The sequence below is a fragment of the Lycium barbarum genome, chromosome 11 (assembly GCF_019175385.1).
Source record: "Lycium barbarum isolate Lr01 chromosome 11, ASM1917538v2, whole genome shotgun sequence".
Classification (NCBI taxonomy): Eukaryota; Viridiplantae; Streptophyta; class Magnoliopsida; order Solanales; family Solanaceae; genus Lycium; species Lycium barbarum.
In genome coordinates, this window is record NC_083347.1 from 54,741,700 (window position 1) to 54,813,788 (window position 72,089).

General features: G+C 37.7%; 2 protein-coding genes across 3 annotated transcripts; both read right to left on the minus strand.

Moving 5' to 3' along the window:
• Positions 1 to 13,504: 13,504 nt before the first annotated feature.
• Positions 13,505 to 28,098, minus strand: LOC132617042 (transcription initiation factor IIF subunit beta). 2 transcript variants are annotated; one of them, XM_060331909.1, is made up of 6 exons: positions 27,699 to 28,081; positions 20,283 to 20,391; positions 19,019 to 19,149; positions 18,862 to 18,936; positions 14,141 to 14,290; positions 13,505 to 13,811 (listed from the first exon to the last, which is right to left on the minus strand). In XM_060331909.1, the coding sequence occupies exons 1-6, from the start codon at positions 27,912 to 27,914 to the stop codon at positions 13,692 to 13,694; spliced, it is 801 nt and encodes a 266-aa protein (XP_060187892.1). In that variant the 5' UTR covers positions 27,915 to 28,081; the 3' UTR covers positions 13,505 to 13,691. The 2 variants fall into 2 exon arrangements, with proteins under 2 accessions (XP_060187892.1, XP_060187891.1); XM_060331908.1 differs by lacking the exons at positions 13,505 to 13,811; positions 14,141 to 14,290 and adding an exon at positions 17,837 to 18,292 and having other exon boundaries at positions 27,699 to 28,098.
• Positions 28,099 to 42,649: 14,551 nt separating this feature from the next.
• Positions 42,650 to 54,503, minus strand: LOC132616957 (V-type proton ATPase subunit a2-like). The gene is made up of 18 exons (XM_060331756.1): positions 54,061 to 54,503; positions 51,998 to 52,042; positions 49,709 to 49,831; positions 49,468 to 49,575; positions 49,229 to 49,339; positions 48,963 to 49,136; positions 48,508 to 48,645; positions 47,730 to 47,837; positions 47,480 to 47,587; positions 47,237 to 47,385; positions 46,018 to 46,171; positions 45,604 to 45,764; positions 45,318 to 45,524; positions 44,934 to 45,117; positions 44,766 to 44,849; positions 44,464 to 44,657; positions 43,157 to 43,216; positions 42,650 to 43,034 (listed from the first exon to the last, which is right to left on the minus strand). The coding sequence occupies exons 1-18, from the start codon at positions 54,208 to 54,210 to the stop codon at positions 42,830 to 42,832; spliced, it is 2,463 nt and encodes an 820-aa protein (XP_060187739.1). The 5' UTR covers positions 54,211 to 54,503; the 3' UTR covers positions 42,650 to 42,829.
• Between the last annotated feature and the right edge of the window lie 17,586 nt (positions 54,504 to 72,089).

Genomic DNA, 72,089 nt, shown 5'->3' on the forward strand with positions numbered 1-72,089 from the left:
GTAAATAAGTGTGGACAGTTGGAAATGAATTTGGGGTCGTTTGGGATTTTAAAAGATGGCAAAATCACCCCCCGACCCTAAAGTGCGATGAGTATGAGGCCTTGCACACTTAGTGTACGGCCGTACACTCCTTCCTCCAACTAAAAATGATGTTGGGCAGTGAGCTCACCCAAAATGGGGAGTTGGCGACCAGTGTGCGGCTCAGCACACTCAATGTGCGACTGCACACTGCCCCTGCATCTCCCGGTTTCGCGAAATCGCGTTCTCTTCGATTCGTTTGACCTCCAATCCTTATGGGGCCTTCTTGGAACTTGTATAAAACTTCAAAAACCATCCAAGGGGCTCTATATCTCTTCCTCAAAGTGATTCCAAGCAATGTGCAACTCAAACGATATGAAATCTTTCCAAACATAACTCAACCTCAACTTTATCCGACGAACTCACTTCCATTGCCTCATATGGCTTTGGAGCCTTGAGGTATACACTTGAGATCATAAAATATCCTCCTTAAACTTATAAGGGCCTCATGTTCACTTTAAGCTTACATTAGTCTATTCATAATGCAAATAACACAAAATTTCCAAGGTGTAACATTGACGATCTAGAATCTGAACTGGTTCTTCTTCATAAGACAACCCTTCATTGATTTTAATCTCTTCATGAGTCAAGACATGAGAAGGATCAGGTTTATATAACCTCAACATCGAAATGTGAAACACAGGGTGCACCATGGCCATCTCAGATGGTAACTTCAACTCATAAGCCACCTTCCCAATTCTCCTAACAATCTCATAAGGGCCAATGAAACGAGGACTAAGCTTTCCCTTTCTACCAAACCGCATTACTCCCTTCATAGGCGACACTTTCAAGAATACCTTGTCACCAACATCAAATTCCAATTCCCTACGCCTCATGTCTGTGTAAGACTTCTGTCGACTCTGAGCGGTCTTGAGTCGTTGTACAATAAGATTAACTTTCTCGATTGCATCATGAACTGAGTCAGGACCCAACAATTCTACTTCAGTTGGTTCAAACCAACCAATTGGAGACCAACAATGCCTCCCATAAAGAGCCTTATAAGGAGCTATCTGAATACTCGCTTGATAACAGTTGTTGTACGCAAATTCCACAAGAGGTAAATGTTCATCCCAATTTCCTCCGAAATCTATAGCACAGGCTCGCATCATATCTTCCAAAGTCTGAATAATTCTCTCTGCCTGCCTGTCAGTTTGAGGATAAAAGGCAGTGCTCAATTTCACTCTAGTTCCCAAACCTTCCTAAAAGGATTGCCAAAAATGAGCAGTGAATTGCATACCTCCGTCGGATATAATAGATGTCGGAACACCGTGCAGCCTAACAATCTTCTTTAAATACAACTTAGCATAATGAGCAGCAGTGTCAGTTGTCTTTACCGGAATAAAGTGGGCAGACTTGGTGAGTCTATCCACTATCACCCAAATAAAGTTAAACTTAGCTTTTGTACGAGATAAACCCACCACAAAATGCATGTTGATCATCTCCCTCTTCCATTGAGGAATTTCAATGTTTTGAGCCAAACCACCAGGCCTTTGATGTTCAGCCTTTACCTGTTGACAATTCAAACACTTAGCCACAAAGTTAGAAATATCAACCTTCATGCTCTTCCACCAATAGTGTTGTTTCAAGTCCTTATAAATCTTAGTGGACCCCGGATGCACAGAGTATTTGGAACTATGCCCTTCCACCATCAATTCTTGTCGAAGTCCGTCAACATCAGGAACACATAACCACCCTTGCAACCGTAGGACACTATCACCTGTCCCAACAGCGAATGAAGTGTACTCACCCCTTTCCACTCCCTCTCGAAGTTTCATCAAAAGTTCGTCGTCATACTGCTTGGATTTGATCCTTTCCACAATATCATATCGTGCTGGCGTGATTCCCACTGACTCACCATCTTTGGTTTCATCAAGTCTGACACCAAGACTAGCAAGTCTTCGAATTTCCCTTCCCATAGGCATGTCATGTGCACGCAAATATGCCAACGTGCCCATAGACTTTCTATTCAAGGCATCAGCAACCACATTCGCCTTACCGAGATGATACAAGATATTCAAGTTGTAGTCTTTCAACAACTCCAACCATATCCTTTGTCTGAGATTTAACTCTCACTACTTGAAAATATATTGTAGACTCTTTTGATAAGTGAAAACATCACAATGCTCACCATACAGGTAGTGATGCCAAATCTTCAAAGCAAATACCACAACAACCAACTCCAAGTCAAGAGTCGGGTAATTCTTCTCATGCTTTTTCAACTGTCACGACGCATAAGCAGTCACCTTACCATTCTGCATCAACACACAATCTATCCCAATCGTAGAAGCATCACAATACACCACATAGCCACCGAACCCAGAAGGTAAAGTCAAAATAGGAGCCAAAGTCAACCTTGCCTTAAGCTCCTGTAAACTCTTTTCACAAGCTTCAGACCACTGAAACTTAGGGGTCTTCTGCGTCAACTTAGTCAATGGAGAGGCTATTGATGAAGAGCGTTCCACAAACTTTCTGTAATAATTAGCCAAACCCAAGAAACTACGAATATCAGTCACACTCGTGGGTCTAGGCCAATCCTTAACTGCTGAAATTTTCTGAGGGTCAACCTTAATACCATCACCAGACACCACATGACCCAAGAAAGCCACAGAATTAATCCAGAATTCACACTTAGAGAATTTTGCATAAAGCTCGTTCTCCTCAAGTGTTGTCAGGGTTATCCTCAGATGATTTGCATGATCCTCACGACTCTTTGAATACACCAAAATATCGTCGCTTTTCAAATTTCATAGCCATAGAAAATATCTCCTCATCAGACAAAAACTTTTCCATGAACGCCTCTTCAAATTCAGCCCACGTAGGAGCTAAAGCAGCATCACCCTTCTCAGACTCCCACATCTCAAACCATGCGTGAGCAACATCCTTCAACCGATAAGAAGCAAACCTCACAGCTTCGGAACCATGGGCATTTATTTCCCTCAACGCCTTGAAAGTCTTATCTAAAAAGTGTTGGGGGTCATCCACCTCTCGTGACCCGAAGAACTCTGGTGACTTTAAGTCTAGGAATTTCTTAAGTCTGCCTCCACCATGAGGTTCCACACCTCTATGTTGTTGTTGCGCCGCAACTAATATAGTCAACATTTGAATAGCAGTTTGCATCGTACCAACCTCAGGCACACCCGCAACAGGAACAGCAGGAGTAGGCGGTGTTTGAGGTGGTGCTTGATTTCCAACATTACTTCTGTTACCAGCATTCGTGCCCCCAAGATTACGGTTAGCTCTCACGGGATGTCTTCGGTTACCATTTCTGGATAGAGTTAGAGCCATTTCTGTAATAGGCACGAATTAACGAACGCATTATAATGACCCTAATAGGATTTCAAGCTCTACAGCACAATCTAGAATCAAGAAGGATAAGAAACACTTATAAATGTCCTGGGGGTTTCTCATTCATACAGGTAATCAGGCTACACGAGGAAAACTCCACTAGACACAGCTCCATAGACACCAACAACAATCCTAGGACGTATTTAAAGCTAGGCTCTGATACCAAACTTGTCACGCCCCAAAACCCACCCTAGACGTGACCGGTATCCGACGTCATGAACAACATCGAAAGAACCTAAAAGATGCAATAACAACACTTGAACCCGCCAGGTTAAATATTCACCTCCAACAGTTTATAAAATAAATATAATCAAATCATGATATATGAATTAAATCAGCGGAAGTCTTTAATATTATAAAACTTAATCAACACGTGACGAACGCCAACGAGTTAAACAAAACTCAACAACTACCCATAAGAATGTGTACTATGGAGCTTCTAAGATAAAAGGAGTAATTATTTGACACATCGGGACACAGCCCGAAAAAAAAAACTAGAATAGTAAACAAATATGATAAGGGGTGTCCCACGAATGAACATGTGGGCTCACCAAGTCAGCAGCAACAGCAAGTCCTTCCTAAGCGTTTTGACTATTAAGAACCTGCACTTCTCCGTTACCTAACATACCATCAAAAACAACAATGGTATGCCTGAGTACTTCGTACTCAGTAAGTGCCTTGGGGACAACAAGTAACATAAAAATAAAGTACAATAATACTTAACGAAATAAGTTCGGAGGATAGTATGAAACAACGTGAAATCAGTTATTCAGCTTGTGTATCTCAATAAGAATTATCAAAACTGATTATAAAGCCTTTTGTCAAGTTACAACTTTCAAATATGCTTTTTAAATTGATCATGATTATCAACAACAGTTCCATAAAAGGATAAGGATGTCACACTTGCCAATACAGGCCCAAGAATCAATAACATCAAAGGGATGACCTTAGAGGTTCCCTAAACACAGCGCACCACACCGGAATATGTAATTCTCGATGGCTATCCTTCCTCCCGAATAGCTAGGCATAAACCGCACCCCGGGTGGCGAACTCGGCAGTGGCCACTCTTCCTCCCGAATGGCTAGGCATTACCACACTAGGATCCATAGTGACTACCCTTCCTCCCGAGTAGCTAGGCCAACACAACAACCACTTTCATAGCATAGAAGACAATTCTTTATTCGTTTCAAGGTAGTTACACCATCAATGGTCATTAAGGTTCATTATGCCATATCGTAAAGATAAATCATTTCAAAGAATGTCTTGAAAACGTTTACACTTCTTTAACCAAGATTTCAATGTCCTAATTCAACATGAAAACATCGTTACCAACCCTTAGCCATCATTATTGATCATCTCTTATAGAAGAAAAACATTTATAAACTTATATGCGTACGTAGAGCATGATACAAACTAGGTTTAATGTGGACGTGTCCCCTCACGCACATTAACCACAATCAAAGCAGGAAATAGAGTTTCAAATCATGAAAAGTTCACCTTTTTATTCAATAAAGAGCCCCTGAATGAAATTTATACTTCCAAGATTAGTTTCAAAAGGAGACATACATCCAAAACCAGCTTTCAAAAGAGAGACATACCTTAATCCCGCTAAAAGCTAGCAAAACGAAATTCCCAAGGTTCAACAATCAATCTACAATGGATTTAGATGAGAAAGATTAAAGCTTTATTAGTTTCTACGAACTCTCTTTATGTTTCAAAAAACTAGGGCTTTTCTAAGCCTATAAACATGTTCTTGAACCCTTCCATGAATCACTAGCGGATTCTAATTTTGTAGAACTTTCTACTCTAACCCAAACTTAACAATAAACTCAGAAAACTTAGAAGTCTTACCTTTTAGAAGAATTCCACACTCCTCTCTTCTTCCTCTTCTTGAATTTTTCAAGAACCTAGGGTTTGGAGAGATGATTTATGATCAAGAAGAGATGAACTTTGGTGTATGATTGATGGAGATTGAGTATAGACTCACCTTATGGTTAGAGAGACTTCTTTGGTGTTCTCTTCCTCAGAAAAATTGGTTTAAAACGAAGTGGAATGAATATAACGAAGTTAGGCTTTTAAAACATCATTTTCGGTGCACGGCCGCGCAGCTGGAGGCCTACTTCGTACAGCTGATCACGCAGCGAAGGCAGTAAAACTGCCTCTGGTGCACAATCGCGCACCTGAAGGTCACTTCGCGCATTACTTCGCACAGACTGCGTAGCGTCTAGTAAAACGGGCATAACTTCTACCACAGAGTTCCGTTTGAGCTCCATAATATATGGTTGGAAAGGTATTTCAAATACCTACAACTTTCATGTTTTGAGTTTTCTCAAATTCCTAACATAAATACCCGATAACTGGCCATAAGTACAGACTGTCTCAGACTTTGACGAATTTAGAAGGCCTTAAGAACTTCACTTTTTTGTTTGACTTCAAAACGACCGTTTATCACCCGAATTCATCCCGAATGGATTCATATGGCTAAAATATCAATTTAATACTGATTTTTATGCATTCACACCTAACTCAGATTTACGAGGTGTTACATTAGGCGTTATTTTAGTTCACTCTCTTAGATTTTGGGTAATTTAAGCTTCGGACTCATGCGTTTAATTTGTATTTTTAGCTTATGATGAAGTCACCAATTTGAATATTTTTAGTATGTTTTTAATTTGCTTTGATTGTTATAGTCTATTATTAATTTAAATAATCTCCTTAGAGTTAATAATACATAAAAAGTTCAACAATTCACTATTTAAAAAAAACAAATAAATTAGTACATAAAGGGTGAGGATTACATAATAAATGAAAACGTGCAACTGGTAAAAACAAAGTACATAAAAATGACAAACTAAATAGAAAATACATAGAAAAACAAAATGCATAGAAATATTAAACTTAATAAACAAAATACATAGAAATAATAAACAACAACAACATAGCACAAATAATCTTCCAAAATTTTAGTTTTTCTTTCAAAGCATTTTTCTTGTGTTGAGTTTCTCTAAGGTTAGCCTTGAGAAAACTTTGTTTTTCTTTGGATTCTTTTAGCAAGACTTCCAAAAGGTCAATTTTTTCTTGAGCTTCCATAAGCTTAAATTGCAGGTCAAACTTCACGGTATCTCTAGAGATACGTGAAGTTGTTGTATCTCTATCAACAAGAAGCTTTTTAAACTTCGCCGCCACCGTTTTATCCACGAAAATGCTATCTTCCCAACGAAAATGTTTGCAACCGTCCATATCCTATAAACATTACAAGAAAATCAGTTTTTTAAAGTAAAATATGTAGATAATGTGAAAAAAAATTAAACCCTAAAAAATTATAAAAACACTTACTTCGGGCACTTTACAACGCCAAAAAACAATGCCCCGGATTATCTTCGGTCCTTGATGTTCTTAGCTTACAATAATGACCACATTCACAAACATCGCGTACTATAGCAAAGTTTGACGTTTCAGAGCTTTGAGACATGATTTTGATGGGGGGGGGGGGGGGGGGGGGTTGAAAGAGTGAAAATGGAGGAGGTGAAGAAGAGTAACTTGAAAAAGTGAAGCTGGTAGGGTTTTGATTAAACCCATATTGCGTGCTAATTTAGTGCGCGAAGGGTAGTTTGGTTTTTTTTTTTTTTAATGGGTTATTTTAGTCTCAAACACCACTTTTTGGGTCATTTAAGTTTCGGACTCATATTATCTACCCATACGATATGCAATGGCAATTATTGCGGTTGCCTACCGATGGAAATGCCTCTACAAATTCGTTAGGAACCTGAATATAGACACATGTTACAACTTGTTGTACTAAGTAGTATATAATTAGTTATACATTAAATTACTAACTACTAGTCAAAATTTTAAGTTAATAAATATAAACCGAAAAAAGTCAGCAAACTGATAAATTTGTATGATATTTGATTTAGTTTGATATTAATAGTTAAAGGACTGATAATTTAGTTTTAATTTTAATCAAAATCGATCAAATCGAACCGTCAACGCCTATACTTTTGTTGGTAATTTGGTATAGACCATAGTGTCAAAGAGTGCAGCCAAACAACCAGCAAAAAGAATCTATCTCCCTCCCATTCCCCTTTTTTACCTTGGAAAATCGACATGAAAATCTACATAATAATTAATAGTACGATTCAATACAATTATGAAATGTTTCCTAAGACAATGTTTTAATTAATCTGCTTCCTAATTGATGAATTGTTCCACTGAGGTTTCCACGCAAAAGTTCCCAAGTGTGGGATAGGCTGATTAATCATATATCCTGTGCTTTAAGAGACACTGTGTCCCCCTCAATTGAGACCATGTCATCATTCTAAAATTCTTCACATAATCGAAAAAAGAAAGAACGAGAAACAAATAAAGAAATATTGCATCTGCCCTTTGTGAGGATATATGAGACATACATTTAGTAAAAAGAGCTATATTCAGAATTTTATTTTCTTAGCAAGGGCTTCATTTCCTATTCATATTCTTTTTTCATTGTATATTAAAATCAGTAGTTGATGGTTTACATGACTGTTTAAGGTTTGCTATGAATTTATTTAGAGACTATCTACTGATCTAAATTGCTGAGACCCCTTGTTTCTTCTTTTTTAGAATTCACACAGCCTCTTGGATACTGCATTGTCATTTCCACTATAAGAGTTGACATCTTTCCATGAACTGTACAATTTCGACACTTTTTCCCACCCCCTCCAAAAGAAAAAACGGTGCTACGTCTGAGTTAAATTTAGAGATGAAAGTTTTCTTTTCTTTCTCGGTGATGAAGTATAAGACCAAACTCATAAGTTTATTATTATTCTTGGTCAGAACAAGTTGATGGACTCCCTTTTTTCGGCCCCATGATTCCCCGTAAAATACCTTCCTTAAAAAAATAGAATGGTACTGTGTTCAGTGTATAAAGGTCAAAGCATCCAAATATCATAGTAAAATTGAATCTCTGATTCTTTTAATTTTCTGAAATAAAATTTATATAGTTAATTAGACTATCTAATAAAAAGTGTTATGATCATAAACATTTATAATTAAGAAGAATATTCAAAGAAATTATATTGCTTGTTGCGAGCACAAAGTGCTTAAAATTTGATTGAGAAATTGCGTTCCCCAAATTTTGACTACTGGAGGTGCGCAACTTTCTCTTTTCATTTAAAAGAATCATAATTGAAAACAAAAACTATTTTGACTCCTCATGTAATAATAGTGAGATGTAGAATTAGACAGAGCGATCATTTTTCATCGGACATAAGGTTTAATTCAAGAAAGGGATAAGAAAATTTTGAAACAAAGTGAAGTGGAAAAGGAGACATGAAAGAGAGATTAGTAAGGTAAGGTAAATTTACTCACACCCAATATTGACACCAAATTACATTAATTATCATTTCTACACACTACACTTGCATTCACACAACCTGTGGCTTTCTTTTAGTTCTCTTGGCAAAGAAAGAACAGTGATAAGTATTCATGCAATTCAAAAAGCAAAGTAAAACTGATAATTATCATGGTAAAATGCCGAATCACTATCGTTTTCACATTGATAAACATTTTAAGTTACTCATTCTTAAGAGGCCACCAAAATTGACCAAGCCACATATCATGCTTCTTACTTTTTACCTTTTCCAAAGTAGATTGAGGTAAAAACCTATCATCCAATTTTCATAATCGCGCGGTTAAATCACATTTGAAATAACAAAGGTGAACACAAAGCTTACAATCTGGTGATACCGACAAGAGTCTCTCATATAATAGGTATAGATTCAATTCTCATTAATTCCCTATCACTCGTATAATGTAATTAAAAAAAATTACAAAGCCAGAGAAGACGAGATGATATCTTACACCCCCCCCCCACCCCACCCCCCACCCCCCAAAACACACACAAAATCCTGAATGTCTCAAATGCTTATATACCAATAGGAGGTGCTGGTGAGGTGATGCCCCAAAGTTGATAATCTAACCATACTAGTACTTCGTTTTCTTTAACTTTCATTACACCAAGTCTCACGTAACGGGTGAACTATCAACCATATGTCTTAATCCTCAACTAAAGAGTTGAGTTATATGAATCTTCCACATCTTTTTCCATTCCATTCGAATAACAAAAAATCTAATTGTAAAACGCATCTGACGATTTCGAAATCTCACACTCGTCCTTAAACAAACACATCTAATTACAAAATTAAAAGTGTCACCTCGTTCCGTTTTAGGACTACTATCTATATGAACAAGATACCATATATCACCGGTTTTCATACGACACCTTAGGGAATATAACATACACAAAGCGTCTTTAATTTAAAGAGCACTATAATTTTTGAAACTCCAATAATCGATTAAATTGGAGTCTGTATATAAATGATAACTCCAAGCAAAAAGGTGCCATTAAAGCGTAAACAGGCAATGCCAAAAAGCAAGATGTGCAACGAACTTCCTTTTGAAAGAGAGTGGCATGAAAATAAAACAGATTCCATTCATGTGTACGACCATAAGAAAAAAAATCTTGAAATTACCTTTTCTCTAGTGGTTAGCTACTTTTGACATTTACATTCACAGGAGTGATACTTGCAGGCACCCTAGGTTACCAGTACTCAGCTAAAGTTAAATAAAGTCAATTAGACTCTCGTCCAATTGCGAAAATGAGAAGCAGGAACAAGAAAAATCTTATAAAGATGAAAGAAGATTCCTCGTAGGTCATTTTGATAATACATGATCTGACAAGTTAAATCAGTGGGGATATTGGTTTGCTACTCGTGCTCAACAAGAGCCCACACCAGGCAATTTTCTTGCCACTTCCACATTTTTGTAGGCATCTCAATGACCAGGAGTATAAACATTCTTGTTAGGGTAAAATCCATGTAAATAATCTAAGCACTGTTGTAATTATGGTCACTTGAGTAAGATGATCATTGTTAAGGTGAAAATCATGAAAGATACATGTAGCAGGGAAAAAAACAACCACGAAAATAATCTGTCTAACTTTTACAACCAGCACCAGCTATACAAACCTCAACAGTTTTGTTACCTTGAATATTTCATCGGATACTTGCTACCTGCGACAATACATGCACTGGATAACTCAACCCACCAAGACTTGGGCAGACGAAAAGACATCACTTGGTATTTTGTCTATGCTGAAAATTGAACCTTCGTCTCCCATGGCAAACTCATTGACCACTAAATTACACCCTTGGGTGCAGATGAAAAGAAATCACTTGGTATTTTGTGCATGCTGAAAATTGAACCCTCGCCTCCCATGGCAAACTCATTGACCACTAAATTACACCCTTGGGTGCAGCTTTGTTCTTACACCAAAGACAAATAACCTCCCAATATTCCGGAAAAGGTCAATTTAAGCTCCAGGAAGCTTTCTGCTGAAGAGTGAAGACTATCTCCTTTTGGGTGTCAAAAGCACATTGAGAGCTAAATTGCATAATTCAAGTTGTACGCAACAATAGCCTCTGACTCTTACATAGCTATCAGAATATCCTTTTCATACAAGGTCATGCAACAAGTTAAGCTAAGCCACAACTCCCCGTGATAATACTGAATATGGCCAAAAATTCCTCGAGTCAATATCATAAACCTAGAGGAATGCATTTTTAAAAAACTAAGACCTACAGGCTAGAGGAATGCTTCACTTTCTTTATTTTCTATTTTTATTTTTTCCTAGGCAACAGGGATTCCTTGATTGCGACATCAATGCTTGGACTAACATGTAAACTAGCAGCTTGTTCATAATCAAGAAAAGGCAGCACTCGCATCATCAATTTTACGAGCACCGAGCTCCATGTTAACTTATCAGTATAAAGCTGATGAACTAATTTCAAACCTATGTCTGGGCTATGACTACCCACTTATAGCATCCCAATGTTGACTACATAACGTAACTGAATTTGCAAAGAAGTGACAAAATACTCCTTACAACACAAAGAAATGTCATTTTCCAAGGGAAGAAAGATTCATTTGTTGAAACACAAACCGCACGAAAAAATGATGTGACGCAAAATACATACGATGTTCATTTCACACTGTATAAACAAATAAGTACCTTTACATAACTTGAAGGAGCAGAACCATGTAATCCTTAATAACCAGATTGACGTACTGAAAGACTGGCATGTATTTTATTCAAAGTCCAAATTCAAGCTTCACAGCTAATTTGTGTTGTTAATTGTTATTACTGATGAACCAATAAAAAGATGAACACATGAAAGAACGTTTTGACCACGGAAATTTTATATTCTAGGAGAATGAATGCACTTAAAGAATCCAACACAATGCTTTAAGCTACAGGTTGCATGGTCCCCTATAGTAAACTACAAAATAGACGCATCAATCAAAAACAGGGTACATAAGACAGATACTCCCCAAACATAATTTCAAATTCTCTACTCTCTTTAAAGATAAAGTCTGTATGCTGAAAAATAACATAGGATAATCAAAACTATGAGCTATCCTGAAACATTTGTGTGACACTGGAAAATACCAGCAAGGACATACAGATTTTCACAAGTCAAGATCAAATTCTGTGCATATTCCTTTTTATTTTTAATAAGGGGATGAAAAGGCGTCTAGAAGAACTTGTATTTGACAACAAAGTTAAAGGCAGCCTAGGCAAAATATAGACTAGATAGGAGAGGATACAGACCCTTTTCAAGCACTACCGAATATTCAACTTGATTGAGACTATTGAAGCTATAAAGAAGCTTCAGTCTACAAGGAGCACCTGTCTACATACGTGCTGCATATGTTTTAATCTACAATGTCTGACTAACCATTTTGGTCTAAAAGGTATGGGAGCATGAAAATCACAGAAAGCTTCACCATTGATAATTTGATTTTGAGGCTATTGCCACCAAAATGACATTGTTAATAAATATAGACAGATGAAGAACGTTTGATTTGGAGGTAATTCTAAATTTATCCACTACTTAACCACAACACAAGGGAAATCTATTCATCACACTACAAAACCAAAACAAATTCCTAGCAGAAAGGACAAAACAAATACAACTATAGCCGAACAAGATTGGGACATTATAGATAGTGCACTGTCACAAGTTTCCATTTGACATGAAGTGCAGACATAGCATTTCAGTTTTATAATTCCATAAATGATGGGGAAGAAAGGGAAAAAATGAGAAAGGAGAAGAAACTCAACAGCAAAGATATGGAGAACTTTCAAAGCAACAACGACAACAACATACCCAAGTGAAATCCCACAATGTGGGGTCTGGGGAGGGTAAAGTGTAGAAGATAGGGAGGCTGTTTCCGGAAGACCCTCGGCTCAAGAGAAAACACGACGAGAAAAGGTCAGATACGTACACGCAGTTCAAAGCAAAATGAAAATGAAACTAAAGAAAGCGAAAAAGTCATGATAGAGCAGTCTGAGAAAAGGAAGCAGTAGCTACCACAGATAAATAAAGATAGATAAATAAAGATAATCGAAGTACAAGAAACAACATATAGTAGCAAGAATCAAAGGACAATAGACTATAGATCAAAACTGCGACTACCTACTAGCCCTCTACCCTAATCTGAGTCCTCCATAACCTCCTATCTAAGGTCATGTCCTCGGTAAGCTGGAACTGCGCCATGTCCTGTCTAAGCACCTCTCTCCAATACTTCTTCGGCCTACCTCTACCTCTTCTGAAACCATCCATAGCTAACCTCTCACACCTCCGCACTGGGGCATCTGTGTCTCTCCTCCTCACATGCCCAAACCATCTCAGTCTCGCTTCCCGCATCTTGTCCTCCACTGATACCACTCCCACCTTATCTCGGATATCTCGGAGAACTTTCAAAGCATTAATGCATAATTTAAAACTAATGGAATCAATTAGAAAATATAACTAGAACTCCGCCTGTGTGAGCTCGCTCACATTGCCGGTCCCAAGCCCGGATAAAGGAGGAGGGTTGCCGAGGGTCAATCGGAAACAGCCTCCCTACCCAGGTAGGGGTAAGGCTGCGTACATCTTACCCTCCCCAGACCCCACTATTGTGGGATTACACTGGGTAGTGACCAAGACCAAGACCAAGACCAACTAGAAATCAGACGATAAATAACTGAGATAGTGTATGTTAGTGGGTTCCATATTTATTGCATTCACAAAACTCTACATCCATTCATGATCGACAATGACAGCATACACAGCACCTATCAACAACTGGTGAAAGATGGAAGTATAATGTTCACAACACTAATTCAACTAAAACTCATAGTCTTAAGTTCCAGGATCTAATATATGTTGAAACAGGGGGACAATTCATTCAGCACCTGTATCCTCTACAGATTTCTTATACTCTGGCTTCAATTCATACGTTCCTTGGTTTGTTCCTCTTTTATTGTACACACAAAGCTCATTCAGTATCTCTTTCAAAAATTGCTGCAAAACAAGTAAAATAATTAGATACAAAATCATGTGGTAAGGAGAAAGAAATGCAACCAAGCAGCACCAAAAGGAAATATAATCATTTTTTCCTGTTGTTGTCGTCCCTGATAAAGAGGGCAAAGTGGACATATTTGAGGAAACATGAAAACGAAATTATGTGATGTGACTTGGACGATAAGAGCTATTGCCGTGAATCTCACACTTCCCCCAAGACAAAACAATGAATATTAACCAAAAGACGAGTCAAAAAGTGTCTGAACACAAAAGAAGAAAATAACATGGGAAATTGATAACAGAATAGACATCCTGATCAGACAACTTACCGCAGGTTGATCCGTCTCTTGCACTAACTGCTTCAAAGTCCAATTTGGTTGTCTTTCAAAAAGCTTAAACATGATATCCTCCAGTTCGCCACGGTCCCTTCTAGTTCTCTTGACTTCCGGCCCCTTAACAGGGGCTGCTTTCTTCTTATCCTGCATGGGAACAATGGATTTGAAAAGGCTACTCATTTTTTCAATCACTTTCTCACAGACATTAGAAAAGATCATGGAAAATATCTCCATTGTTCCATCACAACTGACTACAGTGAGCCAAGCTGGTAAAGTACTCAGACAGAAAGTCACACATAATGAGACTTCAAGGAGGTCAAAAGCATAATAATGAGAGTGTATGTATCCCAATTGTATGCTCTATCATACTATGGATAAGGTCATGAAAAGCATGTCTGTATCAAGAAGGCATTTACTAAAGTTACAACTTAGTAAATTGCAGTATGTCAAATCATATACATTATATGACCAGAAAGAACCTATGAAAAGACACAACATTCCAAAATGAATCCGTAATTAGCTTTAAGTCTAAAGACAGATGTATATCTTCCGTGAATGCAAAGTATAAAGCAACCAGCATTTGAAAATTGGAATGACATCATGGAGAAACGTCAAAAGTTGTCATGTTGGAAGAGTAAGCATCTGTCACTTGGGGATAGGCGTGTACTAATCAACAGTGTCCCTACCCACCTACACTATGTCTTTGTTCCCTTTGCCAGCTTCAATAGCGAAGAAAATGGATAAACAAAGAAGAAATTTTCTGTGGCAAGGCAGTAGAGAAAGAAAAACTTTCGATCTGGTAAAGTGGGCAACAGTCACTACTGATACGAAGTCAGGGAACATGCCGTCAAGGATTTGAGGGCTCAAAGTATCAGTTTGCAACCCAAATCGCTTCGGAGATTTAACAAGGAGGAAGGGGCTTTACGGAAGAATATAATAGTAACTTTTTTTATTGTTTGGAATGTAATAGTAACTAAATATGGACTCTCAATCCTTGGATCACGGAAACAGCCACATTTCCCCAACACATGTGGTATCTGGAACACAAGAGTGCTAATTGAGACTCTTCTCAATCCAAGACCTCTATAGTAACAGAGATGGCAGGAAAATGAGGTTTTGGTTTGATATTTGGTCTGGCCAGTCAACTCTGAACGAGCAGTACCCAAATTTAAACAGTGTCGCACAAAATTCTGAACCATCAGTCTCAGATTACTGGAATGATCAAGGCTGGAACATAGTATTCAGGCGCAATATCAAGTATCAACGAGGAAATGGACAGCCTATAGCCTATGCTCACGACTTCTCAGTCTGCACAGGACCCTCTCGTTCTTCCCAGGAATGACTATAAGGTGGAAACAGGATTCTAATGGCAAGTTTTATGTTAAATCATGCTACCAATAGTTGAAGACCCAATGTTGTTGAAAAGTGACCTTGGAAATGTATCTGGAGGACTAGGCCCCCCTTACTTTCACGCCCCCAAAACTAGTTACCCTTTATACCCATTGTAGCTTTTGTAGGTAACTGTCTCTTTTTTCTTCTTTCCTTTTCTTTTTTGTTTTTTTCTCCTTTTTTGTTCATTTATTTTTTTCCCAAATCATACTATTTTTATTTTCTTTTTCACCATAATCATTCCATATTTAATTCTAGCTCCTTTCTTTTCGTTTTTTTTTTCTTTCTATTTTCTTTTTTTTATTTCTTTATTTCTCGTTCCTTTTTTAATTTCATTTTTTTTTTCTTTTTTATCTCCATAATCTAATTTCTTTCACCTTTTTTCCTATTTTTATTTATTCTTTCTTTTTAAAATTCTGTTGATTTTCAGTGACCTTTTTCTCCTTTTCTAATTTCATTTTTTTCAAATTATTTTTTTTCTTTATTTCCTTTTTTTTTCATAATCTAATTCTACACACTTTTGGCTTCTTTATTTTTATTTTTTTTCTTTTTTCTATCAATAAAAAGGATAACTGATATATTATGTTTTTTTTTAATATCTCAAAAAACAATTATTCTAGCATTTAGTATTTCAGACCAGTAGCAGTTGAAGTATACTGTTGCAGTATACTATGATACCAACATGGTATATATCATATATTGACAAGGTATCATATAAAACTGGCGGTTCATTCCTTTAAGAAAAACACTTAGTCCTCTATGATACCAACCTGGTATATATCATATATTGACAGAATATCATAGAGGACTGATTCATCCCTTCAAGAAAAACACAACTCAATCCTCTATGATACCCACAAGGTATATATCATATACTGACAGGGTATCATAGAATATTGATTCATTCCTTCAAATAATACTACTTAGTCCTCTATGATACTCACATGGTATATCATATACTAACAAGGTACCATGCAGGAATGACAGTTCACTCCTTCAAGAACAATCCTCTATGATACCAACCTGATATATATCATATACTGATAGGGTATAATAGATGACAGATTCATTCCAACCCTACTCAGTCCTCTATGATGCCCACATGGTATATATATCATATACTGACCGGGTATTATAGAGGAATGGTCGTTTCTTCAAGAAAAACACTCCTCAATCCTCTATGATACGCAAATGGTATATACCATATATAAGTATATTGACAAGGTATCATAGAGGACTGGTTCATTCCTTTAAGAAAAAACACAAGTCAATCCTCTATGATACCCACATGGTATATATCATACACTGACAGGGTATCATGGATGACTGACCCACATGATATATCATATACTCGCAAGATATCATAGAGGACTGATTCATTCATTCAAAAAAAAAAAAAAAACTCAGTCATCTATGATACCCACACGATATATACCATATACTGGCAGAGTATCATAAAGACTGATTGATTGCTTAAAAATAAAAAACACTTCTCAGTCCTCTATGATACTCGCATGGTATATATCATATATTGACAAAGTATCAAGAGGACTTGTTCATTCCTTCACAAAAGAGATCAATCCTCTATGATACCAACCTGATATATATCATATACTGAAAGGGTATCATAGAGGACTGGTTTATTCCTTCAAGAAAAAACACTCTTCAGTCCTCTATGATACTCACATTTCTTCAAAAAAGAGCTTAGTCCTTTATGCTACCAACCTGATAGATATCATATAGTAATAGTATATCATAGAGAACAAACCCATCTTCAAAAAAAAAAAACGCTCATCAATCCTCATATACTCAATAGTATATATCATACACTAACATGCTATTATAAAAATATATTAACTATTAATTTGGATTTTTATAAATAAGTTAGTGACTTTAGTATTTTTCTTAATTACTTCTTGTTGTAACAACGACGACAACATTCCCAGTGAAATCCCACAAAGTGGTGAATCACTTCTTGTTGTAATCTAATTATTTAATTTTACTATAATTTTATTAGTCTAAAAATAATTAGCTAATATTTTTATCTTTATATTATATTTTTATCACTAAAAAGAAAAATACTAAATAAAAAAGGACAAAAAAAATAATAAAAAGAAGTAAAACTAACCAAATAAAGAAAAAAAATTAAAGAAAAGGAGGACAAAAGAAAGTAGAAAACATTTATGACTACCACTATACATTTACAGCCAACACCAAAAGGAAAAAAAAAATTAAAAGAAGTTAAACTAACAAAAAGAGAAAAAAAGAAACTAAAGAAAAGAAGGTAAAAACAAAATAAGGAAACAAGTACAGTTGCTACACTTTACAGCTAATTAAGGTTATAGCTAAGGACAAAAACGGCTGACACAGTGGAAAGAGAAAAGGAACATTTGAGATGGGTATTTCGGGTAAATTCTTTGACTTTGTAGGTATTTCGGGTAAATAGTTTGCTTTAAATGGGTAACTGGCAAAGTTGCTGCCATGTGACCAGGAGGTCACGGGTTCGAGCCGTGGAAACAGCCACTTGCAGAAATGCAAGGTAAGGCTGCGTACAATAGACCCTTGTGGTCCGGCCCTCCCCGGACCCCGCGCATAGCGGGAGCTTAGTGCACCGGGCTGCCCTTTAGTTTGCTTGAAATGGGTAGTTTGTGTTGTTTTCCCAAAGTTAATTGCTTTACCTGGTTGGTGGCCAAAGAAGCGTTTCGAACACATGAAAACCTTCAAAAACGGGGAATAAATATATGCAGTAGATGCTGCCTGTGTTAAAAGGAGAATGAAGATGTCAATCACTTATTTGTCCATTGTTCGTTCATCCCATATATCTAGAGCTTCTTTCTTAACATTCTAGGAGTCACTTTGGACAATGCCGAGGACAACATAGAAGCTTCTACAGTGCTACAACTTTACCAGTTTCCAAAAAAAAAAAAAAAAAAAGAGAACTTCTACAGTGCTTGCATCTAGAAGGAATAGGAAAGACAAAGAGATGGGATACCATCTCTGTAGTGATTTGGTGGATTGTCTAGAGGAGAGGAATGCGAGAATTTTTTTAAAGCAAAAATGGAATATGTACTTAGCATTAAGTACATATGTACATCTTCCTTGTTTTTTTTGTGCAACATGGGTATTGCTAATAATATAGATACCATGGTTGACTTTTAAGTGTTTTACACAATCTGCAATTGTACTTCCATCTCGTAAATACTTTACACCTACTTGATGCTAATTATTAATGAATTACACTTACCAATCAAAAAGAAAAAAGCTGTGTATAAAAGGAAAGGCAAGATTTCTACATGTTTAAAAGGAATAGATGATGGTCCGTATACCTTAGAACTGGACGCAATCATGCCGAGCATCCCAGGCATGGGCCTCATATTGACTCCACGATCATTATCAATGACCTGACTTTGCAGTAAATTTAATCAAAACACAGAAAGACAGTGTGAATTTATCAGAAAAGCGATCAAATAATAGGAGATTTGCCTGTATTTGTCTGTTCTTGATCATTGACTTATTTGTCCTTTCACGACACATTTTCCTGTACTCCTCCATGTTACGAGTGTGAGGTGTCATATCAAACTTATGTTCAACCTTTCCTTCCATGGTAACTCTTCCTTCAGAAAGAACAACAATTCGGAGAAGAGAGGGTGAGACAATGAATTAGGTAAAGCAAACTAAATCATGAGTTTACTGGTACGCTTTTTCAGTTGTAAAAGCTTCAAACAAAAACCAGCCAATTCCTCAATATTACGATACTGATAATGTAAGGAAAGAAAAAATGTAGACTGTTAATAAAGTTTATTGTGCAAAATACAATTGCATAGTTTTCAAATTATTCCAAAGTTATATATTCACGACATTGCAGAACGAAATGAATCTATAATTTAAAACACAAAATTGATAAACATGGAATTTCATTATCTAGTCAAATAATGAAGGGGAAGTGAACAAAGAGGCAAAGGAAAGAAAAAAGAACAAGAAAAGCAGAGCCAATGAAAAGGAATAAAAAACGTGGAGGCTACAGTGAGAAGTAGCCAATAGATTTTCAAGGAAATTAAGCTTCTTATATCCTTTTAAAGATACTCGGTTATTCAGATAAACATTCATGAGTAGGAAAACAATCTAAGCGATCAACCCAAAACCTTAGACCAAGAGTAAGAGTGACCCAAGCCCTTTATATGCCCCTTTGGATGCACCTGCATATCTTACGTGGGACTTTGAAATAACTCAACGCACTTTAATGCAGACCTAAAAGTGTGAGAATTATTAAAGGTTGATTGTGATATGACATGAAAGAATCTAAGCTTCCAATGTAAAATATCTTAAAGCAACGGGTGGAGTAGCCCAATAATTTTAGAGATCCCTCTGGATGCCTTTTTATACATGATGTGGGTTTTTTGGATAACCCAACAAACAATAGAATCCTGATATCAGTACCAAACCAATTGCTAGCAAATAGATAACTAAAATCTCCAATTGAACCTGATAGGGCAAAGGGAGGAGCCTAGTCAGAAGCAGAAATATGCAGTTTCGAGACCAAGATAATTCAAAGAACTTGTACTGGTCCTTCAGTTCACTAGGGCACATAAACTTATTAACCTTTGAAAACAAAAAGGAAACAATCACCAGATTTAACTCCCTAAAAAACAATGCACAATTGCACATCACCTAGGTAAGAACAACAGAAATCTTCATCAAACCTTCTCATGACTTTGTAAAATGTAAGTAATAGCGCCAAGATACTTACCTTGATCTGTCTCTGAGAGCACACACATTGGAACAAAGTCTTGGAACATATTCAAGGAGTAACTTTTCGGCATATTCCCGACGTTGTTTCCACCCATCTCCATAGTGAACTGTATATCATAAATATGTCAGAAGGATAAAGAATGATTGCTAACATCTCTCTTTTTAAGATAAAACTGTGATGAAGATGCATATAAGCAATGGGTGCACATGCACCCACCGCATGGAACTCAGACTACATACTTGTAAAAGAGGTGAAAGGTTTCAGTGTCAGACTAAATATATGTACACAGAAAATTTTAAGCAACTATTTATAGAAATATGTGTCTACATTAAGAGTGTTGGACTGCCTCATGCTAGTACTCTACATATGCATATAGAAAACCTTTTATAAAGAATTAAAAAAATGTGTTGTGTATATATTAGGAGGTACGTTCACTGACTTTAAGGGTGTGCCTGGAAAATGTCTTCCAATCTTCTCATGTTTGGTTAAACGTTTTATCTAGGAAAACAAGTTCCTAAAAATGAGGAAAAGAACTTCTCTAATGAAAGTAAGGGAAACAAGTTCCATAACTAACATTCCAAGTTCAGTGTCTCCTCCTTACCCACCCACCCAACGCCCCCAACCGCCCGCCACCCCCGAACCCCCACTCCCCACCCCATAGTGTTTTGCTAGAGTACATATAAATGCTCTTGGGATAATATTTGTTTTGCTTACTTACCAAATACTAGAAAATAAGGACCCATTTGGACATGATTTGAAATCATGATGATTTGAAGTTGAAGTTTTGTTTGGACATGCAATTTGGATTTCTTAAGTCGTATTTTTTCTTATAGACATAAAAACCCCACAAGTTGTGAAACCATCAAAACTTTCTCAATTCTTATACAATCTTACCAAATGAGCAAGTCATAATTCATAACAAAATTAATACGCAACTAGAGGGCCTTTCTAAAAAATACAACATCAATTGATCAAACTTAAGTTCAATAAAATGGAAAATTGAACATGAGTTATAATGTAACTACTCTTTAATATAATCCTTCCACATGGTTGGTAAGAGTAAATTTGTTATAAATATACTACCAACTTGTAGATCTTTTCATATTTGATATAAATGGTTGGTAAACATATTGCTAAATATATCTACCAACTTATGGATCTATTTTTACAAAATATAAACTTATGGATCAACTTTTACATTTAAAAAAATTTGAAATCCCAAATCATGTCTTTTTGGATGATTTGGGATTTCATCTCATGGGATGAAATCGCATGTCCAAACACCTAGTAAGTAAGAAAGCCACTTGTTTTCCAAGAAAACATTATTGTTCATACCAAACACACCCGAAACCCTGAATTCACAACCGAGATGCAGGATCATATTCCACAAGAATTGGCACTATAACATATAAAGTTTATTGCATAATATAACCTATATAGGTTAAACCTTCCTAACAACAATGAAGAAACAAACATAACAGAAAGCACAAATACGAATAAAGCTCCAACTATTATCTCTTGATAGTTATAATAGACAAGAAAAAGAAGAGAAAACTCGATTTCCTATCAATGCATACATCTCAAATAAACTCCTCGAATATATCATCGACTTTCAGATAGCCTAATTCTCCTAATTTTTTGGGAAATTTTCAAAAATATACAGCCCAGCATAAACTATTACGCCACGTAGCTCAATATACAATATTACACGACACTATACCCGGGGGAAAAGCAACAACTACACACCCAGTGTAATCCCACTAAGTGGGGTCTGGGGAGGGTAGAGTATACGCAGACCTTACCCCTACCTTGGAAGGTATAGAGGTTGTTTCCGATAGACCCTCAGCTCAAAGAAAAACAAACCAAAGCAGTCGGGAAAAAGAAATGACAAAAGTAATGGCAAAATACGGTATAAAGCATGACAAAGCAGTCTGAAAAAAGGGACAATACCATAACTACCACAAAATCATACGATAATCGAATTACAAGAAACACAGAAAACAGTAATTAAGAGCAAGAAACTACAAGAATAATACTACAACTACAAGTATGAAAGGAGAAGCATGACAACGCTCAACTACCTACTAGCCTTCTACCCTAATCCATGTCCTCCATAACCTCCTATCTAAGGTTATACACAAATATGGGCTAAACCGGGTAACAAACTCAAAATATGGGCTACGTGGTGTAAATATTTTCTCCCAGTAGACATAGAGCATAATTTTCCCTAATTTTTATACTACATACCTACCGTTTTGTTTTAGAAAAATTATGAAATTAATGTCTGAATTCTAACAGAAAATACTAATATCACATAAAACTATGAGACAGGATCAATTATGGAAGCTGAATTTGTTTTCCTTTCTGAGGTTGGAAGGTTCTAGAAGAGATAAAAGGGAGCTTAGCTCCAACTATTAGCTCTAATAGTTATAATAGTTAAAGAAAAGAAGAGAAAACTCAATTCCAGATCAATGCATACATATCAGATAAACTCCTCGAAAATATCATCAACTTTCAGATGATTTTTATACATACCTACCGTTTTGTTTCAGAAAAATTAAGCAATTAATGTCCAAATTCTAAAAAAAAAAAAAAACTAATAATGATGCAATATAAATTTAGGAGCTATAATAAGGGTGAGCTAATGCTTGGGGTGGTTGTACCGGGTGCAATTGGTGCAGTACATAGCTGTCGGAAACTTGATCTTTGGAAGGAATACACAAGTTCCATTAGTTATATTCGGACCCTTAAGTTTAGTTATTTAAATTATGCATTTACCCCAATTCTTATTGTAATAAGTTTCTTTTAGACCCATTTGTATACGATAAAAACCGGATGCGAGGCAAACCGGTGGAGCGAGGGGACCGACTGATCTGCCTTCTTCGTCATTGGAACGACCAAGCCCGGTGACCCGAGCATTCGTGGCCGTTGGTCCGTATAGCCGTTGGTCCGTACGGCTGTTGGTCCGTAGAGCCGTTGGTCCGTACGGCTGTTGGTCCGAGTAGCCGTTGGTCCGTACGGCTGTTGGTCCGAATAGCCGTTGGTCCGTGTGGTCGTTACACGCGAACCACGTGTCAGTAGCATCCTGTCATGGTCAACTACCCACCATGCGTGTGTCAGACGGCGCCGTCAGTCTAATCCCACCGAATCCGTGCAGAGCTGTCCTTATTATTATTGTTTTATTAATTCATATTGGATGAAACCCATGGAAGTCACACTATAAATAGGGCATATCCCCTTCCTTTGTAAGGGTTGGCTTCTTTATTTTCCAAGAACACTTGCAATAGAAAAATATATATGCAATCTCTCTCTTAATATCTGATCCGGCCAAGGCCGTTTGTTTCCATTTACGTTGTGTTTCTTCTATTAAGTATTCAACATGGCTTCTAAACGTTCATGTCCGTAGCAAATTAAGCAAATCACCGCTACTAGCCGTTTTATTACCAAATACTCACACGCTTATTTTCCGCTATCAAATACACATCAAGATCCAAGCACATATCCTATACCCGCGTACAAATTCAATTGGTTTCCCAATTTCAGGGTAAACAGTTTGGCGCCCACCGTGGGGCTAGGATAATAGTGGTCTTTGATCTTGATCTCTATCTTACCCATCAAAATCAGAAACATCTACTGTCCGTCTCTGAAAAAACGGACCAAATGGCTAACAGTGGGCAATCTGGTCACGTCAACAACAACGAGATCGTGGCCGAAAATGAAGGCAGCGGGCCACGAGGATCGCCAAACCCCACTGACCCTTTAAATACTAACAATTCAATTACTTTGTCCGGGACACAAGTCCGGAAAGAACCGGATACCCCGAATGATAATATTGACTTGCGTTTAATTTTTGAAATGTTGCAGGAACAGAGAGCGGCGATTGCCGAACAGGGAATCGCAATAGCCCAGCTGCAAAACGGAAGAGGTAAAACGACCCCGGAAAAGGCGAAGAGTGTTGCTGAACCCAGAAGAGATGAGGCACGGATGGTTGAAAGCAATGGCTCCGGAGCTGGTCCATCCACCGAGGTTCTGAGAATGCTCGAAACGTTGGCGAAGCGGGTGGACTCGACCGAAAAAAGGGTGGAGACATACAACTCTCGGGTGGATCAAATCCCGGGGGCTCCGCCTATTTTGAAAGGGCCGGATTCAAAGAGGTACATCCAAAGGCCTTTTCCTCCGAGTGCAGCTCCGAAATTGATCCCGAAGAGGTTCAAAATGCCGGATATCCAAAAATATGCCGGCACAACGGACCCTCACGAACACGTGACCTCATACGCCTGTGCTATAAAAGGCAATGATATGGAAGATGATGAAATCGAATCCGTGTTGCTGAAAAAGTTCGGGGAAACTCTGTCAAAAGGAGCATTGACTTGGTACGATCATCTGCCCGAGCATTCAATCACTTCTTTCGAAATGCTCGTCGATGCCTTCATAAAAGCACACGCCGGAGCTAAAAAGGTGCAGGCTCGAAAGGCGGATATTTTCCGTATAGCCCAAAGAGACAAGGAGCTATTGCGTGAATTTGTCAACCGGTTCCAAAGGAAACGAATGGAGCTCCCCCCGATTCCGGAGGAATGGGCCGCACAAGCTTTCACAAAGGGGCTCAATGTTCGGAGCTCGACGGCTTCGTTCAAATTAAAGGAAAGCTTGCTAGAATACGAGGCTGTGACCTGGGCGGATATCCATAACCGATACGAGTCAAAAATTCGAATAGAGGATGACCAACTCGATCTTCCCCCGGGGCCCGTAAAAATGAACAAAAGCTCGGAGAGATCACGAAAGAATTACGAACCGGAGGCCGGACCATCGAGGGAAAGGTATCGGCCATACTCTCGAAAACCAAGCTTCAGGTCGGAAAAATCAAGGGATGGCCCAAGTCATTTCTCCGGGCGGGGGTGATAAACGGGCCGAGTCCCCGGTTCAGGTTTACCACCGAGGAGTCAAACGAGGAGGCCACGGCTGTGAAACTCGATCTCACGGATGAACTACGCGAAAACGCGTTGGTTCGTATTGCAACCCAGAAGCAGAGAATGGAAAGGTACTACAATCGGAGAATCAATTTTTGACATTTCTAAGTTGGGGACTTGGTGCTTCGGAAAGATACCTTGAGCACCAAGAATCCCAACGGAGGAAAACTGGGTCCGAACTGGGAAAGACCGTACAAGATAACCGAGGTAACGGGCAAAAGATCGTGTCAGCTGGAATCCGTGGACGGGCAGCGATTGTGCAACAACCGGAACGTGGCTCATTTGAAGGGATATAACTACTAAGGTATGGACACCTTATGTTTAACCTTTTTCTTCTTGCAGGAAGTCAAGTACCGGATAAAGTTAGGATCTAGGTCTGAAAACGCGTGTTGCACTCTTTTCCTTAGTACGGTTTTGTCCCAAAATGGGTTTTTCGACAAGGTTTTTAATGAGGCAACAAGTACAACGTGTTACTTAACAAAATAAGGACAAACGGCCGGGAACTCGGGGTCACGGCCTACGAGTGGGGGCTTGATAGCGCTCGCCTGATCTTGCAGCTCGGATAAGCACTAGGGGACTTATACCCACATCGAGGTTTACCCCGATTAATGGAAAACGGGGGAGCTCAACAAATCAAGACCGAACCTTCTGCATTAGGTTTCGGTGTAAGGACCAAACGATCAAAATGAATCGTGTCCCCCCAATATTTGCTACGGCAAAACCAAAACCGGACCTTCTGCATTCGGTGTCGATGAAAGGACCAAACGATCATAATGAATCGTGTCCCATTTAGCATTTGCTACGGCAAAACTAAGGCCCGGTCACCGGCCATAGCCTTCGATGTAAGGACCAAACGATCATAATGAATCGTGTCCCATTTAGCATTTGCTACGGCAAAACTAAGGCCTGGTCACCGGCCATAGCCTTCGATGTAAGGACCAAACGATAGTAACGAATCGTGTCCCGTTGTATATTTGCTACAGCAAAGGCGGAAGGAATTAAAATTCTCATATGTACAAACATTTTGCAAACGCAAAGTTATCAAAAGCTGGTAGAACAAAATCTTGGGTGTCTTTCTGTTAAAAGGACTTTTCCCCGATGGTAACCGCTGTATTCCGGCACTGCCCCACTCACATACTCTATATCGAGAATTGTGCCCGAAATTCGATAAAGGCGACAAGGTCACAATGACCCAAGCCAAAGCTCGGCAAATTCCCCCAAAACGGGGATTGCTACATCAAAAACTTTGCCAAGGTTGAAAAAATACCGACCCTAAAGAAAATGCCTATCTTAATTCGGAGACATCTGAACTTATGAAGCATCGGATAAGTCCCACGGGCACGGTGAATTAACGACTATGAGTCGACCTGTCCTAAAACGGACCAACGATCATGACAAAAATAATGGCAAACATTCAAAACGAAGAAATAAGAAGGTAACGACGAGCTGACAGGGCCACCGGTTTCAGAAGTTATCCACTCCCCGTTACTCCGATAGATCGGAGATCCGGGAAGTGTGGGGCTATCTGTATACGGTAAAAACCGGATGCGAGGCAAACCGGTGGAGCGAGGGGACCGGATGATCTGCCTTCTTCGTCATTGGAACGACCAAGCCCGGTGACCCGAGCATTCGTGACCGTTGGTCCGTACAGCTGTTGGTCCGTATAGCCGTTGGTCCGTACGGCTGTTGGTCCGAGTAGCCGTTGGTCCGTGTGGCCGTTACACGCGAACCACGTGCCAGTAGCGTCCTGTCATGGTCAACTACCCACCATGCGTGTGTCAGACGGCGCCGTCAATCTAATCCCACCGAATCCGTGCAGAGCTGTCCTTATTATTATTATTTTATTAATTCATATTGGATGAAACCCATGGAAGTCACACTATAAATAGGGCATATCCCTTTCCTTTGTAAGGGTTGGCTTCTTTATTTTCCAAGAACACTTGCAATAGAAAAATATATATGCAATCTCTCTCTTAATATCTGTTCCGGCCAAGGCCGTTTGTTTCCATTTACGTTGTGTTTCTTCCATTAAGTATTCAACATGGCTTCTAAACGTTCATGTCCGTAGCAAATTAAGCAAATCAGCGCTACTAGCCGTTTTATTACCAAATACTCACACGCTTATTTTCCGCTATCAAATACACATCAAGATCCAAGCACATATCCTATACCCGCGTACAAATTCAATTGGTTTCCCAATTTCGGGGTAAACACCATTAGCTAGCTAGGGTTCCTTAGCATACATTCTGTTGGTGTACGCATTTTAGAGTTTATCAATGAAAATCATCTTTTAGCTCTATCTAGAATAGCTTACCTTAGGTTACTTTTAGTTGTAGATTTTAGCTCAAAATCCATTCTGCACCAAACAACACATAAAACTACGAGACAGGATCGATTATAGAAGAGATAAAAGAGAAAGAGAGAGACAGGGTGTGCGGATAGTTACTTGTAGAGCAGAAGAGTCATCGGAACGAAGAGGATCAACTGACACTATTACTTTACCCACTTGTGGTGAATCCGATGAGGATGAAGATTGAGATTGCCATGATTTTGAGACAATTAAAGGGCACTTCATCAACCACACTGATCTGTCCCATTTTGCTGTATCCACTGTTATACTACTATTGCTATTGTTGTTGCTGTTTCCATTATCTTCATCCATCTGTTTCTATGGGTTTTGATTTCTGCTTCTCCGGTTTCGAGGGCGCCTATGTCTGAATTCGGGAAAGAGGGAGGAAGACTCAAGTGGACCGATATTGAAACCCGATCCGGGTCGGACTCCAGTCCACGTTGCGACTTGAGTTTTTCATTTTTTCTTTTTTTTCTTCACTGATTCTCCTTGAATTGACCGCTGCTAAAATTAACGTTCAATCCCTCCTAATTTAAGTGTATTAATTTGACTTAACACAAAGTTTAAGAAATAAAAAAAGATTTTTAAAATTTGTGGTACAGAATTAAAGATGTGTATTGTACTAAAATGTCATTTGAATCTTGTATTTTAAGGATGTCTAAATTGTCAACTTACTAAATATAGAAATAGAAACTCTTTTTGAAACATACTAAAAAGTAAGCCACTTAAATTGAAATGAAAGGAGTATACAACTAGATAATTTATCCGCGCTTTCCGTGATCATTATACATTTATTGAGTATGCTTTGCTTGAATAACATCTTCAACAATATTTTTATCATTAAATTATTCAGTTGCTTTCCGAGTCAAATTATAACTCTTATCTAATACTAAATTGTTATAAAATAAAGACTATAAAGTGAATAGAGACAAGTATATAGAGAGACTAATATATTATTGGACTTTAAATTGATGTACAAATGAACTGAATTGATTTCCTAGTTATAGAGGAAAATAAGCTGCTGCGAGGCTTTTCAGAAGCTTCTGGCAAGCTACCTACATGATTGCAAGCCTGAGGAAGCTGTTGCAAGGCTTTGCTGGCAAGGTGCCTGCTTGAGCTACTTGCAAGCTATCTGTTTGAGCTACTTGCAACTTGTCTGCTTAATTGTAAGCTTATCTAGTTGATTGTGTATTTAAATGGACATTCACAATATGGTGTATTTATAACACTCCTCCTTGGATGTTCATTAATAAATTTGTGTCTCGTTAAAACCGTTTTGAAACTTTTTCAGTATAGGCAGATTGATAGATAAAAAACTCATCTGCTAAATGTTCAATTTGCAGACCAAGACAAAGTTTTGTCTTTCCAAGATCTTTCATCTCAAATTATTTCTTTAAGAATTCAATCGCCTTTTGGAGTTCCAAAAATATTTATGTCATCAACATAAACACCAAGTATAACAAATTCAGATGTTGTTTTCTTAATATTAATACATTGACAAATGGCATCATTTATATAACCTTCATTTATCAAGTACTCACTGAGGCGATTATGGCGCAGATGCCCTGATTGCTTCAAACCGTATAATGATCTTTGTAATCTGATTGTAAATCCTTCTGGGATTTTCATAAACATTTCATTATCAAGTGAGCCATAAAGATAAGTTGTAATTACACCCATAAGATGTATTTCAAGCTTTTCATGCACAACTAAACTGATGAGATATCGAAATGTTATTGTCACACTCTAATCTAGGTGAGGCGTGATTGGCACCCGGCACCTTACTAGGGCCGGGCGAACCAAACTGTAACTCGTATCCTCTATGTCTTGGAAGATGAATGAGGCCTAGGAGGCCAACCTATAAAACATAATATCACACAAGTCTACAAGCCTTTACAGAAGTGTAACTGTAACATGGTCGGGACAGGGCCCCGACCTACCCATACTGCATATACACAAAACTCTGACCCTAGTAACTCCGAATGATGTGGAACTTACCACGCTAGCTGGGACTCGGCAAATCCTACTGGTGCAATGCAAAGGGATGTCAGCATGAAATAATGTATAGAGTATGTAAGGCATGAATAAAAGCAACAACATTCAAATAAGAGCGATAAGGGAGAAACACTCTGAACACTATGAAGAGTGTATATCATGCATGCTCATAGAATACATATACATATAGATACATATATCAGTTAATCAAGCCGCTCTTTGGGGCTAACCATCATCATAACGTACCCAACTGATTAGTGGTGTGTATATCATATTTTATATATGGTGCACTCTAGTGCCGTACCCACCGATTATAGCTCGAGGTGTGTCATTATATCATATACATATACATATATAGCGCACATTAGTGTTGTACCCACCGATTATAGCTCGGGGTTTGTCATTATATCATATACATATATAGTGCACATTAGTGTCGTACCCACCGATTATAGCTCGAGGTGTGTCATCATATCATATACATATATAGTGCACATTAGTGTCGTACCCACCGATTATAGCTCGTGGTGTGTCATTATATCATATACATATACATATATAGCACACATTAGTGTCGTACCCCCCGATTATAGCTCGGGGCGTGTCATTATATCATATACATATGAAAGACCACAAAGGAACATCATGAGCCGTTCGGAGTGACGTAAGGTCATTAGACTTCCGACTACATTATGGAGCTAACACATGAATATACTTTTCAATATTAGTCAATAAGACAAGATATACACGAATCAATAAACCTTTTCAGTAGAAGGAAGGACATGGTCATTTCTAGCTTTCATGAGTAGAGTTAGCTTTTGGAAAAGGAAGCAAATAGAGGAAGTTAGCTTCCTTACCTAAAAATGAAAAATGCAATTTGTTGTGCATATGGCTGGTTGTATACGTTGCTGCTGTTGTTATTTTCAAAGGAAATATCTTCTTTCATATGAGAATGCAAAGGAACTCCTCTTAAATGTAATATGGGCCCCACTATGTTAATTACCTCTATAATATGCAAAATTATCCTAAAGGCAGCCAACTATACGTGTAACATTACTACTTAATATAAGGGACAATCTTTGGGATTTGTTGTCCCCACATAATTATCCCACGGTCTTTGTCCAATGGTCTTTGTCCTTACAGTTTGTTGTAACTTTTCCATACATATTTTGGTTTTTACATTTTTGCTCTCATTCACTTTAACATGGGCTTTTATAATTGGCCGGTGTCACACAAAATATATGTGACTCCTTCGTGACTCATTTAACACTACAAGTTTAAAAGTCCTTTCTTCCTTTTTAAACTCCGTACCCAGTTAAATGGTTCACATAAATTGATATTTAGGTTGTTGTGTATAATAAAGGAGATGTCATATTTTATTTAGTTAAGCACCTAAAAGACGCTTGAGAACACGAGCAAAGTTTTTCAAAAATTTGAATCGAAAGTGTCTGATAGAGACACTTTATAAGATGTTCATGTACTCAATTGGAACAAACTGTAATTCGAATGTTAAAATAAAATTTACTGATAAATTTAAGGAACTATTGATATATTGAGTCGTGAGTGATGTTTACAGTCATTTTGTGCAAGTGATCTTGCCAATTTTGCTAATGAAGACATGTACACCATTCTTTTAATACTCCTTTCGTCTCAGTGTATATATAACACTATTTGACTATGCATAAAATCTAAAAAGAAAGCAAGACTTTTAAAATTCGCGATCTAAAATACTGTTATGACTACAAATCATTTTATGACGAGCAAAAGGAAAATGCTAAAATAAATTATTTTTATATATTAAAGTTAAATTTGGACCCGGACTTAGCACGGAACTAGCGCGACTAGTATATAGGTATAAAAGTCACCTTCTCTATTTCTTTAGGTGGTCCCACGTCGAAAGATGTCTCCAAAGACCTTATGCATTTTTAAAAAATACTTATTTCCTTAATCCTCCACTAAACCTCAACATAAAGCTAATCACATAATTATCTCCTAGATCTCAATATGCTTGCATGAATTAAATTATTTTAACACACTTTATGTGCTGATAAACACGATCATGTGATACAGCACTAGTCCGTAGCTTCTCTTTGGAACACATAAGTCCTAAATTATTTTGGGACCTTATCTTTTTATACACAGATCTCTTTATTTGCATACTTGAATATGACCAAAATATTCTCTGGTACGAGCAGTTCGAATCATAGCCCAAATTTGTTTAACCTTTAACCTTCACGACACTTACTTATCACTTGTTAAGCATTATATAAATACTTATAACCTCAAAATAGTCTTGTCCTTCGAGCTTATATCTTTTAACTTACGACAAATCCAACATACAAAAGTACGGGATGTAACAGTTATGACATCCATAATGTTGGGATCGAAATAACATGGCGTCATGCGGAAGCTAACAATTGCAAACCTTGAACGACGATAAATAAGACAACAAAAAGAACTATACTAAAAGAAGCATACTATTATTATATGATTTGGCCAACTGGCCTACATATGAAAAAACTAATATAAAAATATAACTATTTAGAGAATAATCTTCCCCTAAACAAACTCTCTAAACACCTACATTGTGGATGCGATTGTGTTCTAGTGGTGGGAAGGATGGCTTCAATTTATAAATGTACAAAACTTTTCCTCCAAGACAAGGAATAACCAAATATGGAAGAGAATTATATTTTCTTTTCAGGAAAAGTAAAAACAATTATGTTAATACTTTGACTTTCCTTCGAGAGAAAAGTAAAACTCAAATTTGATAAGAAAATCAGGGCAAATCTCCCCTTTTGGCCTGGATTTTCTTGACAAAATAATTTTCATCTCCTTCTTCACATAATCTTCATCACTGCTGTTTGTCATGGTTAAAAATATTATGGGTTAAAAATGATTTAAAATATTTTGGTTTTATTTTCAAAGATGCAGCACTAGGAATGTTGAAAATATGGTTGAAACTTCGTCTCCACATGTAGCACTTCAAACTCTTTTTTTTTTCTTTGAGACAAAACTCCTCATTATCGCCAAATGGTTGCTTTTGATTTAAACCTGTCATCAATCTTGTTAAACTTGGTTGAACCATCAGTTGAACCATTGGCTCTGATATCACTTGTTGGGATTGAAATAACATAGCGTGATACGGAAGCTAATAATTGCAAACTTTGAACGACGATAAATAAGACAGCAAAAAGAACTATACTAAAAGAAGCATAATATTATTATATGATTTGGCCAACTGGCCTACATATGAAAAAACTAATATAAAAGCATAACTATTGAGAGAATAATATCTCCCTAAACAAAACTCTCTAAACGCCTACATGTGGATGCTACTGTGTTCTAGTTGTGGGAAGGATGTCTTCAATTTATAGATGTACAAAACTTTTCCTCCAAGACAAGGAATAACCAAATATGGAAGAGAATTATATTTTCCTTTCAGGAAAAATAAAAACAATTATGGTAATACTTTAACTTTCTTTCGAGAGAAAAGTAAAACTCAATCTGATAAGAAAATCAGGACAAAACCCCTAACACATAACAGGTGAATATGTTTCTTCATAGTCGAAACCGGTTCTTCGGAGAATCCTTGTGCAACAAGATGTGCCTTGTATCTCACATTCATTTCTTTTTCGCACAAAGACCCATTTGTGGCCAATTGATTAGGTTTTTGGACTATCGGTCCAAAAACCTCCGGTTTAACAAGTGAGTTTAATTCAGATTGAACCGTCTCTTGCCATTTCGGCCCATCACATCTTCGTCGAGATACTTCGATTGATTAAGGTTCATGATCCTTACTGTCTTTCATAATGTTCAGTGCAACGTTATATGCAAAAACATTATCCACCATAATTTTGGATCGATTCAAATTAATCCTGTCACCAGTAGAACTTAATGATAACTCTTTACTCACTTGAGTCTTTAGTTCACTAATATCTTCAGGAATATCAGGATGAATCAGATCTTGAATCTCATCATAAGATCCTTTCATAGTGCCATTTTTATCATTTTTCGTGCTTCTTTTTCTAAGATTTTTATCCTTGGAACCTAATGCTCTTCCACGCTTCAGGCGCGCATGGGATTCACAAAATATGGCACTAGCAGATTGTCCTTTTGGGACATCAATTCAGATAGACGCATTCTCTGCATGAATATGCAACTTAGTTATCCTTTTCAAATCAGTAAATGCATCCGACATCTAATTTGCTATTTTCTGCAAATGAATGATCTTCTGGACCTCCATTTCACAAATAGGGGAATGAGGATCAAAATGAGAGAGCGATCAAACTTTCCACGCAATTTATCTTTTGATTTTCCTTTTTTCTCCCCCTAATTGTGGGAAATTCGTTTCATAAAACTGACAATCTGTAAATCGAGCAGTGAATAAATCTCAGTCAAATGTTCAAGGTAGCGAATAATAGAGGGTGATTCAAACCTAATATATATTCCTAACCTTCTTTGGGGGCCTATCTTAGTGCGTTGTGGTGGTGCAACCAACACATATACAGCACAACCAAAGATCCAGAGATGAGCAATATTTGGTTCATGGTCAAATACTAATTGTGACGTAGAGTATTTATTATAATGAGCTAGTCTGAGACGAATAAACGATGTTGCATGTAAGATAGCATGGCCCCAGACGGTAGTGAGTGTCACGACCCAACTAGGGGCCGCGACGAGTACCCGATACTTGTACCGAGCACCCCCTATCTCGTATCGTATTCTTAGTACTAAGTGGGCCGTATGAACATCACCGTATTATTTATTTTTTTCGTTGCTTACTATTAACATCAGCAGCATAATTATAAACATAGGCTAACAAACTTTGCTAACTCATTATACAGCGACGAGGACCATCAGAAGTGCATAACATCTAACTGTACATATCTGTCTACGAGCCTCTAAACATAGTACACACATATACATAGGAATGGCCGAGTACTGCCGTGCCCGAATATATACACAAAAATAGTACCAAGGAACTGAGGCTCCGGGACAACTGGAGCGCTGCCAATTTCTGCTGATAGAGCTCCTAGGAACCAGATCCGCCTACCTGCTGACCTGCGCGGCATGAAACGCAGCGTCCACAAGAAGGGACGTCAGTACGAATAGTGTACCGAGTATGTAAGGCATGGAAGGTAATACAAACAGAACATAGAGTATGATTATCAATATCATAGGGTCATAGGACATATAATGAGACGAGAAAGTAACCTGTACATCGGAATACCTTTTTCAGGCCGGATACCATGCATACTTGTCCGTCTTTTGAAAGCATTTCTTTTTCATGTTCATAGAAAGTAGAGCTTATTTCACATCGTATCATGTCATAGCATATCATAGTATATCATGTAATATCATAGCACCGAACAATGTCGGCTCGCCCACATTGCGCCGAAATACATCGGCTCGCCCATATATCCCGCGTCCGGGCATCCCGCGTCCGGGATGATAAGTCAGCTGACCAGGTGGCAGTGAAACATGTTTCCCTTCCCATTTCCCCATGTACATATACATATCCCATATATATATATATCATATAAGCATGCAGGAGAGCCCAAGGAAAATCATGTGTCCATCGGAGTGATGTAAGGTCGGTGACCTCCGATTACATTATGGAACAATCGTGGTCGCTTTGTCTCACCTTGAGGGAACGAGTATTTTAAGGCGAGACTACCAACGAAGAATAGCGCTAGAAGAAAACATAGTATGAAACCAGGGGCATCATAAACATCAATTCATGTTTTGAAATCTTTAGAAAATAGTGTCATGACCCAGGAATAGAATTAAAGATCAAGAACTAGTTGGACACTTTCATACTCATACTGAATCCTTAGCTTAAGACTCTTAGTTATGGAATCATTCTTGTCATACTTATCATAGACGTATTCTCTTCCTTAGCATCATCGTTATCATGGTCATCATAGACATATTTCCATTAGAATGGTACAGTACTTATCGTTTGATAATCGAAACAAGGATCAAAAGTTTCCTTTGGATTTTGCTTCAAAATAAGTCGAACGGAACAATAAGGAAAATCCGGGAACAATGGGCCCACCTCGAGTCAAATGAGGCGGCGTACCAAGTTTACGTGCATTACATTTCATGACGTCACTTGTGAGGGTTTTAGGGTAGTCGGGTCCTATTTATGCAAGTTCTAGATGTTTAGGAAGTTTTTCCAACATTTCACACAATTTCTAGTTCAATCCTACTGAATGAAAAAGGGGAAACTTTAGGTGCGGATTCCGGGGAATAGAGTTGTCCCCGAGGTTCATATCCAACCTAGTATGGCTAAGACATGCCAAGAAAGAAAGAGTAAAACCTTACATACCTCTTTCCGCTCCTTATGCTATTCCAAATTCAAGTTGCAAATCCGCCACAATCTACAAATTGGTCATATTTACCAAACTTTGGTTAGAGTACTTAGAATTGGAATCTTAAGATAATACTTGGCTACCGAAATTTCGGCAGCACTTCTCCTGTAAATACACCATTCCCAAAATTCAACTTAACCAATTTTTAATTAACAACAATCCGGGAATTCAACCCGGCCAAACCATCAACATAATGACAACAACCATACTAACAATTTCAATAACCAACCCAAGATACATTCTAACACTTCAATTCACATACTACTTCCTTCAAGACTTTCCAACTCCAATAAAAACAATAACAACCTTATAATATATATTCCAACAACACCATACTAATATCATTGTTTTCCATACATGTAAGAACATAATACTCAATTTACATAACTTCAACCACAAGTCTCCAACTTCTACCATTTCACTAAGATTATTAAGCCTTTATTAGCGATATGGAATCCACACAACAACAACCATTATACTAAATAAAATTAACTCATTTTCCTCCACATCACACTACAACTACACGACCAACATCAAGCATACACAACTACAATCCCTCCAAAATCATTCAACTTCCATTATTAACATAACATTCACAACAATAACAACCAAACACTAAATAAAATAATTAGCACATGATTTCTACCCACACATATACACATACACGACCACCACCCCCACTTCCATATTTCTCATGAATTTCACTCATTTTTGCATACAACAACATGCAAAAATATCCATATCATGTAAAGAGAATGAATTCTTACCTCCTTCTTTGATTCTCCAACTTGCTTTAATTTCCAACTTATGAATATATGCTTTTCTTGCTCCAATGAATACTCCACCTTGCTAAGGGCCCTTCAAGGGATTGTTTGGCTAGAAGAGGATAATTTTTGGATGAGAATTTCCCAAGGTTCTTGCTTGTGGAAGCTTGGCCGAATGGCCCTTGGAGTTTATCTCCTTCTTTTCTTTTCCTTCAATTTCTTGAAAATTCTAGAGAGTTATGTGGACAAGTAGAAGACTTGATCTTCTATTTAAGCACATGGATTTTAATTCAACATGGGCCTAGCCCATGCCCATGGCCGGTTGGGCCTCTTTATTTTAAAAAAAAATTCAAGCCCAAATCCATTTTTCATGACAAGTTGCAATTCACAAAACTATTCTCCGAAATTTCGATTTTACCCCTAGACTCTTTTAATAATTCCGCTTCTAAATTCTTCATAAGCAACTCATATGCCAACCAAAACAAAAATAAAGCCTTGTTTGTTGTCTTCCCGCGATTGTCTTGAATTTTCCGATTGCACAAAAATGCGGGATATAACAGTGAGCAACCGTGTTTTCATAAATAGTGGTATTGCTATCAATTGCAGGCGCTTAATAAATGACTCAGCAAGGCCATTTTGAGTATGAACATGAGCCACTGGATGTTCAACTTTTATCCCAACTGATAAACTATAATCATCAAAATCTCGGGATGTAAATTCTCCAGCATTATCGAGGCGTATAGCCTTAATGGGATAATATGGGAACTCTTTCCTTAAGCGTATTATTTGTGCCAATAATTTCGCAAACGCCAGGTTGCGAGACGATAGGAGACACACATGAGACCATCTTGAAGATGCGTCTATTAGGATCATAAAATATATGAATGACCCACAAGGTGGGTGAATAGGTCCACATATATACCCATGTATACACTCTAGAAAAAGAGGGGATTTAATGCCAACTTTCACTAGTGATGGTCTTGCTATCAATTTTCCTTGACAACAATCATCGCATGAAAATTACCACTTTCAAGAATCTTCGGATTCTTAAGTGGATGCCCATTTGAATTTCCAATAATTCGTCTGGTCATTATTGATCCAGGATGACCCATTCGGTCATGTCAAAGCACAAAAATACTTGAATCAGTAAACTTCTAATTTACGATAGAGTGTGCTTCAATGTACTAATTTCAGCCTAATATAGGCGAGAAGATAATTTGGTAATTTCTCCAACGGAGACGTTCTTGGTAACACTACGATATTTAACGTTCATTTCATTTAATATCTCAACATGATACCCATTCCATCGGATATCTTTGAAACTCAACAAGTTTCTTGGGGATTTAAAAGAGAACAATGCATCATCTATAACAAGTTTCGTCCCTTTAGACGGAAATATAGTAGCTCTACCAGAGCCTTCAATTAATTTTGAATTGCCTGAAATTGTAGTAACATTTGCCTTTTTCCTAAACAAGTAAGGAAAATATTTCTCATCTTTGAATTTGCCACCAATTACACAAATATTCACGATTGATCATTGATCCAAACAAAGTTTGAGGACTTTCATATTTTCTTCAAAATGAAAAATATAAACAAAGTGAACATCGTAGTAAATACCATTGCTAAAACATGATTTATACTTTATTTACAAAATTCATAATTGTACAAACTAAATTACCAAAATAAAACATGACTTATCTTATGTATGAACATGATTATACTAGATAATACAAACAACATGAATTAAAACATTTAAGTTTCTACTGATTCTTCACCGATCACAGGATCTAGTGCCAAGAAATTAGCTACATCTAAATGTGTGAAGTCATTATTTTCTTCAGAATTGAGATTTGCTTCAGCATTCTTTTCTGTCTTCTTTGGGGAGGCTTGATAAAGCCTAACCAGGTCCTTTGATGCACGATAAGAACGTGCCCAGTGTCCTTTTCCTCCACATCTGTGACATTTATCTCCTGGGTTTCTCCGTTGCACCGGTTCATGCCTTTTATCCTTCTTTGTCCACTACTGGTGGTGAAGGATATTATTTGGTGCAAGGAAATCATCATGAATAGAGCTCTTCCCTCAACCACGATCATGACCACTACCAGGCCACGATGAGGATTGAGGCCACGACTTTTTCCATAGTTAGCTTGGTGGAAATTAGTCTCATTCACTTCAGGGAATGGACTAAAACCAGTAGGTCAGCTTTCATGATTTTTCATTATTAACCCATTATTTTGTTCGGCCACAAGAAGATGTGAAATTAGTTCCGAATATTTTCGGAACCCTATCTCTCGATATTGCTGCAGGAGCATGTTCGAGGCATGAAAAGTGATCAAGGTTTTCTCCAGCATATCATTATCAGTGATATTTTTCACCACATAATCTCAACTGTGATATAATTCTAAACATTGAAGAATTATACTCACAGATAGATTTAAAATTCTGTAGCCTTAATTGATCCAATCAAAACGTGCTTGTGGAAGAATGACCATCTTCAAGTGTTCTTACCTATCTTTCAAGTTATTTCACAGAGTAAGAGGATCTTTAACAGTGAGATATTCCAGTTTCAAGCCCTCATCAAGGTGACGGCGGAGGAATATCATTGCCTTGGCACGATCTTGTTTCGATGCCTGATTTTATCTTTGATGGTTTCTGCCAGACACATCGCATCAATATGAATTTCAGCGTCAAGCACCCAAGAAAAGTAGCCTTTTCCCGATATATCTAAGATGACAAATTCACGTTTAGAAAGATTTGCCATTAATTAAGAAAAAAAAAGTCTATACCTTCGAGGCTTTCAAAGTATTTGCTCCAGATGGCTGAGTTTCGTGCTGATAACGTGTTATAAAATAAAGACTATAAAGTAATACACCAGAGACAAGTATATATAGAGAGACTAATATATTATTTGACTTTGAACTAATGTAAAAATGAACTGAATTAACTTTTAATTTATAGAGGAAAAGAAGCTGCTGTGAGGCTTTTCAAGAAGCTGCTGTGAGGCTTTGAAGCCGCTGGCAAGCTGCTTGCTTGATTGCAAGCTTGAGGAAGCTACTGTAAGGCTTTTCAGGAAGCTGCTGGCAAGCTACCTGCTTGAGCTACTTGCAAGCTATCTGCTTGAGCTACTTGCAAGCTGTCTGTTTAATTGTAAACTTATCCAGTTGACTGTGTATTTAAATGGACATCCACAATACGGTGTATTTATAACATAAATATCCTTTATAAATTGCCGTCTTGCATAATTATGTGCTAAATAAATGAAAGTTATTAGTAGTGAAAATGTATTTGTTAAAGAGTACTAAGGCTTCTTTGGGGACAACAATCTAGAGAGAACAACACAAAAGGTATATATTAAGTCTCATTAAACATCAGAAGCGAAAACTTGTCAAATTGGAAAGGAAAGAAAAAGAATTAATAAGAACGCAAGTTCAAAAACATATATAATATCTATTAATTCATTGCTTTATGAGTGAACTTTATTCATGTAATATTAAATATTTGCGTCAACATAAAAAATGACTCTTGTTCCCTGGATTCAAAATAATACTGTAATACAATATGGTCAGTCTAACTCGACATTACAGACGAACCACACATAAATCTCACAAAAATTAGCCGTGCATGAATCAACTTTCAATCTTCAAAAACTAATTAATGAACACCAAAAAGAAGCGTAAGCGATCTACCCACTCTATAACACAAGATTTAATGAGAAATGATAAAATTTACAATATAGAAGATTAGTTGAGAGAAAAGAGAGGAAACATCAAAAACTTCTCATATCTTTTGTGTGTAAAAATAAAAAAATATCCTGAGAACTTCTAAATAAAGTTAGAAATATAGAAAGAACATGTTATGGAAAGCTTCTTGAAGAAGCAAGTTACCTTTGTCAGCGATAAATTCTTTCAGTCTGATTTGGCATTTGAATATTTTTTGTATCAATGATCTGGCGAATTATCAATGATTCATTCTTAGATTTTCTAAATGATGAAGAGATAAAAAAAATTCACTATTATGAAATGTTGATTGTAATAGTAATCAGATGATCTGTTTTGTGCTTCGCTTTTATGCTCCTTAATAAATTGTCATGCAAAAATATAAAATCATAGTTCGCTTTATATTTCACATGTTATAGACGATCATGTTTTTCACTTAGTTCATTGTGAAATACGTATATTCAAAAGAAAGTAAATATACAAAAAAGTTTTACGAACGATTGGTCGAAGTGCGTCTAAAATGTTGTTATCCATTGTCCACAATTATCTGGGTGTTGGCAGTTGTTATATTTTCTAGTTTTATGCTTTCATTTTTGTCTAGCCGAGCAACTACTTTGGGACACATGTCTATTTCTGGTATTAAAAGCCATATGAGCAAAGAAGAGTAATTAAATAGGCCCAGGTGGGCAATTTATGTAGTTTTCCTTTATTTTTATCGGCCCAACTTGTCAAGTTTTTTTTTTTTTTTTTTTTTTTGTGTGGGGAGGGGTTAATGACAAGAATTCCAAGAATTCTTATTATACATTTGTTCCAACCCTCAACCCTTTTTTCTAGATTCATGGATATTGAATCAATCGAATACACTTCTAACACCTGTTATACTTTTGGAAGACCCTGTGTTATATCACCAGATCTCGATTTTTTATATATAAATGTAACTAATGTATCTCCTTCGTAAAGTGTTTCCCCATAATGGCCATGAACGGTTGCTCCGGGGTGGCCAAATAAGGCTTAGCTGATCGTATCATTGGTTAAATTTGTTTTGACCTGCTCAATTCAATCCATATAGAAGTTGGGATGATATGTAGCTCAAATTGGTCCATGAGAAACCTTGTCATAATATTTTTTATGTTATATATAGTTATAATAAAAGAAAAGAAGTGTTATAGGTACTTAAAAATTTATAAAAAAACAAGCAAAGAAATTTAAAACTTGGTAATATTTTGGGGTGTTGAGTTATGACAATTGTTTAGCCCATTTTGACCCACCCAAATAACCTTCATTTTTTTTTAGCACGGATTGTCCTTCAAAGGCGCTGGTCTTTAATTTTTGTTCTTCACTTAAAAATTGGCCGAAAATACCCCGAGATTATGGATTCGAATCCCCGACAGAAAAAAAAAATAAAAAATTAGCAAGGCAAGGCTTCGCAAAACTTCGGCCTTGAGGCAAAAGGCAGAGGCTTGCCTTGCGAAATTTTGCAAGACATATTTTTGCCTAATTTTGCTATGAAAAGCCTTGACATCAAACGGGCGGCACAAGGAACGCTAAGCCTCTGAGGTAAAGCTTCATCATAGGCATGGGGTCGTGCCAAGAAAACCTAAGATAAGGAAAGGCTGGCTTGTAGTCAGGTGGGACTACGAGCGCCGCACGGGCTATTTGTGTGCCGCTGCCGCTTAGGAGGAGTCGGCCCGTGACAAATTCTGCCTTACGACTTTTTTTTGTTTTGACTAAGCCGGTTGAACCCAAAACCTCGGGGTATTTTAGGCAAAGGGCAAAAATTAAAGACAAGCAATTTGGAGGGGAAAATTAAAGACCACCCGCGAATAGAGCAATCGTGCAAATTGCCCAATAACCTTCCAGCCGGTTAGTGACTGACCCATTTATTAAGTAGCTCATCTTTTACCTGCAATTCAGCTCAATGCACCTATTTGACACCCCTAATTGTGATGAACTGTCCAGCAAACTATTGAGATGAGAACTAGAGAGAGTATTGATATTACAATATTTGTAGGGTTCCAATATCAGTGAGTTGACGCCATGGTCTCTAGTTCTACAGAATAGAATATTTGTGAGAAAATTAAAACAACTTTTACGTGGATATTATTCAGTAGAAGAGATTCTGTCACAACAATTATTAATCTAATCACCACAATAAGAAACAGAAACGACTCTCGTACTCGAAACAATTAGCAGCCTTCTAAATAAACAACTCCTTTTTATTTGAGATGATTACGCAAGTGGATGAGATACAAAAGGCATTTCCTAACACTCAGCTTTCACTGGTGTGTTACCAAGAAATTTCTACAAGCATGAAAAAATATCGAAGCGTGTTTTGGCCAATGAAACAATAGTGTTTACACAACCTTCTATGTTATTTAATCTTCGTCCTCACTAATCAAACCAAACGAGAATGGGGAAAACTTGTATCCGTCTCCCTCGTAGAACTTGTTCTGGAATTCCACCCAATGAAGACGCAAGGCATGTAGGAATGCACTTAGAGTTTCCATCACAAGTAACACACCGACAGTAGCAAATATAAATACAACTATGCCAATGATCAGTATGATGATATTATTGAACCTGTAAGAAAACACAGGATATACTAGATGTGAGTTTCTCAGGTCAAGGAAATGGTCACTTACTCAAGAGAAAACAAGGAGGATAATCTCTCCAGTTATAGGCAAACACAGGAAAAAACTTACCCCATTGCGAGGAGCAAAACTTTGTCATAGAACACGCTTGACAGTTCTGAATGTGCCAAACTGCACAGAGACAGAAATATAAGAATCATATGCATTGATGAATAAAATCTATAACTACGAGCAAAGGACAATATACAGGTAACATGAGAACCCTTAGATGTTCGCCTTCAGGGCTATATTCTCAACAGCTTCTATCGAATAGAATGATCTCCTATATACTCAAACTGAGAAAAACTGTCAAACTCATTCAAAACACCCAGACTGCTATAAGATCAATCATGACCTAAAAGGCACATCAAATTATTATCAATCAATCTACTACTCCTCAATCCTATACGAATTGGATCAATTATATGAATCTGCTACACCGCCGTTCTGCTCTATTCAATTCGTATACTAAATAATTTGTCTTTGTAGGAAAATTAAACATTCTCTAAACTTGCACGTATTCCCACATTAACATACAAGTCCATGACCAAATAAAAAGATACACCTGTCAAGCACCTAACCTAATGAAACTATAATAACCAAAAAGCCTTGACACTGACTAGTTTGTATGGACTCTATGAATACTTGTGATGCTACATGTATCGTGAGCAGCTTCTGTCACATAGAATTATCTTTTACAGACATTTGCTTTACAGCTAAAAAATGATAGCAGAGTTAGAAATATCCAGAGCAGCTTCTCTCATATAAAATGATTTCTTACAGGCTGATTTGGTTTACAACTAAATATTGATAGCAAATTGAGAAAATGTCAAACTCATTAGGATCAAGCCTGCTAGATCAATCCATCCTTCATAAATCAGAGTTCTTTTTGAAGCTTATTTCATAAATCTCCAGTGCATATGGCAACATAAGCATGGTACAAATAGGGGAGTCAATCATTTTGCCTAACACATTCAGAGGATTTAAAGATGCCAAACTTTTTAAGCTTCTTAAAGCACCGTTAACAAAAGTTGAAACATTTATCACATAACCATTCTGGTTTAGCTCCTTCGAAGCATAAACAAACGTTCCCGAAACAAAAAAAAATCAGATGAAAAATTCTCCATTACTTTTGCTTGCATCAGTCATGCAATCACAGTCTACCAGTTAAGCTTTTCATCCCTGTTAATCAGATTCCTGAGAATGAATACTGGTCAAACATGCAGTCATTGATTAATTGTAAACTAGTCTTTTGAACATCTAACTTCAGAACTGATACTTATCAACAGAGGTGAGTTTATACACTTGCATAGATAGGAGCAGGTATCAACTTGATATATGTGTTCATATTTGAAACTTCAAAGCTGGTAGATACACACCTGAGGGCCCACAGACGCAGGTATGAAGCTGTATTAGAGACCGCTCCAAGTACAAATTCTATGGTATGTATGAGTTGATGTACAAAAACTTCACTGAACTCAAATTCTTCTTGTCCATGTGAATGATCGTGTGTCTCCAACTCAAACGAGTCATCAGTGCTGTCAAGCATTGCATACAATTGACCTCGATGCCTCTGGAAATTGATGATGTGACAATGAATAAAAGTTCATGCAAGAAGAGAAACACCGGAGAAAACAAGTACCACTAAAATTTTTGGCTGCATTATCGAGTTTAGACATACTTCCTCATGTTGCTTCTTTAGAAGAAATGGCTTCGGAAATAACATCCATGGAACAGCAACAAGCGCAAGTGATACTAGCAAAAGCTGGATCAGAAGAGAAGATAACAGATATTAGAGATGGCCTCTTCTGTAGCACCTAGATGTTAATATAAAGATGAAAAATGAAACCTGGAGGAATTTTTGCCCAATAAAAAGCTGGTTCTCGCCCAAATCATCAGTAGGGCTTAGAAACATGTATATCATTACATGGTACAGATCCGCTTGAGAACCAGTGCACCATTTGACAATAATAAGAAGTGAAAGATAGCCAAAGAGGCTGTTCAGAAATATTATCTGGGGGACAAACTGATGCCTGAAAAAACATGTTAATAAATAAAATCGTAGAGTGGCATACTAAATTCCAATAGCGCATGAATACTTTACACACATTCAAGGGTAGATATTTACAAGAATTGAAAATGTTGATACACAGAGGCAAAATGTTATTTGTAACAGTGCAATGAGTCAAGTCCTGACAAACAACCAAGGAGAGAGGAACGTAATCTAGCTTACCAGACATTCACGTCATTTTTAAAGAACTTTGCGTTGAAATAGCTTAGAATGATTCCGAGATTCATCTGAGCTACACCTAGTAGAATCGACATCTTCATCTTCAAAGAATTCAGAAATGGTAATTCGCTGCGTGTACCATGCCACTTAGGATCCACACCAAATGGATAGGCATCGCGGACCTTGATCAAACCAATTGTAGTGGCATCCCTTCAACAAAAATAACTAGTTCAAGGATTGGAGCAATGAAGAAAACAGAGAGAACATGAATTACTACTTCAGCACCTACCTGCAGGAAGGATCGCGACAACCGTAAGCTGAGCGTCCAAATATTTCAAAGGGGACAGAGAAAAATTCATTATATATGAATCCTGTATATATTGAAAACAGAGCCATCATCATAATAATGTAGCGACCGCCAAAAGTCATCTCCATGATGTCCCCAAGCTTCTGTTGACACAAATCAAATTGAATGAGCTTATTATGCTTCATAAAACTTATTAACTGAATAAAAAGTCTATAAAACATGATTTATCAGTGATGCCAAGTCAACCATGCACAACTAGCTCTTAATTCTTTCCTAAGCAAAACATGATCTCCCAATATATTTACAATCAAACAGGGTACAGATGGGGACAGATAACAGTAAAGACAGATGCAGAGAACGACTGGATACTTTTCAGAAAGGACGTTCGGCACTGACCTGACCAGATAGCTTCTTCTCCCGTAAAATGAAGTATAATGTTGCAAGAAGCAAGCATATACCATGTCCCCAGTCTCCGAACATGACAGCAAAGAGGAATGGGAAAGATACTATTGTGAAAACACCAGGGTTTACTTCCTGATATTTTGCAATCCTATAATGAACCACAGATTAGAGGATCTCTAAGGAAGTTTAGATACCACAGTACTCCAGTCAAATAAATAGTAAAAGCAAAATATTGTCCAGCAAGGCTCCACTTAAAAAACGACTTTCTCTCATGGTCAATAAAGATGAGGAAATCAAGTTGCTAGATCAAGAAATGTTGAAAACTGGAAGTCATAAACTATGATGCTCTGTCACGTGGATAATCAATCAGAGGAAATCAGCTAACTGTTCTTTTGTTGACAACATAAATCTGTGTGTTTATATCTAAATATGTTAAATCAGAAAAGAGCCGGAGAAAGAACTTTGATCCAACAAAGAAGGAAAGAAGTTAGCAGGGTGAGGGAGAATGCCAAACTGAGCAGTAAATTGTTTTCATCGACAGAAATAGAGAAGCAAAGTTCTTTCTGACGGTGAATGGCAACTATCAAAGCTCACATACAGTTTTGTGACCCATTATCCCTTCATATTTACCCTTATATGAGCACATTGAATATTAGACTTAGTTAACTGTATGAGTAGATCATATATTAAGCAGATTTAACTGTCTGAAAATCAACCTGTATTGAATTATTCTGCTTCTAGAAGAGATTTGGTTTAAAATCATTGTATTAAGAGCTTGAGTTTGCTGGTTTTGTTGAACTTTTTAGGGGCTCCAGTGCTTTGAGGTTGGCTCAGATTTTTGCATAATGCAAGAAACATCTCTATGAGAGAAAATTTTATGTATCTCAAAATTATCTTTACAAAGCAATAACTCCTTTTGCCCTTTCTGGCCCCACACCAAAAACATCAACCACTCGCACCACGGCACCAGCATATGGAGGAAATGAAATTTGCAGAATTATAGTCACAAACAGCAGGAAAGATCAACTGTTTAATTGAGACCAGGCATTACAACAACTCAGCGTTCGAGTAAAAAATTGTACATTGATGAGTGGATGTTCCTAACCTTCATTCATTTTGAATTTCGTTTCTAAGGATAAGTATTCACTTAGGACGTTAATCATGTACGTGGTACTCAATCAGGAAAAATATCAAACAGATTACTATTACTCACCCATATGCATCAACAATCTCTTGGAAGGCAGATGTAAATTTGTTTGTACGGAAATATGTAGGTGGCAATTCTGTGGTATGCAAGACCTGGAATATGGCCCCAACTTGTGAGTTACTATCCAAAGTTGCTCGATGTAATGTATTTTGTATCTGCAAACGTCCAAAGGAAGTATGTTTAATTACAAATTAAATAATGGAGACAAAACACAAATGTAAACCATATCAGAAGGTGGGTGCACAGCACCTGGCTGGTCGCATAAACTGGACACCAACCCTCACCCACAAGGCACTTCTTTGTCACATCAAAACTGAGCATATTTAGCGTATGGTAAATGAACTTCTCCTGTTTCAACTTCACAAGTACAAAGGGATGCAATTCAGAGACATGTAACTCTTGTACACACACGTGACACGACAAATTTGACCACTTGAGTTAATGAAATAGTGTGGTTCCATTAAACTAATATATGGCTAAGATGATTCATAAAAACTACCAGAAGGTTCCATTGGTCAAATTCGTAACCAATGGTCTGTAAGAGATTTGCCCAGTGTAGCTGCCCAATGTCTACGGTGGTCTTCAGCTCTGAAAGTCTTCCAGATACCTACGAGTCAAAATAGGGAAACAACTTGGTAAATTTCAACAGAAATACCAAGATATATACCTTGACAAAGAGTTGCTGTAATCGAAAGAAGTTTTTCAAACGACTGCTATTCAGAAAAATTAACCGGGTAGAAATAGAATACATGGATCATTTCCTCAAATTGCATCAACAATAGCTGATATGGTTCTCTATTAGCTTACAGGCTTTAAAGCAAACTGACAGGTTGAGTCAGGGCAAGGAATAGTCTTTCTCTAGATTAAGGATAATTAAAGAAATAATCTTTTGAATTGTGAACTAAAAGATCAAATATTATAGAGTAGGAAAATCTTTGTAACAGATGTCAGAAATCCAAATGGATCTTAATCCAGTTGAGTTTCATGTTCAAAATATCTGTCGTCAATAGCATATGACAAGTTCGATAAGCCAAATTTGGTGAAAATAACCTTCTAATATTTTCGAGATTAGGGTATAAAAGCTTAAACAAAATTTACATTTGGTACTTTTAGATATTGCAAATGAGATAATCATATAAGTCGAGTGACACTTATATAAGCAAGAACTGTTTTAAGACTTTGATAACTGGCAAACTGCACCAATCATATGGTTATGTTGAAGTACATTCACTCCAAGCATACATAAATAAATCCCAAAGAGTGATTTTGTGGCATACCTCTGTTATCATCTCATACTGTCTGCCTATGTCATCAGTGAATGGATACCGATTTGCTCCAAATACATCGCAAATTTTTAATATCTTGTTCTTCGCCCTTTCTCCAGAGTAAAAGATAACAAACACATTTTTCTCAACCTAAAATTAAAGATTAATAAGCTCAGAGCATTTTAGGCATATGATTTTCTTGGACTAAATGAGAAAGAAGTACATCCAACAAGGAAGATAGGGGGGATATCAGATAAATAATTAGGTGTCTTTATATCCTTCTCTCCTCCAAGGAGAATTCTGGAGTGAACTTTATACTTTATAACACTTTTAACTTCTAAAACGAAATAGTTGGAAACGAAAACTATGAAACCCCAAATCTACGCATCCAATTCTGAAAGAAATAATAACTTTAAGCATCATTTGAGCCCCTCTTTATTTTCAATAAGTGAAGTACTGGAGTTAACCTCACTGCCTGACAATGGATCCGTTACAGGATTTTCCACAACCACTTGCTTTAAATATACATTTCCTCTGGTTGCACGAAAAAGAAACCTTTCAAAAGCCATAGATTTCTCTCTAGCAACAAGCCCACTGACAAATCCCAGCTTAACTTGTTTTGAAGGATCACCAAAGGCTTCCTGTGCAAAAAACAAAAAAAGCATATCAATTTACAACTACCGTCCTCTACCAGAAAAATACAACAGCACCAATATGAGTTATATAACAGTACCTGTTCTACCAACAGAGGACTATCAATTGATCTCTCGGCATGTATATGCTCCTCCAGTTCTTTCTGCTGAGCTGTAGCACTGTTTTGAGCTGAATGGAAAAACTCACCAGCCTGATGGAACAAAAACAGCTTGTATTTAAAACCTCTCTATCATCAAAGAGCATAATCCTAGCCAAGCAGATACATTTTGTGCCCGATAGTTCTACTGCCAGAGATACTTAGCATCAATGTAGCCTCACCTTCTGTAGAACAAGCTTATACTCGAGAAGCTCATTGTAAGAACGCTGAAGCTTTTCAGTATTAGTATTCGTCTCTGCTAGCTCAGCTTCGAGTTCTCCAAGTTTGACCTTCCCATTTCCGAAATTTGTTAAAAATACATGCAAACAATCAGAATCATGGTGACAGTGACAGTAAAAATGAAATAATGAAGAATAGCATTTGATGGTAAGCCTTAAATTCAAGTAGATGAAATATGCAGACCTCCAATTCATCCAGATTTATATTTGAGCACATTGAGGTTCTTGTTGAAGGAGTAAACCCTGCCTTCGTCATCTGTTCCTTTAAAAAGCGAAGTTTCCGTGCCATTTCTCCACATCTTTTAATCTGTGGAAGTAAACACATGCATAAATTATATGAGAATATGTAAATAGAAAGTGAGTTGTATTGGTGCAAAGTTTATCTGAAGCGTGATGCTAGTGGTATTCCGGCAATGTCTAAGAACTTCATGAGCATGTCTAGGAAATTGAAATGTTTAAAATTGATCAAGTAGAAAGGCAGTGCTGATGAAATGCCTGCCCATTTTGGACTACTTCAGTCAGACATTAAGAAGAATCACAGAAAGAGGAAGAACACATCTGAACAACTTATTTTAAACTCCTATAGGATACAGATGAAAAAAGCCATCTTTGTGAGGCTTGGTGCTTCAACAGTGTTCTATAAAAAAAACAGTTAAAATAACCTGTTCTATTTTAACCATGGTAATGTACTTAGGCATCGTTCTGTTCGCGGACAAAGTTATACTGAGATTTTAATGCAAGGATTGAAATACTGAGATTAATAATCCCTGGATTATTTAGTATAAAGGTTTTGTTTAGATCATTGAGTTAAAGTAGAGTATATGGTGATAATCGAAAACATGTACTTGGTTTGAAAATTGACGAACTATGATAAACGTTTATTTCCAATTTTAACCTTGGTTTTCTTAAAGGACTTTGGGTGAAGGACTTTGTGGAAACGGGCATCTTTGTCACATTTGATTGTTTTATCCCAGGATTAACTAATCTGACGTTATTATCCCAGATTGACTGTGGTACGAACAAGTGCCAAGATTATTATGGAATAAAGCAATCCCGGGATTACTTATCCCGAATAAAAAATTACAAACATATACGGGATAAACTAATCCCACATTTTTATCTTGGTGCTATTTTCTTTATCCCTGATCCCAACCCCTTAAAAGATAAAGCCCCTGGAAGAGCGTGTTAATCCAAGGCATTGGTGGCCTCGGTTGAAGGTTTATCTTTATACAACGAAAATGTTATTAAGAAAATCCGAGCCAACAATTCCTCACCCCAGACAGAAATCTGATTCAACACCAACGTGCTGCAATGACTCTTAGGCCCCAGAAGAAGGTGCTAACTCAGTAACAAGCTAGAGAATGGGTAACCCTAAAAATCAAATCACTAAAAGCAAGGGAGATGGGGTGCATCACAGCCCACCAAAATTTCCACTTCAGTCTTTACCTTACAGTGGCTGAAATATCGGTAGCGCAAATGCATGCATTAAGTCTATTGAGACTAATAAAATATCAAATAAGAAACCAATTGGCCTAATTACTCTTGTTCGCCTTAGTAAACTTGAGTGCCACCATAGTAAGTGTTGTCCAAGGGAGAACTGGCTTTAAGCGTGAAGCACAATTGAAGAACATACTTGAGTGAATGCATAAAATGAAGGAAGAAAATTATAGTTTACAAGAATATATAATAGAAAGTTGAAAAAATTGCAATTGAGTACATATATGAAGTAAAGGTTGTGTCTATCTAGTTCAAAATCCATATATTTCTGATTCTAGCACATAGATGTTGTGATAAGCTTACAATTCAAATTTAGTGTGTAGATTTATTGTAGTACTGAATCTATAATTTCCGATTCCTATCGCTGACACATTCATCCATAAAATTTTATGAACAATTAATATAAAGTTTTGACAACTATTTTTCCCTTAGTAGTCACCCTATGCAAGTTTACTTCAGGTCGTATGTTTTCTAAGAGTTCTTTAGTCATGTCAGATATTTATATGCTAGTTGAAAATATAGAGAACTGCTAACAGCTTTTATTTTTATTTTTCTTTTTGATTTGTGTAATATTGGACTGAGATGCGCTTAAATGGAGTAACATAATCAATAAGAATTCATAACGCCGACCCTAACTTGCTTGGTATTGAGACGTAGTTATTGTTGTTTTGTTGCTCTCTTACAAGATGAAACCCAGCCACATAATTAATGTAAATTCTTTGAAATCTTTATAATACGGTTGTTCTGGCTTGTTTTTATTAGGAGTATGCTTTACCACCTTCACTGAAACGCTGCCGAAGCGAAGTGAAGTGCTTAATCCACATTGATAGTGATATAATTTGATAAAGAGTAATACTGAAATTAAAGAATCAGAAGACGGCTGTAGACAACCAAAATTTAAATAAACTTATACTTCAATTTCAAAACAAACCAAAATGGTGTAAAAGAAGAACATAACAAGAATGATAAAACAAACCTGGGTTGCATATATCCTCTGGAATGGGCTCTTTTCCACATTAAGCTGTAAAAAAGGCATAATCAGGTGGAACTAATCAATCCTTTGCTCTAAGATTTTTAAGCAACAGATGACAGACCCAAAGAGAGACTAGTGCATATTAAGAAACACAAATTTCCATGAGAACTTGGTGATCTACCATCAAAAATCCAAGATCATCTTAAAAAGGAAAGCAGAAAGAAAGCAAAAACCCTTAGAAAGCAGGACTGACGCAGTCATAAATTGTTCCTCCAAGATAAGCTGATAGGAAAAAACAGGCTTAGAATATAGAAAGCATAGTCACAAATATGTGACACTGTGTTGCTATTGAAACTGGCAGTAGATTGATACCTTTTGAAAAAACTTGACGGTGCACAAAGGTGGCAAACTATGCGCTAGTTTCTTTCCACCAAATTTTTCGAATTACTAAAAGAAGAAAATGGGGATCATTCACAGTCAACATTACAGAAGCTACTCTCAGAGAAAACCAAATTTGCCTAGTAAGAATCCTGAAAAAACAACTCCCTCCATTACAAAAGAATGACATCATCACCTTTTGACGAATCAAACAAATACATCTTTCTATATACTTTTAATAACAAAAGAAAATTTGAACTACTTCTATGTAATTTTTAAAACACTAAATTTTAATTCTACAAGTTAAGGAATCTTAGAGTTAAGAATGAAAATGAGATGTTTCATTCCTCAAGAGGATTTATAATGATAGGCCTAGCTCATTGGTGGTCGACAATCCATTTTTCCTCGAGGGAGTTTGCTCGGTATGGCTTTGAAGACCACAACATCTGGTGAGACCTTGGAGGAGCTTGAGATGGTGCCATGCCAAGGCATTTGGGTACTACATCACTAATTGAGATAGTCTAGGTTCTATTTTTTTGCAAGTTCTAGTTAGGATTAGTAAGGTAAGACCTAACCCCCCTTACTTGCACTCTTTACTCTGAGGTTCGTTTTGGTTTTAATAAAAAAACTAACCCTAGGCCCTAGTGGATTCGCTCTAAAAAGAGAGAGATGATTTGACTATCAGGCTGTGTCGGAGCTAAGTGTGTTGAAGGGGTTTCAATTGAATCACCTTCATTAGAAAATTACACCATACAAATAGGGGGAAAATAAACATTTTTAATATACATATAAGTTGTTGAATCCCCTTAATAGTTAAGCCATGTGCAAACTTTCATATTTTTTGAATTCACTCGTTAGATTTCTTGGCTCCGCTACTGATAGCAGGGCTCCTAATCTCGCCATTCTTTTAAAAACTGAATAAAACAATAAAGTGAAGTCAATTGATCACATTTGTATGCAAATCTCGCATCAAGCTCATCCTTCCAGCTATGCCATATATGGCGATGTCAAATCAAAATCAAAGTTATGATGCATAAAATATGTACATTCAAACGCATATCTAGATCATCCTTCATTATGAAACATACAACAAATCCCATATCCAAAACAAATGATCAAACATCTAAGGTGAAAAAAAGAAGGGAAATTTTGCAAAAACATACAGCCCAACATAAAAAATAATGCCATGTAGCCAGACATTATACAATATTATACAACATTATACCTGTGGGGAAAGCATTATAGTCTTATAGATAATGTATCAACCTTGTATAATAAAGTATAAAAGGTGTTTATACACAAATATGAGCTAAACCGGGTAACAAACACAAAATATGGGCTACATGTCGTAAATATTTTCATCCAGTAGACATAGAGCGTAATTTTCCCTATGGCGGGCACATAAAATATGTACATTCATCAAATGCGTATCCAGCTCATCCTTCATCCATGAAACATACGACAAATTCCATATCCAAAACAAATGATCAAAAAATACAACAACAACATAGCCAGTGTAATCCACAGTAGGGTCTGGGAAGGGTAGCATGGGGTAGAGAGGCTATTTCTGATAGACCCTCGGTACAAAATGATAAAAAACAAAAGGTAAAAACATACAAAAGACGTACGTATATAAGGACATTACATATTAATGAATCATCAAAATGTGTGTGTTGCTTAATGCTTACGTCTTTGAATTGGAATAAACCGAGATCACCGAGATAAGTAACTGTACGATGAGCCGATTCAATCGGAATAATCAATTGGACCAACTGCATTGCTTCCGACCGTAGAAGATCCATAGTTGGACAACATCCTTCTGCTCCACCGACTACCATTTTTTGATTTTTTTCTCCAAATCGTTAAAAGGTTATTATATGCAAATGTATAATGCAGTTTGGTTTTTTCAATCGGCGGGAATTCCGCCGGTCGATCGATTTCGTATTTTAGCTTTCTCCGGTCTTCTTCTCATAAAGTCATAGTCGTCAAAGAAAATTGGTCTGAGATCTGCATCTTTGAAAACCGTTTAAATAGGAACCTAAAAACGGCGACGTTCTATTACCGCGTTCAAATTTTGCATTTTTCGTTTTCTTGTTACGGTAAAACATTTTTATCTTAAACCAAACCGATTAAGACATTTTTTTTTTCATATATATTCAAACCAAATCATTATTGTATAAATGTGATTTGGATTTTATCAGTTTTATCCATTTAGTTTGATTTTGACGGGTTTTTTCGGATTTTACAGATGTATGACATACCCATAAGAACACCACTAGAATTAAATGGCCTAATGACTCACAAAACCAAGAATAAAACTTTGTAGATAAGAAAAAGCCAAAAGTTCCAAAAGACTAACAGACACAATTAACAGGTTCTATGTACCAAAAATATAAGCTAAGTGTAAGATAGTTGATAGGCCTTATCCCACAAAAGGAAAGATTTAGCAGATTTTTTTTTGCCTAGAAAGCTTCACTGAATAGTTTTTTTTTTTTTTTTTTTTTTTTTTTTTTTTTTTTTTTTAAAGAAAATAGCAAATTAAGTCTTTGAGTTATAGCCTTATAGATGGTGGTGATGGATATCAAAACAAGCTTGAAATGCTTTAAAGATTTTAAGATTTAACATTGTTTTCGTGAAGCGAATAAAGTAACAAACACTTTTGCTAATACAATACTAGAATGCAATCAAGATATCTGATATACTGATTTCACACAGCTGTCGAGACAAGCTAAGGGTGAGTTCAACTTGGATAAACTCAACATCCCTTCTTTTCGGACTAAACAGATCAGAAACTCTTTTAGCATAGATAAACAACTACAAAGACTTTTATCTTTTTAATGTTCCTTAAGGAAGTGTATAGTTTCTACTCGAGCGTTTGTGTATAAGCTAACATTTCCCCTTTTGTTGACCTATTTTTGTCAACTTAGTTGCTAACGTACTACCAGGGATAGATTGGAGGTTGTTCCACCTTTCGTAGGAAAAGGAGTATTAGGAAACCTTAACTCCTCTCTTTTGTATGAAGTTTCAATAAATATATTAAATATATGCAAGTTCATGCTCAATGATCATAGATGGACATATTTATGAAAAAACAAAGTCTTAATCCAGTTTTGATCCCCCTGTAATTTTTTTCATAATGATCCCCGTGTAATTTAATTGAGTAAATTTAACCTTCAATCAAAAATAAACATGCAATTTTAGTCCCTAACACTAACAAAAGTTAAACAGAATCAATATCTTTAAAAAATTTCATAAAGGAAAGATTTAGCAGATTGTTTTGCCGAGAAAGCTTCACTGAATGGTTTAACATTTTTTTTTTTTTTTTGAGAAAATAGCAAATTTAGTCTTTGAGTTATAGGCTTATAGATGGTGGTGATGGATATCAAAACTAACTTGAATTGCTTTCAAGATTTCAAGATTCAACATTGTTTTCGTAAAGCAAATAAAGTAGTAGACACTCTTGCTAATACAGGACAAGAATGCAATTAGGATACCTGGTATACTGATTTCACACAGTTGCCGAGACAAGCTAAGGGGGAGTTCAACTTGGATAAACTTAGTTTCCCTTCTTTTTGGACTAAACAGATCAAAAACTCTTTTAGCATAGATAGACAACTACGAAGAGTTCATATTTTTGATGTCCCTTAAGGAAGTGTACAGTTTGTACTCGAGAGTTTGTGTATAAGCTAACATTTCCCCTTTTTGTTAACCTATTTTTGTGAACTTAATTGCTAACCTACTACCATGGATAGGTTGGAGGTTGGTCCACCTTCCGTTGGAAAAAGAGTATTAGGAAACCTTAACTCCTCTCTTTGTATGAAGTTTCAATAAATATATGCAGCTTCGTGCTCAATGAGCATAGATAGACGAATTTCTAAAAAAAAAAGCCTTATTCCAGTTTTGATCCCCTGTAATTTTTTTTCATAATGATCTTCGTGTAATTTAACTGAGCATATTTAAGGTCCAATCAACATAAATGTGCAATTTTAGTCCCTAACACTAAAAAAAGTTAAACAAAATCATTATCTTTAAACTATTTCCTAAATTAAAAATAAATTCAAAGTATAGATTATTATGTAGTCTAGGCCGCCATTGACGAGTCTCAACGAAAAGGTCGTCGTCAAATGCAAATAATAATCAAATTACTCCATTCTCCTCCCCCACCTTCTCTATCTCTCTTCATTTGCGTATATTATGCCATTCCTTCAAAATCCATATTCTTTAAATGTTCTTGTTCCACCATTTTTTGGATAGGCATCCATGTCTGATTGGAGTTTAGGCTTTCCAAAGAGGAGCTTTTTTCTGGCTCATAAGTAGTTATTCCTCTACTCATTGAGGTTTGAACTTGATTGAAGAACCTTTTTTCTTGAATCTGAAGAAGTAGTAGAGCAAATAACCTTTTGAGCTTGATGCAGGAACAATAAAATCTTTAAACGTTTACCCTTCATCGTAGTCCACCCCTTGATTCTTGTTAATTTTTTTTAATTTTTATATTTATCTTAATTGTTTTTAAATATACATTCCTATCACGATCCAATCGGAGGGCCATGACGGGCACCCGAAACTAGCTCACCGAGCACCCCTCTTCATACTTACACCATTATATCTAGGTGAGCCACATGGCCTACTCATAATCTCTATGCATCAATAACAATTTCCATCGGGCTAAGGCACTTTTATATCAACATCAACACTATGCCCATATATATATACATATATATATATATATACACATAAGCCGACGAGGCTAACAAAATGATATACAAAAATATGAGCCGACAAGGCTAAGAGACATCTAGCTATACACAACTGTCTACAAGCCTCTAGAAAGAGTATGTATCATCATAAAGACGGGACAGGGCCCCGCCATGCCCATATATGTACACAAAAGAATAGTACTAACAGCTGCAGCTCCGAATCAAATGGAGCTCCTCTAGACAATCTCTGATAAAACAGCATTTCCCCTATTTTATTTACTTCTACCAATTTCCAAAACAACTCCCAATCAACAACGTCGTTATTAACAATACCATAATTAAGAGACTTCATTCAAGTTAAGCATCATTCAATCCCCAAACTCCCTTTCATGATCATTCATAACAATAGCTACAACACAACACCCCATATACTTACATACAACACTTCCCCAACATCATTAGTATCACCCACATCAAGATTATACTCATCACATGCTAAGAATCACAATTCAAGTTAACTTATAGTTCATAATATCCTCAAATTCATACTTGAACTCTCTTTTCACTTTTCTTCCTTCAACCACATGGTATAACAATGAAACAACCTTAACTATATGCAAAAGATGTAAAACCTTACCTTAATCACACAAGAACAAGCCTTGGATGAACTCACTCCACTCAAGTGAAGTCTCCAACATCAATACCAAAGGAAAACTTAAGTTCCACAAACCCTAGCAAGCTTCTTAGCACTTGAATCTCTTGGATTTGGCTTGGATTAGTTTATGGACTTGGAGAGAGGGTTTTGGAGAGATCAAGGATCTGATTTGGGGAAATAATGAGCCCAAATGATATAAAACAAAATATATAAAGCGTCACTTAAAAACCCGTCGGGCATTTTGACGCCCACTTTGACGGACCGTCAAACTTCCTACAGTCCATCAAAATGCACCGTTAAATGGAACAGATAAACATGTCTCACTGTGACTGTTTCGTGGTGGAGCTCCACCATTTGACGGGCCGTCAAACCCCCTACGGTCCGTCAAATAGTCCGTCAAAATGTCCTTTTTTGATAAGTTGCTCGCTTCGATTCGTTTGGCTCCCAATCCTTATGGAACATTCTTGACACTTGTATAACACTTCATTAACCATCTAAGAGGCCCTATAGCTTCTTCTCAAGTCATTACCAAACAAACTATAACTCAATTGTTGCGAAATCGTCCCAAACATGACTTACATTCTACTTCCTTCGACGAACTTAATTCCACCGATTCATATGACTTCAAAATCTTATGGTGCGCGCTTAAAGTTATCAAATACTCTCCTTAAACTCATAAAGACTTCATGTCCACTTTAGGCTTTTGTTAGTCTATTCATAATGCAACAACCTGAAATTTTTGAGACGTAACATTCTCCTTCCCCCCCCCCCCCCACCCCTTAGGAACATTCGTCCTCGAATGTTAGGCTCTTAGGGATTCTACAAAAATTTGGCCAGAGTTTCCCCTGTAATATGGCACTACCATCCTGTCACAACAACTCAAAATACATTACCTCACAGGGCTATAACAACAACAACAACAACAATGGCCACACACAATCAAGAAATCATCGAAAGAAAGCATTACATACCTGAGGACAATGACGTCTCTGCCTGAGTCTCCTTTGGGGGTGGAAATAAATGGGGATACCTGAACTTCATGTCTTCCTCAGCTTCCCAAGTCATTTCCTCTCTATTGTTGTTTCTCCATAAGACTTTAACTGAAGCTACATCTTTGGTTCTGAGTCTCCGAACTTGCCTATCTAGAATGGCAATGGGAACTTCTTCATAGGAAAATTGCTCGGTGACTTGAACATCATCTACAGGTACAATTCTGGAAGGATCTCCAATGCACTTACGAAGCATCGATACATGGAAAACTGAATGGACTGACTCCAAATCCGAAGGTAGATCTAATTCATAAGCAACTTGGCCTACCTTGCGTACAATCTCATAAGGCCCAATATACCGAGGACTAAGCTTTCCCCTTTTACCAAATCTCATAAAGCCTTTCATTGGCGACACCTTCAAGAATACCCAGTCCTTCACTTGGAACTCTAAATCTCATCGACGATTATCTGCATAGGATTTCTGATGACTCTGAGCTGTTAATAATCGATCCTGTATAATCTTGGCCTTTTCTATAGCTTACTGGTCCAAGTCTGGCCCTATTAGTTTAGTTTCTCCCACTTCGAACCACCCAATTGGCGATCTGCACTTGCGCTCATATAAAGCCTCGTATGGGGCCATTTGGATGCTGGAATGATAACTGTTGTTATAAGAAAACTCAGTAAGCGGTAAGTGATCATCCCATCTACCTCCAAAATGCAACACACATGCCCGCACATATCTTCGAAAATCTGGGTGGTATGCTCAGCTTGTCCATCAGTTTGTGGATGAAATGCTGTACTAAGACTCACCTGAGTCCCCAAACCTTCTTGAAAAGACCTCCAGAAATTGGAGGTAAACTGTGTCCCTCTATCGGAAATAATAGATACTGGGACACCATGGAGTCGTACTATCTCTTTGACATAAAGCTTTGCATAATCTTCTGCTGCGTATGTAGTTCTGACCGGTAGGAAATGAGCTGACTTCGTAAGTCTATCCACAATTACCCATATAGAATCGTATTTATGCGTAGAACGAGGTAAGCCTGCGATGAAGTCCATATTAATCACTTCTCATTTCCAAGTCAGAATTTCCATAGCTTGCAACAATCCGTCGGGATTTTGATGCTCAGTCTTTACCTGCTGGCAGTTAGGACATTGAGCCACGAATTCCACTATGTCTTTCTTCATTCCATTCCACTAATATATGGATTTAAGGTCATGATACATTTTCATTGCTCCGGGATGAACAGAATAACGGGAATAATGGGCTTCTTTCAAAATCTGATGACGTAATCCTGCAACATCAGGAACACATAACCTGCCTCGACATTGGAGAACTTTATCTCCAGAAATCTCAAAGGATGACTTTTTCTTCTAAGGAAGTGTATTTCTGTGATGGACTAGTATGGGGTCCTTATACTGGCGCTCTTTTACCTCAACTACTAGTGACGAAACAGTTGAATTTTGAATGGTAGCTCCCATATTGCCCAAGTCCATTACCCGAACTCCTAGCCTAGCTAACTGCTGGAGCTCACGAGCTAACTCTCTTTTCTCTAGCTGAACATCACATAGGCTACCTATAGATCTGCGGCTAAGAGCATCAGCCACAACGTTCACCTTCCCGGGATGATATAGAATGTTAATATCATAATCATTCAACAACTCCAACCATCACCTTTGCCGTAAATTCAACTCTTTTTGCTTGAAAATATACTGAAGGCTCGTGTGATCTGTATAAATATCAACATGGACACCATACAAATAATGCCTCCACATCTTCAATGCATGGATCACCGCAGCTAACTCGAGATCATGGGTTGGATAATTTTCCTCATGTTTCCGCAACTGCCTTGAAGCATAAGAAATCACCTTACCATGCTGCATCAACACAAATCCCAACCCAAGGCCTGAAGCATCACAATAGACAACATAGCCTTCCGATCCTTATGGAAGTGTCAGAACCGGGGCCGAAGTTAATCTATTCTTTAACTCCTGAAAACTGCATTTACAAGCATCCGTCCATTGAAATCTGGCTGATTTCTGAGTTAGCTTCTTCAATGGTGCAGAAATAGAAGAAAAGACTTCTACAAATCTTTTGTAATAACCTGCCAAACCCAAGAAACTACGAACCTCCGTAGGTGTGGTAGGCCTTGGCCATGTCTTCACAGCCTCAATCTTCTGCGTATCCACTCGAATACTATCAGCTGAAATAACATGCCCCAGAAAGGTTATCGAATTCAACCAAAACTCACACTTTGAAAATTTTGTAAATAGCTCCCGAGCCTGAAGAACTCTAAGAACGGTACGTAAATGATCTTCATGCTCTGCCTGGGACCGAGAATATACCAGGATATCGTCAATGAATACAATCACAAACAAGTCTAGAAAAGGCCTAACACATTGTTCATCAAATCTATAAATATTGCCGGTGCATTAGTTAGCCCAAACGACATTACCCGAAACTCGAAATGGCCATATCTGGTTCTGAATGCCGTCTTAGGAATATCTTCCTCCTTGACTCTCACCTGATGATACCCGGATCTCAAGTCTATCTTTGAAAACCATTTGGCGTCCTGCAATTGATCAATTAAGTCAGCAATCCTTGGAAGTGGATATCTATTCTTGATCGTCACCTTATTCAGTTGTCTGTAATCAATACACATTTGTAAGGAGCCATCTTTCTTTCTTACAAACAACAGGGGTGCTCCCCACGGAGATGAACTAAGCCTAATGAAGCCTTTCCCAAGCAAGTCCTTTAATTGCTCCTTCAACTCTGCAGGAGTCATCCTATAAGGAGGAATAGATATGGGTTTAGTATCCGATAGAATATCAATAGCAAAATCAATCTCTCACTCTGGGGGAAGGCCTGGAAGCTCATCCGGGAATACATCCAGAAACTCATTCACTATTGGGACAGACTAAAGAGTCGGCGATTCGGCTTCTATATCTTGAACCTGGACTAAATGATAAATACAACCTTTAGCAATCATCTTCCTTGCCTTGTGATAGGAAATAAACCTACCTCTCGGAGACGCTGTATTTCCCTTCCATTCCAAAGCTGGTTCTCCCGGAAACTGGAAGCGAACTATTTTTGTTCTAGAATCAACATTGGCATAGCAAGAAGCCAACCAATCCATGCCCATGATAACATCAAATTCCACCATTTTCAACTCATGTAAATCAAACATAGTATGATGATCACAAATCACAACTACACAATTTCTATACACTCGACTAGCTATCATCGGTTCACCAACGGGTGTAAATACCTCGAAAGGTTTGATTGACTCCGATTTTACCCCAAATAGACCAGTAATATAAGGAGTAACATATGACAATGTGGACCCTGGGTCAATCAATGCATATATATCATGAGAAAATATCGATAATATACCTGTGAAAACATCAGAGGAGGACTCAAGATCCTTTCGCCTAGCCAGTGCATTAATACGATGCTGAGGACCACTAGAACCGGGCGCTCCTCCTCTACCTCTACCGCGACTAACTGGTGTCTGTGAGCCTTGCCCCGGAGGGCGTACAGATGATGAAGACCCAACTGCTGACCCTGTGGCTTGAACCGTACCTCTAGTACCTCTCGAGGGGCAGTCACGCATGATATGGGCTGGCCGACCAGATGCATAGCCTAATCGACACTGGCCCCAATGTAACTTCCCTTACTGAGAACATAGTGGTATGGGTGGTCTTGTCTGGCTTGAGTCACCCCTGTAGTAAAAACCTGAAGCTCTAAAACTCTGACTCGGCCCGGAATGAATAAGTCTATTAAATCTCTGGCCCGTAAACCGTGGAGGCACAGTAGTCATGGAATGGCATGAATGCCTAGAAAACTGTTGTCTTTGCTCTCCTCTAAACTGGCTAATCGGACCCGAAGATCTAGCCCTCTTGCTATAACCCCTATCATGCTCACGCTCACTTCTTTGCTGTTATTGGCTTTCCTCCAAATTCTGGGCATGGGCTTGAATGCGAGAAATGTCCATACCATCTTGAAGTGACGTAGTCAAGCACTTATCCATCAAATGTGGCCCTAAGCCACTCACAAACCGGTGCACTAGATCACCCATATCCGCTACCATGGCCGAAGCATACCTAGCGAAAGAATTGAAGCGGAGGCTATACTCTAGGGCACTCATGCTTTCTTGCCTAAGATTCAAGAACTTATCGGCTCTAGCCCGTTGAACCTCTGGGGGCAAGTAGTGTCGGAGGAAAGCATCAACAAATTCTTGACATAACGGGGGAGGTGCATTGACTCCCCTAGAAGTCATCCAAACCGTATACCAATGAACCACAACATCCCGTAGTCTATAGGAAGCTAATTCTACCGATTCGACGTCTGAAGCATGTATGAACCGAAGTGTCCTCAACATTCCATCAATAAAGCTTTGGAAGTCCTCATCCAATTTTGACCCGAAGAATTTCAGAGGGTTCAAGCTAATAAAATCACGGGCTCTAGCACTCACAACCCTATCACCATGACCCATACCATGCTGCTGGGCCTGAGCGGCGACTAAGTGAGTCAGCAAATGAATAGCCTCTTTTATCTCTTGGCCCAAAGCATCTGGTGGGGGAACTGGGGGTGCTGGAGCTGGGGCTGAGGTTCCCTCATGCTTCGCTGAAGCAGGTAATGAGTGAGAGGACCGAGATGGAATCTCATTCTGGGACTCACCCTCCTCTATATATGTCGGCGGTACTCTTTCAGACTGCCTCCCTGCCACTGTCTTGCCCTTTTGGGTTGGTGTAGCTTTTCCCTTTACAGGCATCTCTGAAATACATAACACACGGTTAAGGAAAGAGAAATCCTTATATCATGGCTCTATCGCACGATCTATGAAGAAAGAAGGTCATTTATTCCTAAATGCCCGCATCCTCCTGTTTATAAGTGTGGCGCGAAACACACCCATAAACAAGACTCTACTAAACAGGGCTCGTAGACACACCCTAGGACGGAATTGGTCTGATACCACTTTGTCACGACCCAACCGGAGGGCCATGGCGGGCACCCGAAACTAGCTCACCGAGCACCCCTCTTCATACTTACACCATCATATCTAGGTGAGCCACATGGCTTACTCATAATCTCTATGCATCAATAACACAATTTCCATCAGGCTAAGGCACTTTTATATCAACATCAACACCATGCCCATATATATATATATACACATAAGCCGACGAGGCTATCAAAATAATATACAAAAATATGAGCCAACAAGGCTAAGAGACATCTAGCTATACACAACTGTCTACGAGCCTCTAGAAAGAGTATGTATCATCATAAAGACTGGACAGGGCCCCGCCATGCCCATATATGTACATAAAATAATAGTACCAACAGTTGTAGCTCTGAATCAAATGGAGCTCCTCTAGACAATCTCTGATAAAGCAACCTAAGGGTCAAATCTGTCTCCCTGTCCACTTGCGGGCATGACGCAACGTCCACAAACAAAAGGACGTCAGTACTATATAAGGCATAAGTAATGACATGATTAAAGCATGAAGGATAACATGAGATAGAAGATCCATAAGATAGAAGAACCATTTACACCTCTTGAGACGTTCATCATATTTACTTACCCTCTTTTTTAATGAAAACCTTCCATACATACGCATATATATATATATATATATATATATTAGCACCATACCCGACCATATAGGTTCGGTGTCATACATACCCGATCATAACAAGACTCGGTATTATCCGTACCCAACTGCAGTGGTGCCCGCGTAGTAGACATCATACCCGGCCATATAAGCTCGGTGTTACATAATAACCATACATACATATATATATATATACATTGGAGTACATAGGTATCGTCAACATCATCATCACCATTTTCACTATATCTTTCCTTAGAGGATCAACTATCATAGGATAGAACCAATGATATCATGATAGTATCAAGAACTACGAGCTTTAGTGATTCTAGGAACGAAGTCATCATGGAAGGCATTATGGGTTTCACGTGAAGGTATACAACAATGGGATCATGCCTTAAGAAAGAAGGGTTAGCCTTACATACCTTTATGTCTTCTTAGCTACTTAACGTTCTTCTCTGAAGCTCGAAGGATATACATTTAAGAGGGTTCATAGCAAGGTTAGGTCTCAAAGATACTCTTAAGTTCAAACTAGTATAATTCGCGAGCTAACGAAAATTGGGCAGCATTTCCCCTATTTCATTTACTTCTACCAGTTTCCAAAACAACTCTCAATCAACAACGTCATTATTAACAATACCATAATTAAGAGACTTCATGTTACACCGGTAGTTTTGTATGTTGTGATTCGTTAGGTGGTGGTTGTTTTAAGTATGGACATTGGAGTTACCTAGAAGGATATATGAGATTATATGCACTTATCTTATGATTATGAGGGTTTAAGTTCATATAATACGCTACGGAAGGATTGAAGGGCAAGCGAATCAAGAAAATTAAGTTTGTTGGATTTTGGAGAAAATATGAGGGGCAATTTTGGTCCAACTTTGAGAAAGAATTTATTTTAGTAGATGAGGAGTTTTGGAGAAAAGAAAAAGCCCAAATTGAAGTTCATAAAGTCTAGTTTCCAACTCAACAAACCTCTCGTCGATAGGACATCGGAGTAGAGAGTTATGGACGTTAAGAGCTAGCCGCCAGAGCAGAAATTAACCCTTCGCGAACACGACCAAAGGGACGCGAACGAGAAGAGGAGAAGGGATTAACCCTTTGCGAACACGACCCGAGGCCGTTAACGCGAAGGGTAAATTTTAAGTCGGTGGAAACCGACTTAAATACCCTCTATAAGGGGCAAACCCCCCTCATTTCATCCTAAATAATTCCCAAAGCTCAGCAAACATATAGGGGTGAGTGTATATCATAAAGTTGAGGGTTTGTGAGTGATTTCAAGTGGCGGAGTATTAAATCGAGGCTCGGGTAACGTGTAATTGTGATTATAGTATCGTTTTGCGGTGGATTTCAGCTTAGATTCAAAGCAAATATTGAAGATCTTGCGGATCTAGTGAGAATAAGGTATGAGTCTGTCTTTATTAATATTAATTTCGGTTTATTTGCGGAGATAAAGTTATTAAATAGTCATATTACAAGTTGGGTAGTTGAGAAATTTGGAAAACATCGTGTGAGATGTTTTAGTGAATATATTGGTATTGATAATGATGTTGTTGATGTTGGTATTGGTATTGTTATTGTTGATTGTTGATATTATGATTTCAGGCTAGGCATATATGTCACGACCCAGCCCCGTGGGCCGCAACTGGTGCCCTACTTGGGCACCCAAACGGACAAACATACCAAATCGTCATATAATAGCTTAGGTCAATTTTCAAATTCATCATTTTAAACGGATCTGAAAATCATTTTCTTAAGCGATCACACCTGTACGGAGATATCATATCAGAACAAAAAGGGGCGGCGGAATACACATCGCCGATCATATACACACATATACAAACATACAGGCCATTTAGGCCGCATCAAAATCTGATAGATTGGCGGAATGTACATCGCCAGACACAAATATCACATGCTGCCTCAAATTATATCAAACTGTCTCAGACACATTTCAAACACAACCATATATATACATATATATCAGAAGCCGACAAGGCTATCAAATGGCGCAACGGCCCAAAACATATACAAATGCACGCCGACAAGGCGACCATGGCGAGTGGGATCATACAAACACACCTGTACAGAAGTAGGCACAACCCACATATACGTCTACAGACCTCTAAATAGACCAACCAAATCATATGGCGGGACAGGGCCCCGCCGTACCCCTGAACAAATACATACATATGTAGCGAACGAAGATATATACCAAAATGTAGGCTCCGGAATAAGAGGAGCACTCCAAATAGCAAAAGAGGGTGTCCTAAACAGGTGGATCACCAAACTGTGCGTCTGTACCTGCGGGCATGAAACGCAGCTCCCCGAAGAAAGGGGGTCAGTACGAAATATGTACTGAGTATGCAAAGCAGAAGATACAGAAAACAAACCTGAGGCATAAACGAAATAGAAGTACAGAACATAAGTGCAAACCCAAAATATCAAAATGTTTACTCTCAAAATATAAGTCATGCATAGGGCACAGAGAATATGGTCGCCCGCCCGTCGATGGCGCCATAACACAGCATAACACCAGAAGGTTTCAAATCTCCGTATCCCCGTCACACATCATCACAACATATCATAAGCCATATCACAGCATAACTCCATAAACGGAACCCGACCCTATGGCGAGGTCTCGGGAACCGTAACACAGCATACTGCCGAATATATCATAGTGCGCACGATCACAAAACCGGCCCGGGAACCGGCGAACGATATCATATTAATGGGCACGAGCAGAGTAGTGCGGAAACTAATGCAATTTACATATCAAAACATTTATGAAACTGGACATAATCATATGACAACCCGTTAGGCAAACTAGTCCGGACAACTGATCAATACGGAGTTTATCTCACAAAAGTACTTCTGAAATCGTATTCATAGTTCAAAATGTAAATCAGAATATCATGGAGTAATCAAAACATTATTCTTTAATAGCTAAAGTCATAAGCAAAAGTCTCTTTCCGATATCGAACAAAGTTAAGTCAATTAGGGCAACGAAGGAGACTCGGGGCCAGAGGGCCCACCTCGGTCCAAGTCGAGGCGGCGTACAAATTTTACAGACATTTGACCTTATGGAATCAACCATGAAAGCTTAGGGGTGATTCGATTATGTTTACGAAAGTTACGAATGTTTGAACGTTTCTTTTCGACAAAGCATAAGTTTCTAATTCAATTTCACTGAATGGAATAGTGCTAAAAGTAAACTCGGATTTCTATGAATAGAATGATCCCCGAGGTTCAAACTCAAACCTAGTACTTCTAGGACATGCCAAGAGAAGAAAAGGGATAGCTTTACATACCTCACTTGCGCCTTACGCTCGTCCAAACTCAATCCCCGTTTCGTCCAAAATCTACAATTGGTCATAGTTGCCAAATATAAGCTCCACGCTTTTAGAATTTCAAGTCTTAAATTCATATTGTCTACCGAAATTTCGGTAGCATTCCCCCTATAAATTCAACGTCCCCGAGAATCATCTCGGCCCAAAATATCAACAACAACACCACCACAATACCAAGAGCATCAACAATCATCACAAAACGCACTATAACATAAATAGTCCTCTTTTCTACATAAGGCGACAATTTCCATTCCAACTTTACAATATCAAGCTAATATCACCATTCTCATATTCATTCACTAACTCAAGGTTATTCAAACATAATTCAATAACACTCCAATCAATACCCAAGGATTTAAACAATTCCATCAATTCCATATTCCACCCAAAATTCCTACATATGCAACAAAACCATCACAACACATTTTCTACTTACAAATTCATATCCAACAACAATAATCCACACTTTATTAACTTCCTTTCCATAATGTCATAAAATGACATAATTTCCTACAACCAATTTCCATGCCAACTTAATCCATTTTACCTTCATTTACATCATAGAATCCACAACTCCACAACTAGAACATCACATAGAATCAATTTACCATAACTTGCCAAACCAACCTCTATACGGCCACAACAACAACATAGATATTTTCATGGATTTTTCCATCCATTTCTATACATTACAACAACAACCAACATGCTACATAGAATTTATACATTCTTCCTACACATCACACACACACCCACGACTACAACACCCACACACATACACACGGCTCACACACACCACACCACAATTCCATGATTTCCATTTAATTCTACTCACTCTAACATCTATAAATCTTCCATAACATAAAAGAAACATAAAATCCTTACCTTTTTCCAATAAGTTCTCCTTGCCACCAAAGTCACTTTCTTGCCAAAATAATTATACCAAGTTGAAGAGCACCTTGAGATTAGTAGAAATTCAAAGGGAGATGAATTTTTGGACCAAGAATTTAGGCTCAAGAAATTTTTCTCTTTTTTTTTTTCTCTTGGGGGCCGAAACCCCTCTCTCCTTTGCTCTATTTTTTTTTTGTTCTTGAAGTTTCTTGAAAATGAAAGAATGGTGGCCTCTTTTCTCCTTTAATACATAGTCTAATTTTTACTTGGGCTTGGGCCCTTTTTCCATGTACATGGCCGGCCACCTCCTCTTTTGGGACTCTTGTCTTTTTTTTTTTAGCCCAATTAGCTATGGATCATATTTTGTAATTCCCGAAACCAATTTCCAAAATTCCAAATTTTGCCCTTGGCCTTCCTCCGTATTTCCGCAACAATATTTCTCATAAATATCACACACATATGATAGATAAAATAAACATAGCCTTATTTCTTTCAAGTCAAACTCATTTCTAATTTTCCGAATGCACAAAACACGGGATATAACATTATACAGGGGAGATGCTGCCCGAATTTCGGCAGATTCTAAATGGATTTAAATTGAAGGCTTAAGACGAGCGTATGAGGATGATCCTAACAATAGTGTGAATTATTTTAAATGTAGATTACGAGACTATGAATTATCTTAAGTAAATTGCAAGACAGGAAATAGGTTGGAAAGTCGAGAAATAAGCGTCCAGGTATGTAAGGCTATTCCCTTTCTTTCTAAAAATGATTCTTTTCCTATGAACGCATACACGACTTCCATAATACCCTTATTTCCGAAAATACTAGCAGTTCATGATTCTCAAAATCCTTATGATTCTAAAGACGAATATTTTCTATAATGACCATGATGATGATTATGATGATCCCTTTTCTAGAGATTCCAAAGTTATGGTTTTAATGTCATTATGAGATTACTCAGCTGGTTTCAAGATTATTGATTATATTTGTTGATGTCAATCAAATCTTATGATTTTGTTCTTTCAAGGTGAGATATATGCATGATGATAATTCCATAATGAAAATCGGAGGTTACCGACCTTACGTCACTCCGATGTATTTATAGCTTTTATTTAGCTCTCATGCATCTTTATATATATATATATATATATATATATATATATATATATATATATGTATGTATTTTCTCACATTGAGCCGCACTATAGTCAAACGGGTACGGTACCTACAACCACTGATCAGTTGGTATTACACACTGAGTCCCGAAAGGGCCGGGTACGTTACACATCGAGTCCCGAAAGGGCCGGGTACGTTACACACCGAGTCCTAAAAAGGCCGGGTACGTTATGATGATGATATTATATATACTTATGTATGAATTTTTTTTAAAAGCTAAGCGTGCATGACATCCGCCTTATGAGGCATCCAAGTATAAAGGTTATCTCTCTTATTTCATGTTACCTTTCATATTTATATTATGTTGTTATTCATGCCTTACATACTCAGTACATTGCTCGTACTGACGTCCTTTTGTTATGGACGCTGCGTTCATGCCCGCAGGTTCAGGTAGTCAGGCCTGCAGCCCAGCGCAGTAGGATATCCACTCAGATGCAGTCAGTGCGCTCTACTTGGTTCGGAGCTGCAGTTTCTTTTGGTATGCCATTTTGATTTGTACCTATGGATATGACGAGGCCTTGTCCCGTCCCATCTACAGTTTATGTTCCATAGAGGTCTGTAAACAGTTGTACGTAGTTTGGAAGTTATGTAGTCTTGTCGGCTCTTATTTTTATCATACATCATATGTAGCGGCTAGCCGGCTTGCACCATTATCTTCTGCACATGTATGTATACGTTGGTTGAAGTTCTTGGCGCAGAGTTTGTTATGTTGCTATTACAGAAGTATATAATTCAGTTAAAAGTCATAAATGGGCCACCATAATGTTCAGAGAGTTTTAGGTACGAAGGGAGGAGTGCTTGATTAGAAGAGGTCGGGCACTCGTCACGACTCCTCAGTTTGGGGCATGACAGAGTGGTATCAGAGCAGTTCTGTCCTAGGGTTGTCTACAGATCGTGTTCAGTAGAGTCTTGTTTTGGGTGTGAAGTGCGCCACACTTATAAACAGGAGGCTGCGGGACATTTAGGAATGATAGACCTTCCTTCTCATCTTAGATCGTGCGATAGAGCCAAAGTGTAGGAAAGATCACTTCTGACTCTCTTTTGTGTAGATTGATACAGATGAAGAGGACGATTTCTAATAATGGGGGTGCAAGGAAGGCCCCCAGGGTATATTTCAGACCAGCACCACCCTCGGGGCAGATTAGGAGGAGTCTTAGTTACTCCATTGAGACAGATCCTTCTAAGGATATTGAGACGATTCCCCAGAGCCTGTGACTCCTATGGAGGAGGATCCACCAGAGGACAGTTATGAGACGGACCCGTCTGAGGGTTCGTATGAGACACCAGTGGAGCAGGAGGCTCCTGAGGCTGCACCAGATTTGGTTCCCCCAGTTTCTCCTATGGTTGAGCATTATGTTAGAGTAGCCACGAGTGTGAGTGTTACGGAGTATTCTAGTCCTCTGTCTTGGCCTTCAATCAATTAGGAGCTGCCAGAGTACTCATATTCTTCGGACTATGATGGGGGAGATGAGGATGAGCAGACGAGTAGATAGTGGGAGGATGATGAAAAAGATATTTCACTTCACAGTTCCCCAGATCAGGACCAGGACGGGCCAGCTACAGGTATATGGGTCTTCTTATTGAAGCTCCTTGTGTTATGTGTGATTATTATGGGATAGTATCTAATTGTTGACAAATGAGGATTTTGAGGAAGCTGATCACTAAAGTAATTATTGGTAATTGCGACTAAGACACTTTGTTACCATTAGCAGTCTCGGGACTAGGGACGAAAAGCAGTCACGTGTGTTGATTTGTGACTGATAATTTTCTGGATGTTGGAAATTTCAGAGGTTATGATAGTATTTACCTAACCAGGGAAGTCAAGGACTTTTCCAGCCGTGGGGGAAAGACATTATAGAGTTTTATTTGGGTTTCCCATTAGGACTTCTAATTGATTTTTAACGATAGGTGCTAAGAGACCAGGCAATAATAAAAATGGACGGATGGGATCCTCATAAGAAGATGTATCTTGATTTTTCTCAGACAGACGTGGTGAAGGCCACTTGAAAATAATTGGAGTGATGTTGGCTTATGAATAAAGGGAAAGGAAAGTAGGAATCCGAGTGGAGATCATTATTAAGTCTATATTGCCAGGGGTTCCTAACCAAGGACTTGGAAAAGGTGTTAAGAAGTCCTACAGATTCAGACGTACGAAAATATGAGGAACCAAAAATCGCCCGAGGGAAATTAGGAGCATATGAGCCTTACAAATGGATTTTTTTTAAACGATCGTGAGATATGAGTCTGGCTAACTAGGAAAAGAGAGAGAAGATGCATTAAATCCATAGATTTATATCAATTTTAAATAGCATGGGGATATTTTGTAAGCAAGGCCTT

Bases quoted from the DNA above. Each gene is read 5' to 3' on its own strand.
- LOC132617042 (XM_060331908.1), bottom strand. From the start codon at position 27,914: ATGGATGAAGATAATGGAAACAGCAACAACAATAGCAATAGTAGTATA. The intron at 20,392-27,698 runs GTAACTATCCGC...TATGATATACAG, and splicing joins ATGACTCTTCTGCTCTACAA to TTCACTATGGAGATGGGTGG. The intron at 19,150-20,282 runs GTAAGTATCTTG...TTCTTTCTGAAG, and splicing joins GCTCTCAGAGACAGATCAAG to GAAGAGTTACCATGGAAGGA.
- LOC132616957 (XM_060331756.1), bottom strand. From the start codon at position 54,210: ATGGTAGTCGGTGGAGCAGAAGGATGTTGTCCAACTATGGATCTTCTA. The intron at 44,850-44,933 runs GTTTCATTTTTC...CTTCTGATCCAG, and splicing joins TTGGGCAAAAATTCCTCCAG to CTTTTGCTAGTATCACTTGC. The intron at 43,035-43,156 runs GTAAGTTTTTTC...GTTTTCTTACAG, and splicing joins GTTTTGCTCCTCGCAATGGG to GTTCAATAATATCATCATAC.